The 72,089-nt window shown below is 34.7% G+C and overlaps 3 protein-coding genes across 4 annotated transcripts in view; all 3 read left to right on the forward strand.

The window, feature by feature from the left end:
* Window positions 1–9,176, forward strand: part of LOC128218577 (uncharacterized) — a 10,544-nt gene extending 1,368 nt beyond the window's left edge. Inside the window, exons 3-12 of one of the 2 annotated variants that reach the window (XM_052926275.1) lie at window positions 3,419–3,569; window positions 4,063–4,191; window positions 4,378–4,487; window positions 4,627–4,756; window positions 4,966–5,067; window positions 5,222–5,394; window positions 5,795–5,978; window positions 6,151–6,237; window positions 7,833–7,917; window positions 8,053–9,176. In XM_052926275.1, coding sequence (XP_052782235.1) covers window positions 3,419–3,569; window positions 4,063–4,191; window positions 4,378–4,487; window positions 4,627–4,756; window positions 4,966–5,067; window positions 5,222–5,394; window positions 5,795–5,978; window positions 6,151–6,237; window positions 7,833–7,917; window positions 8,053–8,620 — 1,719 coding nt within the window. In that variant the 3' untranslated portion in view covers window positions 8,621–9,176. The remainder of the gene's footprint in view (window positions 1–3,418; window positions 3,570–4,062; window positions 4,192–4,377; window positions 4,488–4,626; window positions 4,757–4,965; window positions 5,068–5,221; window positions 5,395–5,794; window positions 5,979–6,150; window positions 6,238–7,832; window positions 7,918–8,052) is intronic. The other variant, XM_052926276.1, reaches the window with a different exon arrangement.
* A 9,096-nt stretch (window positions 9,177–18,272) lies between these two features.
* On the forward strand, window positions 18,273–23,968 carry LOC128218584 (uncharacterized). The gene is made up of 10 exons (XM_052926289.1): window positions 18,273–18,381; window positions 19,118–19,281; window positions 21,000–21,150; window positions 21,643–21,783; window positions 21,992–22,101; window positions 22,270–22,399; window positions 22,609–22,710; window positions 22,868–23,040; window positions 23,421–23,604; window positions 23,761–23,968. The coding sequence occupies exons 1-10, from the start codon at window positions 18,315–18,317 to the stop codon at window positions 23,862–23,864; spliced, it is 1,326 nt and encodes a 441-aa protein (XP_052782249.1). The 5' UTR covers window positions 18,273–18,314; the 3' UTR covers window positions 23,865–23,968.
* A 5,481-nt stretch (window positions 23,969–29,449) lies between these two features.
* LOC128218585 (uncharacterized) lies at window positions 29,450–55,674 on the forward strand. The gene is made up of 9 exons (XM_052926290.1): window positions 29,450–29,496; window positions 50,958–51,121; window positions 52,840–52,990; window positions 53,403–53,543; window positions 53,752–53,861; window positions 54,028–54,157; window positions 54,370–54,472; window positions 54,983–55,155; window positions 55,537–55,674. The coding sequence occupies exons 1-8, from the start codon at window positions 29,469–29,471 to the stop codon at window positions 55,002–55,004; spliced, it is 849 nt and encodes a 282-aa protein (XP_052782250.1). The 5' UTR covers window positions 29,450–29,468; the 3' UTR covers window positions 55,005–55,155; window positions 55,537–55,674.
* The last annotated feature ends 16,415 nt before the right edge of the window (window positions 55,675–72,089 follow it).

The following is a 72,089-nucleotide window of genomic DNA, read 5'->3' on the forward strand; positions in this document are numbered from 1 at the left end:
GATAAACTTATCTAATTTTCATTCTGGAAAGATGTTTCTTTTACATACCAGGAATCCATTCATCGCGAATACTTTATGTAAATAATGGTAATTGAAGCGTTGAGTCTACTTGTAATGTTTTGCTCAACCGTCGGAAAAGTGGTTGGGGAACAACTTACAGGAAATCTAGAAAAACCGCCAATTTTCTTGCCTTAGTACCGCGCTTGATTTAGGAAAGATTGTCAAAATGCCTGAGGTCGGAGATGCTTCTCAAACATCTTTAAAAACCATCCAAACAATTCTATATCATGGATATCTAGTCTCACAGGGACTGTCAAAATCATGCTTGTCGGGAAGTCTTCTCTATAGAACACAAAACATTGATAAGTGCATAATGAGCTAAACGAGTAAATGACATACGTAAGTGATATTAATAATATATGTCATGTGATTCCGTTCCGGATAGAAAAATCCGACCCAAGGGCACCTGCGTTACCGGCCACGCAGCGTGCCCGAGGGTCGGATTTTTCTATCCGGAACGGAAACACATGATTGGTATTTTTCTAGCACACCTTAAATTACATTCTTTTGTGAAAAAAAAAACAAAATGAAAAAGCGCATTTTTGTACATTTCACCAAAAAGCGCGTGTGATGATGTTTACTGACGTCATGACGCGCAGTAATTTCTATTCACTGCATACGTCAAGAAGTTCCTTCAGTATCACTTCTTTTAATGGTTATTTTGTTTTGTTTTGAAGGTATATTTTGGTAAAGTTAATGTTTATGGAACTCATCTATTGAAATCTTATAATTATGGTTACATAGAGTGTAAAATAAAAGAAATAAAAAGTATTACGTCACAGCGCGTGACTCATCTGGCATGGGGGGGGGCAGATGAAGTTTTCCAGCACGGCTAAATTCACCGGAAATGCCTATCCGGTGTGCTAGAAAATAAAATCCAAAACAAAGGTAAACACTTTTTCAACTGTATCTGGAATAATAGATGATATTTCTAAATACAAACAAATAAAATAAACGCTTATACGAATGTTTGTTGCAGTAGCCCAACCGAAAAAAACACGAAAAAACATCACTCAAACCATTTCTTTTACCCCTGGAGTAGACAAAACATCGTTTTTTACCAGTAGTTTCTCCTGTTTGAAATAGTACAATGAAAAAAAGGGGGGCAAGCAAAGCCTAGACTATATAATCATATCATTGTTAGACCAATGTTTTGCAGAGACTAAACCAGAGACATACAACGTCACAAAATGACAGGCATAAAACGTGAATTATACAACGTTACAAGGCAACACACACTAAACGAGAGACAAACAACGCCACAAGGCAACAAACACTAAACGAGAGACGAACTACGTCACAAGGCAACACACACTAAACGAAAAACAAACAACGCTACAAGGCAACAAACACTAAACGAGTGACAAACAACAACACACTAAAAGGCAACAAACACTAAACGAGAGACAAACAACGCCACAAGGCAACAAACACTAAACGAGAGACACACAACGTCACAAGGCAACAAACACTTAACGAGAGACAAACAACGCCACAAGGCAACAAACACTAAACGAGAGACGAACAACGTCACAAGGCAACACACACTAAACGAGAAACAAACAACGCTACAAGGCAGCAAACACTAAACGAGAGACAAACTGCGTTACAAGGCAACACACACTAAACGAGAGACAAACAACGTTACAAGGCAACAAACACTAAACGAGATACAAACAACGTTACAAGGCAACACACACTAAACGAGAGACAAACAACGCCACAAGGCAACACACACTAAACGAGAGACAAACAACGTTACAAGCCAACAAACACTAAACGAGAGACAAACAACGCTAGAAGGCAACACACACTAAACGAGAGACAAACAACGTTACAAGGCAACAAACACTAAACGAGAGACAAACAACGTTACAAGGCAACAAACACTAAACGAGAGACACACAACGTTACAAGACAACACACACTAAACGAGAGACAAACAACGTTACAAGGCAACAAACACTAAACGAAAGACAAACAACGTTACAAGGCAACAAACACTGAACGAGTGCCAAACAGCGTTACAAGGCAACAAACACTAAACGAGAGACAAACAATGTTACAAGACAACAAACACTAAACGAGAGACACACAACGTCACAAGGCAACAAACACTAAACGAGAGACAAACAACGTTACAAGGCAACACACACTAAACGAGTGCCAAACAGCGTTACAAAGCAACAAACACTAAACGAGTGCCAAAAAACGTCACAAGGCAACAAACACTAAACGAGTGACAAACAGCGTAACAAGGCAACAAACACTAAACGAGAGGCGCACAACGTTTCAAGGCAACAGACAATAAACACGAGAGACACACAACGTCACAAGGCAACATACACTGAACGAGAGACACACAACGTCACGAGGCAACATACACTGAACAAGAGGCACACAGCGTCACGAGGTGACATACACTGAACGAGAGACACACAACGTCACGAGGCAACATACACTGAACAAGAGGCACACAACGTCACGAGGTAACATACACTGAACGAGAGACACACAACGTAACAAGGCAACAAACACTAAACACGAGACACAGAACGTCACAAGGCAACATACACTTAACATGAGACACACAACGTCACAAGGTAACAAACACTAAACACGAGACACACGTCACAATGCAACATACACTTAACATGAGACACACAACGTCACAAGACAACAAACACTAAACACGAGACACACAACGTCACAAGGCAACAAACACTAAACACGAGACACACAACGACACAAGGCAACATACACTTAACATGAGACACACAACGTTACAAGGCAACAAACACGAGACACAGAACGTCACAAGGCAACAAACACTAAACACGAGACACACAACGTCACAAGGCAACAAACCCGAGGCACAGAACGTCACAAAGCAACAAACACTAAACACGAGACACACAACGTCACAAGGCAACAAACACTAAACACAAGGCACACAACGTCACAAGGCAACATACACTAAACATGAGACAAACAACTTCACAAGGCAACAAACACTTAACACGAGGCACGTCACAAAGCAACATACACAGAACGAGAAGCACAGAACGGTACAAGATATGTTACAATGCAACAAACATAAAAGCGCAGAAAATACAATGTTGTTAAACAACAAACACTAAACACCAGACACAAAATGTTACAAGGCAACAAACACAAATCACATCAATACCAAAATATCGTGCACAATTTACAAGGTCAAATTTACATCAATACCAAAATATCGCCATTATAAATGCTTATTTTACCGCCTTGGTACAGTAAAAAAACTAATTCCTAAAAGGTGTTTGTAACGGGGTATTGAGAATAGTTAACTGTGTAAACCATTATATGGTGCCAGGTAAGGGAAGATCTACCCGATAACACAGTAGCCACCTTGTTAAACATCAACTGCGCTACGCCTTATATGGTCCATCTCATGTTCTCGTTGACTGCGAAGGTGAAGGTCAAGGCAAGTGGAGCAGCCATTATATTGAACATGACCTTCAAAGGTACAAATTGAATTTCTTTGTAACATAACTGTTTTATTAATGCCGTTTTATTTCTAAATATCAAAACGATTATCGTGATCGTCTTTGAGCTTTTTTCATGTATGAACGAACATTTGCAAATGTATCAATTATGTTATTGTTATTGTTTCTTGAAATATAATAAAGCCTCTGTGCAACACAAACTCGTGATTCACAAATTAATTTTGAAATTTTTCTCAATTGGTATTTATTAACTACATAGTACGTGGTATGCCTTTTACTAGTTATATGAAATTGCAAGGCTTTCAAGAATATTTTGTGAAAAAAACAACTTCTTCGGTATTTTGGCTTAATCTGACACTGATAAGAAGTACATGATTTCGCATTAAATAGAATGTAAAACTTCCAACATCATGTTTAGACTTTACCATAAGGTTGAAATAACATGGGTCTATTTCACAATATAGTAAACCTGTTTAATTTTAACGGATATTTCAATGTTTGAATATGACAGAATATAGAAAGCAAAGCTTCTCCGTTTCGTCAAAAAGAGAGGAAAATTGCCGAGAGTTTTTAAATACTAAAATGCAAACTGGAGTTAGGATGCTCTCAATGGGGGAAATGCTGAAACCAACGGAGCATGGTAAGGAAACTCTTAGATTCCAGTCATTTATCTATGAATACAAGTAGCAATGCCCTTTTAAATAAAATTGTATTCTTTTCTGTATCGTTGTTTCCTCAAATATTGATTCGGGGGGGGGGGGGATAAAATGCACTAGCCACGCCATCCGTTGACAAGTGCATTTCCTCCATTGTTTCTTACTTTCAGAATGCATAAAGTTCAACCACACTATCCTCGATTCTAACAACGAAACGATTGTGCGGGGAATGCAAACCTGTGATAATAAATGCTCGGCATCAGCCTTCTTTACTTTCCATGTATTATTTATCGACTTTCTTTTTTTATAACATATACTTTAAGCTTGCATCCATAATTTTCCGTTTTAGTGAACATTAAACGAAATACGAGTTAAATTTTGTTGTGATAGATCAATAACTTAGTATCCAATTATTATAGGATACGGTATGTTACTGTTTGGATGGCATGCAAGCGATTGTTACCATGGCGAAATATTGTTCCTTTCCTTGCCAAGAAAACCTTCGGGAAATGTGTGGAGGGCCGAACTACCTAACAATTTACAGTTCAGGTTCATGACACTTTTGTGGATATAGCAATCGGTTAAGAACCACGTTATATAGCAAACACATATTTTTACCTGTATTTGTATGGGACAAATATATATCATTGATGTTGTCACATACTATGAATGATCGAAAACCGTTAAAAACATACTGTTGAGTCTTTAATTAAACACGTTATTTGTTTCTTTATTAAAATACACTTCATATATTGCAGACTCAATTACTATCTGTCAGTTCCTACAAACAGGCTCCGATGCTTTATTTACACGCACATATGCCCACTGTTCAACACAACGAAGAAACATTTGCCAAGACGGTGATGGTTTGGTTTGTAAACGTGAATTCCATACAAATAACATTATATTGCAACTGTTAAACAAATAGGATTAACTATCCTGATAGTGATTAAAAGAAATATGAGCTATTTCATCCGAGAGGTTATAAACAGTAACTGTGCATCATTCTTTCAGAACTTTGTGGACAGACGTTTGTAGAACACAAAGGTGCCTATAATTTTACAGCCAAACCTGGTATTCATGAATGTAACTGGGAAATCAGTGTGGAGTTTGACGTCGCAATAAACGTGAGTGCTGAGATGGACACTCAGTCAACCCTTCAGACATGTTTGAAACACAAGTTGAGTGTGAGTAGTTTTATGATTAAATTGTTTAGAAACAAAAAGTAGTAATAATTGCAAGAGTTCAATGTATATAACCCTAACTCTAGAAGTAGTGCGACATGATATTCGTTCTTGGTTTTTGTTTTCTCTTAGAAAAACGTAATGCTTTCAATTTTGAAATACATTCAATTTGGTAAAATTTCGTAATCTTGAGTCAAGTCAATTTGATATTTTATCATTTCAATTTAATACACCCTGGCAGTCTCGTTAGCAAACTTACACTATGTTTTTTGGGGGGTGAAAAATAAGACGATCGAGCCGATTGAACTCTCTTCGGGTATGCATTTTGTAAATTAATTACGCGTTGTATGGTGCCTTAATTTTAATGCTTATATTAAGAAATTCAATTAAAATTGAATTACAGATTTTCACGAAAACCCCTTCGACTGCTGATTTAACAGATAAGTCGTTATGTATGACTGGACCTATCGATTTTTTCGGTGTGGGTCCAGTCTTTATCAACTTAAATACAGATAGCACAACATCAACCACAGTGATCTTCCGATGGAAGACGGATACCACACTAGATAGTACAACAACTTACACTAGTAAGTAGTATGTATTTTGTTTTAGACGTTAATGTATATTCTAAAAAATGAACATATTGAGTTTGGATATGTTTAAGCACAAGGAACAGTACTATTTGAATATATTCATTGTACCGAGGACCGGAAACCCAACTTATAAGAATGTATTTACTGTTTGCTTCACTTTTTGAAGAACTCGAAGATGTCATAGAAAATAATTCACCGAAATATATCGATACGACACAAGATCAAGGCCAGGATGAGCGGGATAGGGAGTCAGGTAAAAAATAAACTGTCGACGTTTGGTAAAATCTAGGGATGCAAACGAATGGCAAAATTGATATTCGAATATTCGGTAATTCTTCCGATCGAATATTCGAATATTCGATAACCAAAATACCAAACCAAACCAAAATACATCTTTTCGAAGTTGTATTAAACTATTATTATCATTCGCTTAAGTAATAGCCAATTCATTTTGATCCTACTTTGTCGTAGCAACTACGCGCGGCGGACCCTGATTTCCCCATATGAGCCTCTGAAATTCCCCATTTTATATAGAAAACGGTAATTCATTATGAACAATCAAAAATCAAAATCGAATAATTCCGCTGCCTTATATTGTGAAACAATGTGAAATTAGATGGATTCCTAATCATATGGCGTAATGAGCCAAAGGACGGTCTTTCCGTAGGACGAGCAGTCTCGTTCTGGGATAGACCTCTACCTTATATACCAAACCAACTCGGGAACTAGTAAAATGATAAAACGAAACATATATGAATTTGATTCTTCTACATCAATATAGGCAATATATCCTAAAACGCTATACTATACAGTAACATTTCAAAGCAAGAACAGTGCATCGAAACATGGAAAACAGTTAACAGCACATACATGTAACTGCATTATTGTAGCAAATGCCATACATAGTATCACGGCGATTTGAGGAATGTTGCATAGCTTAATCTGCAACCAAGACAGCACATTAGTGTGAACCAAGACAGCAGATTAGTGTGAAGGCCGTTTCCTTAAATCCTTAGTTGACAAAGGCATTGGTGTCACTTGTCCAATAGCAAGTTGTAAAATTACGAGGACCCGGCAATATGTCCCTAAATGACATATGACGCGTGTTTAGTGTATTGTCATCACATTTACACCTCTGGCATTAGGGGCCAATCATTGTAAAAACATGACAAACGAACTAAATACACAATAGCAGCCTTGTAGGTCAAAGGTTTTTTTTTGTTTTATTTATTCAACATTTTTTTTCGAATATTCGAATACCGATTTTGACATTCGAATTCCTAACGTTTGATCGAATATTCGAATATTTGAATATTCGTTTGCATCCCTACTACCCTGCATTACTAAAATCTAATCATTAAAAAACAACAATAAATAAACTGTCCTGAAAAATACATGCACATTTCGATGAAATTAAGAACATCACTGGCCAAGCAGAATAAATAATGTGTGAATTATCGTTTCAGATTTCTATTAAAGGATCAGAGATGTTGTTTTTGAGTTGTAGTTTACGTACTCGTATTTCAGTAAATTCTCGCATATTCAGTTTTAATAATACAATCTTGGGCATGCATGCCACAAACATTTAATTTCACGTTACTCAACTGGAAGTAGTGCAATATAACGTATAACGTACGAATATTTAGATCTTTCGTAAAGCATACCATCAAATGGCAACTCCATGATCTGAAAAAGCATGTGTATGCTCTGATTTTATAAAAAGAAATCAGATGAAACGCGGGGGCGTTTATGTATACAGATCTTCGGTAAAACATTGTCGTACCACCACATGGATATTGCACATAATGTTGATGCACCGATTTAAATCGAAGAAATCGTACTTTTCAGACAAGAAGATTGCGTTGTATATCCCTGTCACGATCTCAGTGTGCCTTATTGTTGTTGTCGCCATCGTTGTCGCGATATGCTTGAGGTACCTGAGCTAAAAATAAAAAAATATAAATAAAACACATAAATCTTGTTAAACAAACATTTTGCTAAAACATAAACGAGGTTAAAACTATTTTAAATATTATATTACTCGTGGTTTTACTGATTTTCAATCTAGGCGAAAACGTGGTAAGAAGAACGCTAGAAAGAATGTTGATGAGTACAATTATTCATACACAACAACCGAGGCTCAAACAATCCACTTGTTCAACGCGGAACAAAGCCATCCAGAATGCAAGCTAGGCGAATATACAGAGGTTTACAAACCACAGTTGCCAGGATCTGCGCATAACGTGAACGCTACGGGTCCAGACGCGAACAATCAAGAGTACCACACTCTACACCAGCAGCTAGAGCCCACCTACTCGGACCCTCAAGAAAACGTCTATAACGAAACCGTGCCACCCTCAACTGATGACGGGCAGTACGACGTTTCTTCTGTATCTCCTTTGAGCAAGAAAAGCGCACATAAATCGCATGGACTAACCGATAATGTTTACAATACCTCTCAGTCGCCCAACGATACCTTTGGCAATTACGACGTGCAGTACGACGTTTCGTCTGTATCTGCTTCCAGCAACGAGTGCGTCAAGAAATCAAAAGGTCAAACCGACAATGTTTACAATACTTTCAAATCGCCCGACGACACAGAATACTCTGAGGCGAACCTTTTTATCAAAGAATAAGAAACGATGCCGATAGACAATGGATACGGTATGGTCAAGACAAACCTAGTGGTGTAAGCTTTTCGATTGCGTCAAAATACAATATTAATCTTATAGCTTTGTCTTTATGAAAGTGTATAATATTATGCTACTTTGACCTTCTGACTACAATATCAAATAGCAAGCATCAGCTGAACGTCTGAGGACTGTATGTCATAGAAAGATGAGTAGAACCGGTTTTTAATTAAAGGTCACTATGACCTTAACCCTTACTGACCTTAATTTCAAGAATGTTCATCTACTGACCACGTGCATTAATCTCCCACCGTCCACCTATCCCAAAAGCAATAGTAGTCACATACTGACCACGTTTAATTGGCAAATCGGCATTTTAAATTTGGTCATTTAGCTGGTATGCATAAGCATATAGACGAGGCACAAGTGTTTATACACAATTAGTAAAGGTGATACACACAATTTTACGTTTAAAAACAGATGAACGATATTGTTGTTTAATAATACAAAACACTCTTATTCATTTCGTCAAACAGTCTGTTGTTGTTGTAGTTGTTGTTTTGTTGTTGTTTTTTTAAATAAGGTAAAGCACGACTAGGAAACAGCTTTTTCTGCTCGAAATTTACGGCATCAGAATTAAATGCCAAAACATAGTTTGGTATCATAACATGTTGGCAAGATAGGAAATTCTTTAACTTAACTAAACTAGGTCAGTTTAATATTGTCCAATGCTTTCTATGTATACCTCTGTTTTGGGGACATCATTATTTCAAATGCCTTTTTTATATGGACTTTTGCTTTAATCAATGTGTATAGTAACCGTAGTGAATATCATGTTTATGAGTATGCTGGTTCTATATTCACAAACATCAATACTTAAAAGTACAAATCTTTATATTTATTTTATCTATATATACCCGTTAAAGTGCCCTACTTTCAAAGAATTTCGTATTGAAAAATGCTGCCTACGTGGCAAATAGCCGGTATTTCAAACTATGGCTAAATGTGTAATTGAATATGGACACATGTGTATTTTGCAGTGTAATGTTTGTTCTTGTATTATTGTTTTAATTGTTTTAATGTTTTTTCGAATAAGTGTAATACATTTTGATTTTGTCCGTTCTGCTCCCTGAAACCTCGACAATATCGGATTTCACTTAAACGATTTCATTGTTAATAAATGTAAATATAGTTCTTGAAATACAACTTGGCTGCAGTCATCGCAAAGCTACTATTCATTGTTGTTTGGAAAATGACAGGCATGTTCGCATTTAAAACTATTTAATTCTTGTTGCACTTATATGCGTGTTACTGCAAATGCTTTTTTAATCCAGTATACATTTTTATTAAAAGTTTTTTGTAAAATTTGCTTAGCTCTAAAAGGTTACATGAGTTTCGCTTGCCAAACATTGAAAATGTTAAAACTCGACTTTTTAAATCACATGGTTTTAGTCCTTAAAACTCTCTTTAACAAAAGAGAGAAAATATGTTTGTGTTATTTCTCGATTCTCTAGAATTTATATTTTTGTAAGCATTACTTTTTGTCATGTTTGAATTCATTATGTATGTATGTCATTTTCCTGTTTTTATATTCATGATGGATGTGTTATCTGAAATAAATACTCTACGAAACTATTTTTAATTATAAAATACACCTATGAGAACAACTTACCTGTGATTCGTCAACAGTGTTATTATTATTTCTCCTAGGTCTTTCGATATTATTGGTTGTAAATTATCGTCCGTTTCATTAGAATATCACTGCCCTGGGTGGAGATTACATAATGTATGTTACCGGATTCCTAATTCAACTCTCGTATGTGTCTCCAAACATAAGTGAACATAAGCAATGGATGAAATTGTTGAGACCTAGGCGCGAAGATCACGAAACTACTTAAGTCAAATCCAGATCTTTGACACGGCCTAGTATACACGACCCAACGTTCAATAGACAGTATAAAACGATCATTAGAGCATTCTCAAAACCTGTACTATAGTAATGTTCTCTTCCATGTTAAATATATCTCTGTTGTTTGTTGACAAGGTGTAGCTGCAGTGACGACCAGGGTCGACAGCAGTAAGTTAAATTGAATGTCTAGCATGACTTCAGGAGAAAATATCCATTATAATTTCGACGCATATGTTCATAAAATGGTTATTAATGTATATATGGACGATAGCAAAATATTTAAAAACCAATTACACAATTGAACCGATTTTTAAACTTAAGATCAAACTATTTGTGGTAAAAGTATTTAAAAGTATCTTTATTTCGAGATACTTCCCTACAATTACCGTCTATCATGTCGTTTTGTCTTTGCTTTTAACGCGGTTAAAACATATTCATCTAATTGCATTAAAACTGATTTTGAAATTACATATACAATTGTTGTATAAAAAATACTCGGAAAATAATGAAAAAAATTATTGGTGTGTTATTTTATATAATTACAATTTCTTTCCTTTAACCAGTTATTCAGTGAACTTCTAACCGTGTCGGTCGTTCCTAAGATACACACGATAACACAAAAGTTTTAACTTTTTATTTACGTTCACTTTTTGTGTAAAACGACAAAATACTTATAAAAGGAATAGAACCATCATTAAGCATTAGACCAAACAATAAAATTCCACGTTTGCTTGTTGCTGAAAAGAACAAACATTAGCTATGTACTTGTCAACTTCATTGCATGAGCGCATAGACCATCAATCATAGTGAATAAATAACTAAATAGAACAAAAAAGGATTCATTAAAATACATTTGTCATGGTTATTGTGTTTGCCCTCGATCTTAGAAACGGAAGTGCAACACATCAACGTTCTTTAGAACCAGACTTTTTTATTGTTCTGGGATGTCAACGTCTCGGCATCAGAGCTTTCTATTAAAATTAATCTAAAACTCTTGTTTTTAGCTAAAGCTTTGTCGGTAGATATAGTCTATTTTTGCAGAAGTGTAAAAAAATCAATACATTACTGGTTTGCTATAATTTGTTCAGTGTAAACTGTATATGACGCCATTAAGTAAGAAAATCGTGAAATAATCACTTCGTTTTCAACATCGGGCCTATTCTGCCTTCACAAGATTGGTCAGCGTAATGGTCGCCCTGTGGTTTTATTCTATAACGTTATTAAAAGAATATAGCAATGTTAGTTATACAATATATTTGTTATTTTAAACTATTTCCCACTGCATTTAATTTTGGCGCGGTTCGAGTTGATAGTTCGTTATATATTGAGTACCTGAACATGTCTGAAGTAGCTTCAGCATTTTTAAGCATCTAAAAAAACATATATGAGCAATATTTCAGTATTCAAACTAGCATTCTCAGCTTTATTAACACATTCGAAATTCTGACTTGATATTGACCTTTTATGATTTTAATTTTAAAGTTTATAAAACACGCGTACTGTTAATTAAAATACATCATTTGAGATTATAAAATGAAAATGCATGAAGAAAAAATAAAATTATCACTATAAAACAGCCATAAACTAACATTCAATTATTGAAAGGTGCACTCTCACATATTGAACGTTTTTACTTTTTTTATTGTAGTCTACAAACGAGGCAGTGTTTGCAAAAATGCATGGCAACCAGTGATATTAGACTTATTACAAAACGTGAGATCTCATGATTTCATATTAAAGATGCACTCTTACTCCCAAATAAGACTAACCACAATTAATAAAATTGTTTTGATATACCAAAAACGATGAAAAATGTCGATAACAATGGGTCTTATGAAGGACACCGAGTTAAAATTTAAAAGAAAGTTGCCGAAAACAAGGCATTTCTACCTTATGAAACAATAGAATATTGCAGTAAATCATTTAGCGCTCACCAGTCATTTAATATTGTGCGTTGTCACCTATTAAATACACGGTTACAATCTTGTAATCAGTGATTAATATTTTCCATAATTGCATCATTTAGTAGGTAGTTAAATGTGTATCACTCAAAATTTATGTACGTATTGATTTTGAATGAGAGTGTCACTATGATTAAGGATCCGGTTACAGGTGAATGTTGCGGTGCGTTCATAAATCTCGGGTGATACACAGTGCCGTTGTAATATTCCCGTATTTCCCGAAGTTTGACCTCCATCTAGGGCTGTTAGTGCATTCACAACAAAGACATTATTTAAATATGCTGCCAAGTGTTTGTAAACATATTAAGATGCACTAGCATAAACAAAACCAAACAGTAGCATCAATAGTATTCACATTAACTAATGCACCAGTCAATTGTAACCACGCCCCCCATGTCCGGGGAATTGCGGGGACGCCAACCCCGGGTAAAATCCCCGCCCTTTGGGAACGAACTGATGTTAAAATCCCCGCTAAAAGCCCCGGCACTCCAGGGAGCCTAGGTTAGGCCCATTTCCCGCTATATTTTGCACGAAGACAAAACCACTGCATTCACCTGAAAGGTAAAAACACAGCCTATTTCCCCGGCTATCCCCGGTATACCCCCGGACCTTGGGGCCGTGGTTACAATTGACTGGTGCATAACAGCTACTGATGCGTTACTGTTAAAAATTATTTGTGTGGTAATCTGTTAATATTTCGGATCGAAGTATGTATACGCAGGAGGACGTTGCTGGTCGTCCACCATCCCCGGAGGATACACCGGGTCGTTGTAATTTCCGTAGTTTGACCTCCCCGCGTTGCTGTACTGGGGAGGGGGATGGCCGTACCCTTCGCCATGGTTTACTAAAAGTTAAAGAAATACATTTTAAGTTCCGTGAATTTGCTATAAATGCTCGTAATGCAATTTTGCAACTTTATTGAAATATATATCATTTTGGAAAGAAACATCGAATATTTTTTTTAAAAACATGTCACAGTAAAAAAGCGAAGAAAGTAAGTAAGTAAATATAGTTGGATGTCTCGTACAACAAATGGTATAAAAATCAACAAAGAAGGATGATATTACGGTACGCACCGATGACGGTGCTTGTGTTATTATACGGCTGTACGGTTTGTCCTGTACGGCCCGACTGCTTACACATACACGCAATGCACATCACGCAGCAACAATCGCGACCAAAGTCATTATGGCCCCAATCACGATTCCAATTATAGCCATCGTCCTGGAAAAAGTACGGGAGGCAATCATTAACAATGATAATGTACCTTACCTAATTTGTTGCTTTGCATGGTCGAAACGCGTACGCCATGTGACACTTCAAAGTTCGTTTTAGAATTGTAACGACGCATAACAGCATCGCCGCATAAACGAAATCGACCAAGTTTATGCGGTGATTTTCAACGCATAAACAGGACTTTTTATGTGGCAAAAGGTCACTATTTCGCCGCTTAAACAAACAATTAAAACACATACTAGTATAATAGTGGTTGATAAAGTTTCATCAAGATCGTACTTTTTTGCCAACTAGCTTTGAACTAGACTTTTAGAGACGTAAATTCTGACAAATATTTAGTAAGATCGGTTTAAAGGTGAACCCAACCAATTGATCTTTCTGCGAAAACGTTTGAAATTTAAGCCAGTGATACAAATATTGATATTGTTCAAACTTTACGTGTTCCAATGTCGATTGCAATAAGTCACTAGTTATGCACATGTGATTTGTAACCACTGCCCCCAGTGGGTTTGGGCAGTGGTTACTTTTACGTAGAATAAGCAAAGTTGTGAAAAGGACAATGTGTGCCACAAAATAGCAATAAAACATTTTTACTGACTAGGTCAAGGACAATAACACTGTCATTAATATATGTATGTATAAATGAAAAACTCGTGTGTACAACTTCACATGCAAGAGAACATTTGTGTAAAGTTTGGTGACTCTATGTGTGGTAGGTAAGGAGCTATGCGAGCACTAAAATTATTCTGAAAAGAATATCTCAATTTTGACTGAACCAAGGGCCATAATTATGTCGTTTCTGGAACAATAAAAATAAAAAGAATTAAAGCAGGTACACAGCTTCATACACGAATGAATAAATGTAAGTGACTGGATACTCCCATGTCACAAGATTTCGGGAAGGATGGACATCATCATCATCATCATCATCATCATCGTCGTCATCATCATCGTCAACGTCATCGTCATCGTCATCATCATCATCATCATCATCATCATCATCGTCACCATCATCGTTTTGATTGAAATATTAGAACTCTATTTTTTAGCCTTATAATAAATGGTTAAGTTAATCCTCTTAATGTGACAAAAAGGCACAGTTGCGCCCCATATAAGCAATTTCTGCTTTATGCGATGAGCGTCGTCGCATAAACGTGGTCGCCCTGTTTATGCGTTGAATATCATGCATAAACGAAAAAAATCACGTTTATGCGGCGATGCTGCTATGCGGCGCTACATAGCATGTTAATGTGGGTTTGTTTTGCATAATTTGGATTTAAATTGTCGTCAAACATAAGATCCTGGGAATCGAACATACATAATTATATGGATAGCAGCTAATAGAATGTAACATTTTTTCTTGATTATGTTAATCATGGCATAAAGTACACAATGAAATTTAATTTATCGAAGGTTAGGTGGCTCGTAACTCACGTGAGTCCACAGCAGGCGTCCCCAAGGCAGCCATACTCACAGAAACGCAGTTGCTCGTCCACGACGCACTCTCTGTCGCTCAATAACTTACTCCGAAGCCTGGACGGAATTTAAAGAAATTCTATTCCTCGAAATATTTCCTGTAACAGATAGAATATTACCCAATATTCACTTATAGTTCTCACTCATAGATTTCAGGTCAGTGATTTTTAGGGGATGTCCTTCCATATGAGATTGACGCCAGACAAGTAATATTCACGGCACCAACTAAATTTAATAATACATGAGCGATTGAACGCGAGTGAATACATCTAATCACGCGGGCTGCGACTTACGTAACTGTTTTGAACGATGTTGTCAGAGACAACGTTAAATAAAGTCCGTGCGACATAAACGAACAGCTTTGTAATTTGGTACACGATAGTTATTGAACAGAAAAGCTACGCAATCTTGTTTAACGTTTCCGATATTTGAGTTTATGTCGCCATTGATCTTGTTGAGGTTTTGTCAAGGGAGATAACTCAGTAGTCCGTTGGATTGTTGCAGTAGTAGGAGTAAAACATGACTACATCAGAGCATATTGACCATGTGCATCAGTAGATTGCATATTGTTTAAATATGTGCAAACAGAAAATACCCCAATAGAGCGATGTTTTTTAGTCTTGAACAGAGTTGACAAATTAATTTCTTAACATTAGCAATAAGAGTACTTTTCTATAGCAATATCCATGCTGACGTGTCATCGAAAGGTCAGACCAACACGAAATTCCTCACACATTGGTGTATTTTTCTGGTCACTTATTCTATTTTTGATATTGCATAATTATTGTTGTATCATGGAAATCATCAAACAGCTATGATAGCCTAATACATTTGAATCATTGCCACTTAAATAGCCGTGCGTCATTCAACTTGATACTGCATTAGCATATACACAGCTTAACGAGCATTGATGACATTATTGCAGCAAATGCAAATGAAAAGTGCTCCTACATTTTGACAACCACCTAATCCAACCGCTGCGATAATAGTTCCATCCCACGAACGGGAACCTATACACGAGCAGAATGTTTGCAAATGCAAACGTTATGAAATCAGTAAAAAAATAACATACTAGCTATAACTTCCGTTTGATCTTTAGCTTGAAAAAAGTTTAACAGGTACAGAAAAACTGAGGTCGTTCGAACAAGCAGTCGTTCGAGAACCGGCGGTCCCTCGAGGTCGGAGCTTGGTCCCGAACACGTTTCCTTCCATTTCCATATAAAGTATACCTACGCTGCATCTAAATCTAAATATGTCGAGGAGTCAAGCAATATTATCGGTCCCAAGTTCACAAATCATGCACACAACCTTATGGCTCCCTCGAGGTAATAATTTAACACCTTTTCTTTATTTCTTAAGTTAATTGTGAGTAATGTAAATGGGTAATAAAATATGAATAAACACTACCATATCGATCCAATATCGGAATCTCTGAAAATAATTTCTTCTTGTCACTTTGCTTTGCAATTTTGTAAAAATGAACATTTCTATTTATTCATTTATTGATATTTCTTTTATATTTTACATTTAGTATATGACAGCATTTGAATATTTGTGCGATTTTCACAACGCAATGCATAATTGTTGTCTTAGTAAACTGTCGGTTTGGTGACTTCAAACTTAAAATATATACACTGACAGATATTTCATAACAGATTGGAAAATTGAAATTCGGGTCGTTCGAAACATCGGTTCCCTCGAGGTTTCGGCTCGGTCATCGGCGTCCTCGAGCGATCGCAGTTTAACTGTATAATTTATTTGTATGCGAAATGCCTTTTAATACCAAATGCTTCGTAACTGAATATTTAGACGCTCCGTAACAATCGAGCCACTATTTATCTGGAAATGTCGGGAAATTTGTTTTTTACTTTCTATAAACACTGAGATGTTTACCAACAATATGTTATTTTGATTATTCATTGATATATATTACGTCGACAACCTGTTTACATGTTTAAATGTTATATACTAAAGTGGCAAAACTGTCCTTCAATCTATATTGGTTTAAACAGTAAAGTGGCAAAACTGCAATTTTAACTATATTGGTTTATATCATATGGTTTTAATGTGGTCATTTGGGCACTCCAACGAAGGTCGTTTGAAACAAAAATTCTCATACGTTTATGATGATCTACTTTAGTGACCTGTTCGTCGTGCATATCTATATGTATGTATATAATCCACTAATATATATAAAGAATAACAAGGGGCCTAGAATAGAACCTTGGGAACACCGGTACTAAAATGATACACTGCGAGTGTACACCTGAGAGAACAACGCTTTGAGTTACGGTCGGAGAGGTAAGACTCGAAGCAAGTTATTAGTTTTCCGGATACACCGATCGATTTTAGTAAATGAATAAGTCCAGCATGTCATACTCGGTCCAACGCTTTGCTAATGTCACAGAATATTGCCCTTGTTTCTTTCCCCTGGACGATTGCTTCAGAGATATTGGTTTAAATAGTAATGTGGCAAAAATGCCTTTATCTATATTGGTTTAAAGAGTAATGTGGCAAAAATGCCTTTATCTATATTGGTTTAAATAGTAAAGTGGCAAAACTTCCCTTTATCTATATTGGTTTAGATAGAAAGTGGCAAAACTGCCCTTTATCTATATTGGTATAAAGAGTAATGTGGCAAAACTGTCTTTATCTATATTGGTTTAAATAGTAAAGTTGCAAAACTGCCCTTTATATATAGTGGTTTAGATAGAAAGTGGCAAAACTGCCCTTTATCTATATTGGTTTAAAGAATAATATGGCAGATCTGCACTTTTGACTACATGTATACTTGTATATATAAGTGGCAAAACTGTTTTTATGTCGATAGATGAACCCGCTTTTGATATGAAGTAATAATGCGTTTGAATTTGAATATAAAGCTATATTACAATGTTATTTCAACTTTAAGGGGGAAGTTTGATCTGGACATTCAGACAAGATTTTGAACATCCGCTCAATTAAACCATATTTCCTGCATTTACCTCCGGGTCGCGAAACACTTCAGGAAACAATAAAGTTGAGTTGATCGGTAGCAATCATTTACCATTTATTTGAGGAAGTTATAAATGTGGGTGTCGAATTTTAGCGATTTATAACATTTTTTTTATTAGGAAAAATGAAATTAAAGGAGATTGCAGGAATAGCTTTCATAATGATATTCGTTCTTTGTTCGGAAGCAAATGGTAAGGCAATGTCAATATATGCGCGTAGTATTCTTTTCTATTTGATTCTTTTTTCTATAGTTTAAAGTGACTCTCTTATTTAAAATCACTACTAACAAACATAAACTTTAAGTGTTAAACCTTTATTTCTGACTCGACAATGGGTTTATAAAATTAAATAATGACAACAACACTATAACCGTGTATTTAATAGCTGAAAACACAAATATCTTAAATGATTGGTGAGTTCTAAAAGATTTACACTGATCTACTATCATCACATAAGGTTGAAATATCGTGTTTTCTGCACCTTACTTTAGTTTAACTCGGTATCCATCATTGTTTTCGATATTTATTCATCATTTTTGGTATATAAAGCAATTGTATTAATTGTGTTAAATTTTATTTGGGAGTAAGAGTGCATCTTTAAGATGTCTTGATGGCTATGAGACAATTGTATACTGCCAACACACTTAAAAGGAATCAAACCGCGTTATGCATTTTAGCTCGTATAATAAAATAGTCGCGAATGTTGCAAAACAACAGTTTAATAATGGAACATAAAACTTGATACACTTGCTTACTATAACACTGAGCTTATAAATGACAGGTTCCATAACTATGGCTACACTTTTCCTGGGTCGCGTTCTTTGAAAACCTGGATAAACGTGTGAGCATTTGCGTTAGCTGGTCGGGGTCTTTTTTCTGTTATGGTATTCATTACTAATCTGTATAACTATACATTCAATCCATTCAGAATTATGCACAAGGAACCACACATTTAAAGATCAGCACACAATTATCATTGATGAAGCCTGCGAATGGACTGTCAATACGAACGATGTTCACGACAAACTGCTAATCATTGCTACCCGTCAGAAAAATGTTGCCCAAATGTGTGGTACAGACGATAGTATTCAGGTAATGTAGGACTAGTTCGGATATAGCTGTGAACGAATGACATATTCCATATCAAGCCTGTGATACGATATTACTCATAATAGCTATCGATATCATTAATAATGGTGAATAGTTGCATAGTTCCATATCATTATGTTGCCGCACCCTTTTATCTAAGGTTATATTATAAACCCGGATCTATTGCTCCTACTTATATGTTCAAGTACATACATAGCACTTGTGTTAAAGGGAAGCAATTACGTTTCATTTAAATACAACCGCATCATGATAAACTTATTTAATTTTCATTCTGAAAAGATGTTTCTTTTACATACCTGGAAGACATTCATCGCGAATACTTAATGTGAACAATGGTAAATGAAGTGTTGAGTCTACTTGTAATGTTTTGCCGGACCGTCGGAAAAGTGGGTGGGGGGAGCAACTTACAGGAAATCTAGAATAACCGCTAATTTCCTTGTCTTAGTCTCGCACTTCATTAAGGAAAGATTGACAAAATGCCTGGGGTCGGAGATGCTTCTCGAAACATCTTTAAAAACCATCCGAACAATTCAATATCCTGGATATCCCGTCTCACCGGGACTGTCAAAATCATGCTTGTCGGGAAGCCTTCTCTATAGAACGCAAAACATTGATATGTGCATAATGAGCTAAACGAGTAAATGGCATATGTTAGTGATATAATACAATCCAAAACAAAGGTTAACACTTTTTCCACTGTATCTTGAATAATAGATGATATTTTTAAATACAAACAAATAAAATAAACACTAATTAGAATGTTTGTTGCAGTAGCTCAACCGAAAAAACACACGAAAAAACATCACTCAAACCATTTCTTTTACCCCTGGAGTAGACTAAACATTGCTTTTTATCAATATTTTCTCTTGTTTGAAATAGTACACTGGAAAAAGAAAGGGGCAAGCCAAGCAGCCTTAACTATATAACCATATCATTGTTTGACCAATACTTTGCAGAGACTAAACCAGAGACAAACAACGTCACAAAGTAACAGGCACAAAACGAGAAACATACAACGTTACAAGGCAACATACACTAAACGAAAGACACAAAATGCCACAAGGCAAAACACATTAAACGATAGGCGTACAGCGTTACAAGGCGACACACACTAAACGAGAGACACACAATGCCACAAGGCAACAAACACTAAACGAGTGACACACAGCGTTACAAGGCAACAAACACTAAACGAGATACACATAACGTCACAAGGCAACAAACACTTAACGAGTGACACACAGCGTAACAAGGCAACAAACACTAAACGTCACTCTGAACGAGAGACACACAACGTCACAAAGCAACAAACACTGAACGAGAGACACACAACGTCACAAAGCAACAAACACAGAACGAGAGGCACAGAACGTTACAAGACACAAACTCTTATCACGAGACAAAAAATGTTACAATGCAACAAACATAAAAAAGCAGGAAATACAATGTTGCAAAACAACAAACACTAAACACCAGACACAAAATGTTACAAGGCATCAGACAAACTACGTCACAAGACCACACAAACTAAACACGAAACATGCAATGTTACAAGGCAACAAACACAAATTGCATCAATACCAAAATACCGTTATAAATGCATATTTTCCCGCGTTGGTACGGTCAAAAAAACTTATTCCGAAAAGGTGTTTGTAACGTGGTATTGAGAATAGTTAACTGTGTAAAATATATGTTGCCAGTTAAAGGAAGATCTTCACGGTAACACGGTAGCCACATTATTGAACATCAACTGCTCTACACCATATATGGTCCAGCTTATGTTCTCATCGACTGCGAAGGTGAAGGTCAAGGCAAGTGGAGCAGACATTATATTGAACATGACCTTCAAAGGTAGAAATTCTATGTAACATAAATATTCTATTAATGCCGTTTTATTTCTTCATATCAAAACGATTATCGTGATCGTCTTTGAGCTTTTTACACGTATGAACGAACGTCTGCAAATGTATCAGTAATATAATTGTTATTGTTTCATGAAAAATACTAAAGCCCATGTGCAACACGAACTCGTGATTTTACAAATTAATTTTGAACAACTTTCTCAATTGGTATTGATTAACTACATTGTATGTGGTATGCCTTTTACCAGTTATATGGAATTGCAAGGCTTTCAAGAATATTTTGTAAAAAAAACCTCAACTTCTTCGGTATTTTGACTTAATCAGACATTGATAAGAAGTACATGATTTCGCATTAAATAGAATTTAAAACTTCCAACAGCATGTTCAGACTTTACCATTAGGTTGAAATAACATGGGTCTATTTCACAATATTGCAAACCTGTTTAATTTTAACGGATATTTCAATTTTTGATTATGATAGAATATAAAAAGCAAGGCTTCTATATTTCGCCAAAAGAAGAGGGTTACTCGCAGAATAATTGCCTAAAGTTTTTAGAAAATAAAATGCAAATTGGAGTTAGGAATCTCTCTGTGGGGGAAATGTTGAAACCAACGGAGCATGGTAAGGAAACTCTTAGATTCCAGTCATATATCTATGAATACAAGTAGTACACTGTATAGTGTATTTCATTATCCAATGCCCTTTTAAAAATAATTCTATTCTTTTCTGTATCGTTGTTTCCTCAAATATTGATTCAGGGGTGTTATAAAAGGCATTAGCAACGCCATCCGTTGACAAGTGCATTTCCTCCATTGTTTCATACTTTCAGAATGCCTAAAGTTCAACCACACTTTCTTCGAATCTAACAACGGAACAATTGTGCAGGGGATGCAAACCTGTGATAAAAAATGCTCGACATCAGACTTCTTTACTTTCCATGTATTATTTTTAAACGCAAGAGTATTTTTTTTCAATCATCGACTTTCTTGTTTTATAACATATACTTTAAACTCGCATCGATGAGTTTCCGTTTTAGTGAATGTTAAACGAAATACGAGTTAAATTTTTGTTGTGATAGATCAATAACTTATTATCCAATTATTGTAGGATACGGTATGCTACTGTTTGGATGGCGCCAAAGGGATTGTTACCATGGCGAAATATTGTTCGTTCCCTTGCCAAGAAAACCTACGGGAAATGTGTGGAAGGCCGAACTACCTAACAATTTACAGTTCAGGTTCATGACACTTTTGTGGAAATAGCAATCGGTTAAGCACCACGTTATTAAGCATATAATCTTACCTGTATTTGTTTGTGACAAATATATATCAGTGATGTTTTCATATACTATGAATGATCGAAACCCGTAAAAAACAGACTTTTGAGTCCATTATTGAACATGTTATTTGTTTTTATATTGAAATATACACTTCAAATATATTGTAGACTCAATTACTACCTGTCAGCTCCTACAAATAGGCTCCGAAACTTCTTTTACACGCACATATGCCCACTGCTCAACACAACGAAGGAACATTTGCCAAAACGGTGATGGTTTGGTTTGTAAACGTGAATTCCATGCTATTAGCATCATATTGCAACTGGCAAAACAAATATGATCAAATATCCTTAAAGTAATAAAAAAAAAATTATGCTCTATTTCATCCAAGAGGTTATAAATAGTTATTGTACATCATTCTTTCAGAACTTTGTGGACAGACGTTTGAAGAAAACAAAGGTGTCTATAATTTTACGGCCAAACCTGGTAAGCATGAATGTACCTGGAAAATCAGTGTGGAGTTTGACGTCGCAATTAACGTGAGTGCTGAGATGGACACTCAGTCAATGGTACAGATCTGCTTGAAACACGAGTTGAGTGTGAGTAGATTTATGATTAAAATGTTTAGTAACAAAAATGAGTAATAATTTCAAAAGTACAATATATATAACCCTAACCCTAGAAGTAGTGCGACATGATATTCGTTCATGGTTTTTGTTTTCTCTTAGAAAAAAACGTTATGTTTTCAGTTTTGAAATATATTAAATTTGCAATAATTTCGTAATCTTGAGTCAAATGTTACATTCACTGGGATTATTGTAAACCAACTTGCACATTTATTTTTGTGAAAAATGTGACGATGGAGCTGATCGAACTGTTTTGGGTATGCATGTTGTAAATTAATTGCGTGTTGTATTTTCTACGGTCTCTTAATTTCAATACTAATATTTATAAATATACAATTAAACTTGAATTACAGATTTTCACGAAAACCCCTTCGACTGCTGATTTAACAGATAAGTCGTTATGTATGACTGGACTTATCGATTTCTTCGGTGTGGGTCCAGTCTTTATCAACTTAAAAACAGATAGCACAACATCAACCACAGTGATCTTCCGATGGAAGACGAATACCACACTAGATAGTACAACAGCTAACACCAGTAAGTAGTAAACATTTTGTTTTAAAAGTTAATGTATATGCTAAAAACTGAACATATTGAGTTTGGATATGTTTAAGCACAAGGAACAATACTATTTAAATACATTCTTTTTACCGAGGACCGGAAAATATTTCACTGTTGCTTCCCTTTTTGAAGAACTGGGAGATGTCATAGCAAGTAGTTCACCGATATATATCGATACGATACGACACAAGATCAAGGCCAGGATGAGCGGGATAGGGAATCAGGTAACAAAATAAACTGTCGACGTTTGGTAAAATCTAATCTTTTTAAAAAAACAACAATAAATAAACTGTCCTGAAAAATACATTCACATTTCGATGAAATTAAGGACATCACTGGCCAAACAGAAAAGATAATGTTTGAATACTCGTTTCAAATTTCTATTAAAGGATCAGAGATGTTGTTTTTGAGTTTTAGTTTCCTTACTCGTATTTCAGTAAATACTCGCATATATGCAGTTTTAATAATACAATTTTGGACATGCATGCCACTAACATTTAATTTCACGTTACTCAACTAATGGAAGTAGTGCAAAAACGTGCGAATATTTAGATCTTTCGTAAAGCATACCATCAAATGGCATTTTCATGATCTGAACACTAGGCTGTGGTAAGTTTTTCGGCGTTTACCATATTTGGAATATTAAAATAATCACGTAGTGTGGACATGCGCAGTGCGGTAGTGCTACACTTCCGTGATGCTGAATGCAACAAAAATGGCTGAATTGGACGAACTGTTCTGTCTTAACATAACGAGATTAACGCATAGATCGGTTACATGTTAGTAAGTTTGGTGATGAGACAAGGGGTGATAAATATGTAGTTTTTAAATAAGTTGTTGAAATTACTTATGTATATGTTGTATTTAGTTAGAGCTAATCAACTTCAAAGTTCAGAAAGGAAAACAATTTATTGAATATCGTAAATCAAAACAACATGCTGGAGGAAGGAATTATCAGTGACTGTTGATCTAAATTTCAATTGATTCTTAATTGTCCCTGCACTTCCCTCCGAAAACGAGAATTCTCTCTCAGACAAGTAGCTACAGAAATGCATAACATGCCTATAAAATACCCACAATTTAATGCGCGTATAGACTACAGTAGTGTCACAGTGAAGTTTTTAACATTTGGACATTCATTTTGTTCCCTAAACGCCACAAGTCGACGATTTATACCAATGTAAAATATGTTCTTCAACTGCAAATCCACAAATATTTTACACTGCATTGTAAAATGCCTTTTGGTAACACAAAAGTTGCACATAAATTATTTTTAGCCAATACCTTTCTCTAGCTATAATAATGAGCAATCAGGGATACTTTTTATTATTTTGACATTTCTTATACAATTCATGTATTCATGAGTCTGCCCAAGTCAAAAGACTCGTTGACAGCCATTTAGGTGCTCTATACCTTTCTCATAAAAACACTTAAGTGTTTAATAAAACTCAAATTCAAAACGATCTGTCAACAAAGTATCCCTCAAGTGCCCGTTATCTTTCTGCTCAATATACTGAGCGCTGGGATCTGTCAGTCTTGGATTGATTTCCGACCAACCTTTGCTTCAGCTTGTGAAGTAAGAAACCTTAAAGTACAAAATGGGATATTGGATAAGTATTCCGGGATAATAATTCCTAAATGACCATGTTTAATATAATTAGGGTTACTTCTCTCAGTAACCTGTTTTATCGCTGTATCATTTACTAACCACACGTCAACTGTCAGTTGTGTGTGACCTACGCATAATGTACCGAAAGAAATTATGACGTAACTTCCTTTTCCTTTCTGAAATACTCTCAAACGGTAACGCATTTTATTCCTCCTCCAGCAATCGATTCTGTTTAGCCATTTCTACAATCAATCTTCTCTCAAGTACTTTTGTATTGGTAAATGAAAACGTTAAAGAAAAACTATCAGTATATTTCAAGCAATAATCGCTAGTTATCTTTTCTTTTTCGGCTTAGGTAATCCCTTGATTAAGTATGCACTCTACGCCTCTGTTGGGATATCAATCTTCGTGAACAGTTATAGGTTAAATGTAAAAGGTTAATGAAGTGAGGGTCATAAATAAAGAGAATACAATTAAAAGTTACACTCAATCATTAAATTTGTCAAATTCCTGCTGATTATTCTTTATTCTCACTGAGAAACACAAGAACAAAGATGCCGGCCATGCCACGCTATGGAAAAAGACCAAGAGGCCCGTCTAATGCAGCCGCACCCAAGGCCACGAGGTCGAGTCGTTTGGCAGCCAAATCACGCGGGAAGGCGTCGCAGACGGCTCCCGAGACACCAATCGAGAGGGCAACGCCGGCAACTCCCACGCCATTGGTCATCAGCTACGGTCAGCACGGAGGTTTGGTTGTAAGGCCCTAATTGAGGGTCCTACGCCGGGAGAAGGATTTCGCGATGAAGTGGCTTAGGGCGCCACAATAAAAGGTAACGAGTTGCTAGATTTTCAGCCACTACCAGCAATTTCTTAGAAACATTGGCGTAGCTACATAAAGGCCTTGTCGGCCTGGGCCTTCAACTTTTTTGGAGAATAGCAAAATTAAATAACCCGAAAAAGCAATAAAAACTAATAGCTAATCAAACATATAGATTAACTCAAAAGTTTGTTTAATTATAACCAATGCAAGTTCGGTGCTTTTTTAAACTATGCCCAAGGTGATTTTATTTTAATCATTGCATATTTCATAAAGTGTGGGTAATATGCATATAAAATAAATGCAATTGTGCTTTTGGTTTTTCTCCTGAAAAGCTTCTTAATTTCACCATTTTGCTTCTTATTTATAAAGAAACTTTGGGGTTGAGCGGGGGACTTATCCCCAAACTCACATAGATCCATCGGGCATACACGTTTTTAAGGCCTAGCTACGCCCCTGTCTGGTAAATCTTTCTCCTAGGGAGACCTCACCCTAAAACCCGTGTCTCCAGGCAAAATTTCTTCAATTTTGCCGATTTCTCGAGCATTTATTTTTGAATTATTTCTTAAGGACAAAAACACACACACAAGATTTATTAAGATTATGAATACCATAAGAACAGCTGCAAAGCGCTGCCGAACTGGATTGTAAAACTATGACAATCAGATTAGATGCTGAATAGCCTTGGATTCATTGGAATCCTGGTCAGAAATTTATTTGAACTGTGGTTGCTATTGGTCACGTGCGTGCCTAGAAACTTAAAAGTCTGCCGGGTTACGCAGTTGCTATTTGTCACATGCGTGCCTAGAAACTTAGTCTGCCGGGTTACACCCCAAAGTACTCGCGGTCATAATTGAAAAAGAAATTTCTATGTTACGCATGGATGCCCTTTTAATATACCCCTAATGTCAAATTTTAGAACTTCCCTATCGGAGTGGTTCCAAAATAAACCGGTGGTTTTCGTTTAATCCCACATCGCTCTTACCCACCTGGGCTAAACGTCAACGCCGGGATTGATCGTCGTTATGTATCATATGGTGAAATATTCTACTTTTGATGAAGTCGCAGATATGTAATTGGATTAGGGGTTCGAGGCCTTAATGGTGAAAAGGGATATAAATCCGCATTCATGTTACTACCTATACACCCGTCGGTTTTTCATCTTCTTTGCACGAAATTTGGTGGCAAATTAATATTTCGACAAATGTATGAGTTATGGTTGCATCTACGCCCCCGCTCTTTTGAAAATGTAGCCTTTTATAAATTAACAGTTAAGATAGTGTGATGTGTAAGTTTGTATAATAAATACATACTGTGGTGTAACGAGAACAGTCTTGATTCCTAGTGTACATAGTCAGAATTTAAGTAGTGCTTGGAAAAGTTGTGTACTCAGTACTGGTTTAACCTAGAAAAGATGCACCCTGTGTATTGATGTTGTACACGGAGCATGTAAAATAACCAAGGGGTCTCTTCGAAAAAGAGCTAGGGTATCGCATTTCCTTGTATCCCATCACTGTCTCTTCCGCCTGCTGTCCCTTAAACAAAAAAGGACCCCATGGGAAATAAGACCATAAGGTCTAAATGTATACATACATACAATTGTGATTCAGTTTGTATTACCTCCAAAGAAATTCCGAACAGTATGTTTTTAGCATTTTAAATAGCATAATTTAATTAGCCAGTATATGTGAAACCAATGCAATTTCTAAATATATGGATCATAAAAGCTTTAGTTAATCTCATAACTGTTAAAAAGTTAAACTGTTTTAAGGATGACTGTTATTTAAACAATCCCTCAGCCTTAAAACTATTTTAACATTCCATATGTTATAGACATAGGAAAGTTAATAACTTGCCTATGTCTATAACATATGGAATGTTGTCATAGTTTTTGTTTCAGAAGCAATTTAATAACTCCACCTTCAGTAACAGTTAGTACATAACTTCTTCATTTAGCGTCTAGTAACATAATTTGAAGACGTTGGTTAAACCATATAAACTGGACTTTGAACAGTTTATACAAGATGTTCGTCAATTATCTGAACTTGCATGATGGATAACATATGGAATGTTGTCATAGTTTTTGTTTCAGAAGCAATTTAACAACTCCACCTTCATTAACAGTTACAGTTATTCACTTAATTGATTGAAGTATAATAAACATATGGTTAGGGGTCTTATGGTACTTAATTGTATTGATGTTGTGTCTCTAATTACGTCTGATATTCATATTGTTCATGAATAAAACATTATAAAAGTGTATCATTAAATCATGTTTAATGAAGTGAAACACAATAAGAAATAAACATGTATCATACATACAGTGTCTCAGAAGGGAGAGTACATGCCATCTTCCATTGCCAACATTCTGTAGGAGGAGTAATGTTCTTGCACCTAAATTCTTTGGGGTCAGTAAAAACAAATCTACTGGATTTCTTGTGTAATTTATATGGTTGTTAAAAGCTGCCTGACAATGAGAGATTTCTCTATTTGATTTGACCAAATCAAAGATGGCTGCTAACTTGCAGGAGCCACTCTTACGCAATTAGTCTTCTTGACAAGCATTGTGTTTACATTGCAAAGGATATTTGCTGCTGTGCAGCTAACGTGTATGTCAAGTACATGTTTGTTTCCATTTTAGTTTGTTAGTAACCTTTGTCTACAAAACATTATACGATACTGCATAAGGGCACAATACACTTGAAGTAAAAAAGTTAGCTAACCTGGAGTTATTATACCTTGGGGTTATGTAAATTTAATGATGGAATTGTGCTCGTAAAGTAGTGTTATGGTCCATGAATTTGCAAAAATAAATTTTCTTTGGACTCCTCACTCGTTAATCAGCTTCACTCAGCTCTTACCCCAATAATGACACCAATCCCGCAATTTGCTCCTGAAATATATGTTGGAATACTTTTCTTAAATATAAACATGATATTCATCATAAAACTCGTAAAAAACATAAATGGTATTAAAATTGTTAGTGAGACTAGTGAGTTAAAAGAGAGTGTAAACTCACACGTGGCAAGAGTATTATTTCTCTGCAGGTGCATTGAGCCATCCTTAGAGGCAGCCGAAGTAACAACATGATCGTCCTGTGATGTTACAGTGACGAAAAGGTACACAAATATGTAATGACTTAAATGGAATGTGGAATTGTTCTCTCTAGACAATAATTACAATCACAATTATAATTAGTGTCTAGAGAGCACAATTCATAAAAAGGAAAAGAAAGCACTGGATAGTTTAATGTCATAACTGCATTGTATAATACATTATATAAACTTTAATAAATTCCACCTTTCTGCCAAGCAACTATGATGTACTAAGCATATTAAATATGTTCAGTCTGCAGCCAATAAGAAATGAAGAGGAGGGCATTAGCAGCTGGAACATGTTAAGGCCCTGCATCACATGAAACCCATTGAGCCTGAAGATGCAGGTGAGTCGCGGATGTAATGTAGATTTCATGGAATGTTTTGTAAATGACCTATACTATTACTCAATCATCATCAATGCAATACAATGGGTATTGAAGAATGTGACATTTCTATGTCTATAGGCTTCTTATTTTGAATTTTATGAAGTCCAGCAGTTTTCTATGAAATTGAAGTTTCTGATATTCCCTACTTAATACAATGTATCGATATAATAGTTCACACAAAAGTACAAGGTCATGGCCTATTCCATAAAGTTAGAAGAAAGTGCTGTTTACCACATGATATGAGCTGCATTGCCAATTCTGCGCGTTACAACGTAACTGCTATCAATGAAAAATCACAAATAAAAAAACGTAATTTTTAGCTCAACTTTTTAATGAATAAGGAGAGGTATACTACTCACCATAGTGTTGGCGTCAGCGTCACATCTAGGTTAAGGTTTTGCATATAAGCACCTTTAATTTACTCAGTAAATACATCATTTATTGCATTGAAACTTTGGATATACATTTATTCACAACTATCTAACCTTACCTACTTAATTAACCAAGTTCGATAACACTTCGAATTTAATGCAAATTTTTGGACTTTATTATTTAACTTAGAAACTTTGGTTAAGGTTTTGCATGTAGGCACACATAGGTTCATACAGACAACGCGAAAACTTTTTCTTCTTCACAGGACATTGCGACAGGTAAACACTGAAAGTTTACCTGTCGCACCAAATTTTTACCTGTCGCAATGTTACAAACAGTATTCAGTTTTATCAGCCTAAATCTTGATTTTAAGCCTCTTTTTTAAATAAGTTTTGTAATTCCCCATTATAACAGGTTTAGATCTTTTTGGTTAGATTTGTCCTACAGTACTATAATAAATTACAAAAAAGCTAAACATCATGACTTTGTAAAAAAATCAATATTCGGATCTTATGTCATATTTTTTTTCCCTTGCCTCCCAAAAAAACTCATATCTGGTTCGTCTACCCATGGAACAGCTAGATCTTACTCTTTTAATTCATCTTTAAATTAAAGATACAGTACGGTTATAAAATGTAACGAATTGTAATACAAGTCAAACTCAGGCACAACATTTATGCAAAAACGAAAGTAGAGTTCTTGTTATTGGCAATGTTAAACAGCGCGGAAAGAAAGTCAGCTCGGTATATTAATCATCATATTTAAATTAACACGATTGCCGGGAACCACTTCGCCGAAAATAAATACATACGGAATTTGGTAATTTCCGAACATTTCCGTAAAATAAAAGTATAAGAGTACGAGCTGAAATCGGAACCTTACGCGTTTCATCGGCTTTAACGGAAACATGTCGAAACGGGGTTTACAAATAGTGATACACGGATTAACACGCTGAATAATCATGATATAATAGTTAAAAATAACTCTGAACATTTATTTAGTAACTGAAAGTAAATTTTCCGAAAATTAAACGGTGCTGACTGTAATTTTTCACCGGACATTGTGACCGACCAAAACAAAAGACGGACATTCGCATTGTCTGGTTAATATCTCAGCAACCACTTTATGTATTGCCTTGAAACTTTATACAATGGCAATCAATCATCTAACCTACTTATTTAACCAAGTCAGATCACTCAGGTTTGCATTTAATGCAAAATAATTGCCCTTTATTGTTCGACTCAGAAATTCAAGTTAACGTTTTGCATTTTACCACATGTAAGTCAATACCTCAGTTGTATTCCCATCTATTTAACCCACTAAATTGATGAAAGTCTGTATTTCAATAAAGGCTGAATGTATTTGAATTTTACACAAATCTTCGCAGGCATCATTCTAATCTACTGTTACAGTGATCCATGCCTGTTTTGCCAAAACTTTTCAATCCTTACACTGAAAAGCAGCGAAATAGTTAAGCACACTGTCTCCGTGACAGGTCTTGTTCTATGTATATCAGTTTCTTCCAAACTTTTTCTTTTGAAGGATTGCCAATGGCGCATAGTTTTCTCAACGATTTAAGACCATTAGTTTCTCATGTTTCCATGGCATCCGCGTAGTTCGACCCGTCTAAATTGGACTGCATTCACGGTATGTGATTTAAACAGACGTTCGCATTCAAATACAAAAAGAATCACTACTTTCTTTATTTCTTTTTGTTGCAATAAGTTACAGGTGAAAGAACCACACCCCTACTTCAAAGAAAAAGTCAACACATATAACTTTATCATTATGGATTGCTATTTTTGTACACATACTGTCATTGCAGTAACTTTGTAATGCAAAAACAGATTTTCCCGAAAATGAATTGTAGCATGCTAGATGCACTTACAACCCAAATTTTCATGGTCACTCATACATGCCATCTATCTCAGAGGCTTGGCAGGGGATTTTGGTCTAAATTCTAGGAGATTTTGATATTACACCAGGAGATTTTTACGCAGTGTAATTTGTACATTTATAAATTAAGAATAATTGCAAAGAACACACGTATTACAATTTATTTTGGATTTAGTCATTGTTGTCCTTCATGGAATTTCTCACTCATAATATTATGGATGCTTTCCACTGTCAACCTTGAGCTTGTTTTATAAAAAAATTGATACCAGGGGATATGGATCCGCCGGTGGGTCAGAATTCCAGGGTTATTTTTACCTCCACCTGGGGAATGCATGACCACTTTGAGTCACAATATTGAAAGCTGCATATATGCATAAACAGTATCATTGGTTGTGTCCTTGCTGTAACTTTGTTCATGCACTGGCAGATTTTATAATTAATTGACATATGTCTTAACCAAACGTTGTCACATAAGACCATAGACCCCTCCTCCTACTGCATCACTCCTCTGCAATTGACATAAACATTGAGGGGTTTGCATATGCTTGAATTTATGATCGCTAGTCATCCATATAGGTGAAATATATAAGGCAAAAGGGTGTTTACCATGAAACAGGTGGCATTTTTGGGGCATTTCTTTCATATTGTGACAGCTCTTGTTCTGAACATGAACCCACTTATGTGATACAGTAAACCCTACTCATGACATCCCAGAATAAAATGAAACTCGTGATTTAAAGAACCCAGTTTCATGTCAAGTTTTATAAATTGCAGTTATAATGAAATCTGGACAGTATCCTTATTACCGGTATATGCATATATGCCTTTTTTATAGCATTTATTTTTGCTGCCATGCTTAGACATAATGAGTAATGTCATAATATTCGTTTTTTGAAAACTCTGATAGGAGGAAAACAAATATCAAATAAGTATAAATTTCAATTAATTTTCTGAAACAGTTCCTGAAGCCAAGAAATGTCAGCAATCACAGTTAGCTGTTTCAACTTCTGTCACACCGCTAACAGAATCCACTTCAACTCAATTCAAAAAGTACGTTAAATTTAGTAATGAGCTAAGTAATGTTGTAATATGTTTATTAAATGAATATTTCATTACTTAAAAAATAGTTTACATGTTAAACAACAATGAGTTAAATACATTTTATAATCACGGTTGCACATCTCAAAATGTAATTTTTCAAATAATGGAAAGGTATTTTTCCCGCTAATTTGGACCCCAAAATGGTAAAATTGCTTCTGTACGTGTGAACAATTTAAAAATGCCTCCCTCTCATCTTTGACTGAGCATCGTTTTATAATTCTTTATGATGTGAAGCTACATGTATTTGTATGTGTAGCTCTTAATTTATTGACTTTTTCAGATACAAACAGATATGGGTGTAAAATATGAGACTTCCAGGTAAAGATTAGACATTAGAATTGTTAGTATTTCAAAAATAAATCTTTTTAAAAAAATAATATGGTCAAATGTAAATGGGATAGTATAATAGAGATGCGTTCCACTTTATTTGCAATGTAGATCACAGAAGTCAAAGTCACTTTTATAAAAATTATATCAAATTTGTATTATCATTTAATAGCCATAATGATAAAACATGAATAACTGAAAATTAAAATAAGGGTTTCTCTTAATTCCTTAAGAATGAGGATGTCAAAGATCCAAGATTCAAGATGTCCAAGATTCAAGATGTCCAAGAATCAAGATGTCCAAGATTCAAGATGTCCAAGATTAAGATGCCAAAGATTCAAGATGTTCAAGATTCAAGATTCAAGATGTCAAAGATTTAAGATTCAAGATGTCTAGGGCTTCCATTAAGAATTTGAAAGTGGAAGGATGAACTGCCTGTCAATCAATTTGGGACGTTTTTAGCTATACTGGCCAAAGGTCAGAAGAGCTTATGCGATGGTAATGTGTACGTAGTATGTGCGTCCGTGCGTCTGTAAACAATTCCTTGTTAACACGATACAGCCAACAGTTTTGATTGTATCTCGATGAAACTAGTACAGTATCTACATATCTATTAGAGCTTGGTTCCTTTAAAAAAACAGCCAGATCCACCCATGCAGGCCTCGATAGAATAAAAAAAATGCGTCTGTAAACAATTCCTTGTTAACACTATAAAGCCTTCAGTTTTGATTGTATCATGATGAAACCTGATGTACAGTATCAAGATATTCATTCGAGCTTGGTTCCTTTCGCAAACCAGCCAGATCTGCCTATGCATGCCTAGATTATGGGCCTTGATAGAATAAAAAAAATGTTTTTGTGAAAACAATTGCTTGCTAACACGATACAGTCTTCAGTTTTGATTGTATTTAAATGAAACTTGTATAGTATTTGGATATCCATTAGAGCTCAGTTCCTTTAAAAAACCAGCTAGATCTGCCCATGCATGCCTAGATTCTGGGCCTTGAAATGATAAGATTATTGGCCTTGTTAGTACAAAATAATGCTATTGTGAAAAATGCTTGCAAACATGATACATTCTTCATTTTTGATTGTATCTCGATGAAAATTGTACAGTATTCAGATATTCGTAAGAGGTTGGTTCTTTTCGAAAACAGTGATATTGACCACACAAACCCAGCCAGTAGAGCATAGGCCCTTTTGGGCCTCTTGTTTACAGAAATGTGGAAGTTTAAGTCTCCGTGATACAATATTTTTTTCCTCTATTTTACAATATAATGTTAAAAATCCAGTATTTTACAATTTTAGAAAGCCAAATTCAAAGACATATGTTATAATAATTCATTTCACTTAAAGACTGATTGAACATTAAAATACTATTGACACAAAGTTTGGATATTTTGAACTTCCAAGCTTTCTACTTTGGAAGTTTTTTTCAAAATTATTGAAGTTATTTTGTACCTCCAAGGAATCAACTTTGGAAGTTTAAACCCATTTTTAGGGAGTTATATACTTCCAAACTTCTTTGAATCGAAGCTCTGGATGTCCAAGATTTAAGATTAATGTTGTTGGAAGAGAATCATATTTTAATTTTATCGCATTAAAAATTGTGGACTAAAAGAAGATAGGTTCAATTACCCGAGAAGAAACAAGTAAAAGAAGCTTCTTATTTCCTTAAATAAGAATAAATCATTAGCTTGGTTAACATGTGGTAAAATCATTGTGTTCAGTATTTAAAATACTGTTAACATTACAACTCTGAACACAATGTTTTAAAATTTATTAATAGTTTCCACGATATTGGATATGTTTTAAAAATGAAAATGTCATGTCAGGGTTCTCCCAAAACAAGAATATCAATACTAAAGTTTTAGTATTTAAAAGTGTCATTGAGCATTTAAAATTGAGACATGGAACATTTATTTTTTTTCTGATGCTTTTGTGGAACAGATATTAGGGAATCTTTACAATTAACAATGGGAGTTCCTCGAGTTGGGAAATATTGATTCACTTGGGACTTTAACGACTTTAATGAATGGGTAGATATTTCGTCCTCTTTAAAAATACATTGACCTACATCGCATGATAATTTCTGTCAACAACAAAACTGCAACTAACTGATAATAAGCGTTACTAACACAAATGAAAACTTTGGTCTTTAGATGATATTTGAGCCAATTACCAGCTTTTGGCTTTTTAGTTTTAACACTTGTTATGATTTGCAGTTTTTTTGTCGTACTAAATAAGAAATTCATTTTACAAGAACATGAGCGCAAAACTTATTCTACTTTATCTGCCTCATTCATCTTAAACATTTTATTTTTTTAGTGTTCATGCTTATGTCTCAGCCAATGAATAGTTGGACAGATTGACATTTATTTCTTTAAAGTAGATCTGGCAATCAAGATTCCATGAAAAAAATTACAACTGCCAACTTTCAATGCATATATTAATAAGTTGTGATAAATAAAAGCCAGCACATGCACCCTCAGACAACTAACGTTATGTGTTTGTAACTGTTCAGATATGAATGTAAAGTCAGATGGCATATTACAATGCATTTGCTTGATGTTTGTCTTTATTTACTCTAAGGTCATGTGGTATTCCTTTGAGATTGCTGAAGGATAATATTAATACCTGTAAACATTTAAAAGTTCAGGTTATGGTGTAGAGAATGAACATGTGTCAATGTATGACTGATTGATAGATGTATTGCAACAAATCAAAACAATTGAGAATTTATAAAGGTACATATATGCCTTGTATCCAAACAATTAAATCTATCAGAGGCAAAGTGGTCAACCTGGTGGTATTTTTATAATCATGAAAAAGATAAAAACATGTAGCGTTCATGGAATTTCATGATTAAAGTAGAAAAATAAAGTTTAGTATACCTATGTTAAGGATTTAATTTGAAAACAATGTGCCAGTATTAAGATCTCAACAAACTGATTTGTGAAGATTTAGATTGAGTGTATATATGAATAGAAATTGGAATAAGAGTATCACTTCTTGTACATTTGTATCTGTATACTAGCCAGAGAAAATAAGTGTATCATAAATTAATCTTTAAACAAACTTATATTTATTCTGTCTGGTACTAATAGTTTGAACGAAATAAATTGCTTTAAAGTTGTAAAATGCTATGCTAAAACATACTGGTCTTGTTTTTGCTTTTTGATGTCTTGAAGTTTTGCTGTATTTTTACTTAATATCCATATAATTTAGTACATGTGGGATGATTATTGAATTAATTATTAAAAAAGGTATGAGGTGTTAATTGCGTTATTATTATTTATTGACTCGCCTAGGAAAATAAGGACAAAGACCAACTAACATTTCATTTGTTATTGTTGACATACTTCTTTCCATACATCATTGTATACATATTATGGATATAAATGCATGAAGTCGAATTCAGTTGCAAATTTATTTTTTGGGATAGTTTGATCGCGAAATCGGATAGCCTCGCTAGGATCGTTCGACAAAATAGCTGAGACCCAGAAGAAATGTTCCCAGCGGCCGGATCCGAGCCCCAGCGCACGGTTATGAAATGGCACTGAACTTTTATGTATTTGGGATTTAAGAACCACCGCACACTGGCCTACGCTACCACTGGCGGCCTACTAGTACTACCGTAAACTATTGTTTGTATTATCATGTATATATGCCCCAATACAACTACTACAACGGGCTCTGTACACGGACTAATTTTGACAAATCCCGTCATTCTGTATTATCGTGCATACAGACAATGCACCTACTACAACATGTCTGTAAACCGACACAACCACATGTGGCACTGAACTTGTTATGTATTTGGGATTTAAGAACCACCGCACACTGGCCTACGCTACCACTGGCGGCCTACTAGTACTACCGTAAACTATTGTTTGTATTATCATGTATATATGCCCCAATACAACTACTACAACGGGCTCGAATCTGACAACAAAGAATTTTCCGCCACGAATAAATATCAATTTATTCCCCCAAAATTCTTTATCCACCTAAATATTTAATGATGCACCCTCGTACACTGAAAAGAAACATTTCCAATCCCACCAAAGACAAATGCACCCCATCAGGCCGATAAAACCCGGGATCCTTAGCCGAAATATCGATATCTAAAATGTCAAATTTGGCCCTCTTTCTCACAGCAAAATGCCCTAAACGATTCACCCTGCGACGCTTAGCCTCCATTGCAACCGCATTTCCTCGCCAAAAAACGACGCTGCAAAACATCACACCAAACAATCGTACCCTCCGGACACATGGTAATTAGATTATCTATATTTGAGTTAAACTTCACAGACTATCATTGGACGACATAAAATCGTTACCACCCAGATGGACTATGACCATACGCGGTTGAGCTGCGAATGATTCCTTTAGCTGAATAGTTGCGTGAAAATCATTCCATTTCATACCGGATTTGCCCATCCAGTCAATAACAAGGTCACACGGAAGGCAAAGATTTGGTTTATTAGTCGCCACGGCATGTTCGCCCGCCCATCTCACTATCGAGTCGCCCACTATCCTTATATCTAAAATAAATCTTTTTTCTTTTCTTTTTAATTTTGGGGATAAACTCGGACAGTGACAGTCATGTACCAGGAGGTTCCATAGTTTAAAAGGTGTTACGCTCGTATGCATCTTTTATAGGCATCGGACCTCCCACGGCCCATTTTCATAATTACTTCCGGAGGCACGCCTTCACTAGCTTGCTGCGTGGACTTACCAATTCTAAATGAATGTGTTCTATACACGCCGGAACTCAAACCCAACTGCCCAACCACTCTTTGTAACACACCCGCAAAATGGGCTCTCGTCAATGGCCTTAAGTCTTTATGAACAAAGAGATAAGATGTATCAACTGGCCTGATAGCCAGATACTTTTTGACGCTGCAAACTGCACAGTCCAGCAGACCAGAACAAGATAGCTTGATTACGACTGGTGCCCATTTTGTGCTGCGTTTTGGACACCCTTATTCGTACACATAAAGCAATACCATTGCTTACGAAATAAACATCATCAGATTTCAAAGGCCTTTCTGACAAAGCCACCGTAGTAAAAACAATTTCGCCTACCCTAAGCAATACAAAATATGATAATAAGTAGGCAGCTCTAAATAATGCCGCCTCGTATGCATCAAAGCAAACACTATCAAGACAACCCAAACATTTTGTAAGCAGTGGTTGAGTTATTGGCATTCTAGTATCTATTCGCTTTCGCGTGCATTTGCATCCCTCAAGCACTTTTTTGAAGACAAAAGATCCCGTAGGGTCATACCAACCGTTTAGTTTATGCCAATAAGCAAGTCCCGAGACATATGTGCTAATTGTCGAAGGTGAATAATTTGACTCAAAAACAAAAAGCCATAAACAAAACAATCTGACGTTGTGGGGCTGGCCACTGTTGTGGTAAATTGTAACTCAAACGAAACTGCTCAAACGCTCGAAACGCTCGAGTATACGTTTGCATTATGTTAGTCGACTGTCCATTAGCTATAAGTTCCTCTGCTCTGGCCTGTTTGTAGGAAGAAATGATATATCAACTCTATTACTAGCACTATGGAGGCTATTCGTTGCCAAAAGTCCAGACGTGTAATTCCCACAGTGTGCTTCTAAACGTACTAAATATCTCTTACATTTGCCAATGTAGACGTGCTATTTGTGGTTTCTATTCGTCAGTTTTTCCGTATTGATTTGTCATTATAGTAGTCAAAATGTATATTTATCAGATCTACCCTGTATAAACTCACTAAAACATAGATCGTATAACTTGCTCTTAACAATATGATGATGTAATTTAGAAAGCCGAATCATGCATATGTAAAACTGCAATCCTACAGTCGACACTCGCATTCGTAAAATGAACATTTGCAGTCCAACAAGTCCAGGTTTACAAAAGCGAATTGACAAGTTCAGAATTACAAGGATAGACGATTTCGCCTATACCTTATATGGTAAATGTCACCGAAAGAAACGAAGGTGAATGGGCGGAGCTAACGAATCAGATTTTCTTTCGTTTATTTCCGTCGAATCAAGCAAGGGAGATAACATCTTTGCCTACCTCCTTTAGATTCCCGGTTGTAAGTCCGAGTACTCTCTTTATTTCACAATAAAAACTAAAATTAACTTCATCTTTTATTTTATTTTGACGATCACTGTTCCTAAATGGGTTATAAATCACCATATTATTTAGTCAATTGCAGTTGGATGTATCTGAGCTAGGCTTACGGACCCAGATTTATACTGCCACTGTCAGTTTTTTTTTACTTATATACCCAAGCAAGCAAAAATTGTTCATTTATTTTATTAACAAGTCGACCATGGGCGGGTCGTTCAGTGGGGGGCTGTAGAGCCTGTGTCCCCCCCCCCAGTTGGCCCGCAAGTAAACTTAAAGGTTAATTTTTTGTCAATATTTCTCAGAAAAAGTACTTAATTACGCCATAATGCACCAATTCAGACTAAAAATATTTAAAATATTCTAGGGGGAGTACCCCTAAACCCCACTTGCCACATTATAATCATATTATTGTCATGCCAACTCGAGGGATCATGTCCAAAATGTTGTGCCCCTAAGTAACGCCCCTCTAACGCAAGTCTCTGTTCAAAACCTGCTCCAGCAAACCCATGAAACTTTTGACGGACATCATAATGATATCCACCTAGTTTTGTCTGATGTTATACATTTACTATCTTAATAAGCATGTATGGTGTAAACGTGTAATTTCAATACATCATTGAAACAAAATATCCATGTGGATGGAAGAACAGCCCTCCAACCCACTTGTGTCCCCCAGTTATGAATTACGGGATTTGCCACTGTGAACCATAACAATCAAGTGGGGGATTTCAAGAACATGAAAAAATTGATATCGTGAGTCTTAGATTAGAAAAACAAACGCGCGATTTTTCCCCCTCCAAAAGGGCTAGGGCCGCTTCACCTAAATGTGAAAAAAGCCCTGACTGTTGAGTGTGGGTGGGGTATAAAAGGTAGCAGCAAGTAATAATTGTTTATTAGCAATAAATTGACTTCATCATTAAAATACTTTATTAATTACGTATAAAATAATATTCTTTACAGTATAATGTACGAGTTATATGAAGTTGTAATCTTAGTGATTTTTATCCATACAGTTCCAGCTACCAGGTAATAAACCTCTGGGGCATCTTAGTGAATAATTTCAACTTAATGAAAATTTAAATTTTTTTTTTCGTAAATTTTAAATTATCTAATATTACTTGCAATCTTAAACATTGCAAAAAGGCAAGAAAGTGTCCTCTAATGGTAGAATTTAAAATAATGTTTATAGTAATTTAAAGCTGCACTCTCACAGATTGACAGTTTTGACAACCTTTATTTGTCCCAGACTCGGCTGATTTTGGCAGCAATGCTTTCTATACAAATAATAAGATTACTCACAATAAAACAGATCTAAATTGTTTGGAAAACTGCCGACATTTTTTATTTTTCAAAACGTTACTGTAGTATCACTTTTAGCCATAAAACATCAATTTGCGAACGTATAACTGTAAAACTGTATCTGATCTTTTGTCAGCAGTCTTATACCTCTAATATCCAGACATTTACGCAAAAATTGGCTAATTCCAAAACAAAAAATAAAAATAGTTGTCAACACGGTCAATCTGTGAGAGTGCAGCTTTAAATGAAAAATAAGACAATGGGACTTTTCATTCTTGAAGTATGATTTAATGCTAATGACTTACATTTTGTTGTGTTTGAGTCAAGTATCATTTTGCATACATCTCATTTCATGTCATATGTGCGTATTAATTACTATTATATAGACAAAAAACATGTTGTAATATCATATTTTATTTTATTCGACATGAAATAATTTATAATCCATCCTGTTTCCAAATCATAGTCCATAGTGTCATAATATAGATGATTCGTAATGTCCATAATAAGGTTCGCAATGTCCATGGTCCAAAGTATCCATAATTGGTTTAAATAGAGCCGAGTGATAGCGGAAATTTTCGAAACACGTAGGGAGGAGTTAAGACATGGTTAAGGCGGAGCTATCTCTAAATTAAATTAAATTCATCCGTAAACATGTTCAACTGCGAATGAAAAGTCACCACCATACAATGTACTATGTAGACCTACGAACTGAAATCTGTCTTTTACACACCGCAATATAAAACTCGGCATGTGACTTTCACAGAATGACGTGTGTTTACCATACACAACTTTATAATCACGACTGAATCGTCTGTTGAATGCAACGAGAATAAAACTCCAGTCGGTACAATGAAAAATGAAAATGTGCAGTGTAAAATGTAAACATACAACCGATGAGTTGGCGGTTGTAAAATGTAAATTGGTAAATCATCAATCATGTTACAAACCTAAAATAAACACATACACGTCTGGACTTTTGGCAACGAATGACCTCCATATAGCACATGTGGCGAAGTAAATATTCAACCGATACCTACCAAGCGGGTTAATTGTAACAGTATGTTCCATGAAATAGTTAATACATAAATTAGTACGTTTTTCTTTTTTAATAGTTATAATCAATCGCAAAAATGTTTGTTTTATTAAAACTATTGCATAATTTGAATTTGACAATTCTATACGATTCGGTCAATGTGTATATTACCGCACTACAGACGACAACAAACATGGACTTGTTACATACATGTAACATAAGAGTTGCTTCCCTTGACTTCGAGTGATGGGAAGCAAATCTTACAAGATTGAAAAAAATAGTCGAGCCAGAGTGAAATGATCAAGTTATCATTCACCAATATTTTTCATTCTTTCACGTATATGCATGAAATAAAAAGACATCTGTGGACATATTTACCATTCCTGACCCGCAAGCAATGTGGGTAGCCAGACCAAAGCCAGTCATAAATCTGGGTGAAAATCAGGGACTGACCACTCGACCGTGTCCGTAATGAAATGACTTATATGGTTTTAACAGTTCCGCGTTTTAATCGATAAAAAAATCCCAAACCTTTTTTGTCTGGAAAAGCTCACCAACCAACTTTGTGTAAGTATCCCACATAGACAATATACAGCGGAGAAATAAAACAATGGTGTTGTGCGTCAGTCTGTGCTAAGCGATGTTTAATGAAAAAAGCCAATATTTGTGCTTCTGGAGCCGTTGCTATATACCTACCAGCCTTAACTTTGCCAAGGGTGTATAACCAAAGTGGGTTAGTGTTGGACTTAGATTCAACTGAATCGGGTCAGTTACACAATACTACTCTTTAATTAATAAAAAGGCTATACTGTGCACGTCGAGAGCCCTTACTCTGAAACTAATTTCCAGATATATTTTTAACTTATTGTGATGTGTGCTTTTATAGTGTGATGGTAAACGTGCAAAAATGGTAAACATCAGATATGTTAAACACAAGTAACTGCCCCTTAATTAACATAAAAAACAATACTTGATCGTGTCTGTTTAGAAATTAAAATAACGATAATTATGTGATGTGTGTTTCAATGATTTTAATGTCTAGGTTTACGTGTAAGACTTTCTTCTAGATCGAGTATGTAACACAAATCTTACTGCACTGAATTAGTAAACCCGGAAGCATTTCTATGTAACTTATTCATCTTAATTAATTAACTTGAACAAAATTTAAAAAATAAAAAAAAGCTTTCGGGTGATGCTTATGCATGTTTTGTCTGGAGTGGGAAGTTCACTTAAGAGCTATTAAGCTTTTGCCCTTTGATGGGCTGTCGGCTAAGATAAGAAAATCCTCCTACGCTTGTTTCAAAATAAGGAACTATGGGAGCGCTAAGTAAACTTCCAATTGAGAAATAATACCGAACAAATGATAGTCATCGCAAGGTTTTAACCTTGATAAAAACAAACAAACATCCCGGCTAATTGTTGAGTCCAAGCATTTCGATTTGTCTCAAGTATTCAGTGACTATCGTCATTTTTCCGAGTCTCTTATTTCAACCCCCATTGTATTGTTGTAAACTGTCGTGTACCAAAATAAGTGTTCGGTTGTAGCAGTGCATTATTTATTACATCATAATACGTCTGTCGGATGCACAGTTAATCGTATGGTTTGAAAAATTTCACAAGGGAACTGGTATTATTATTATTTACTAGGAATTCACTTTTTGCGAACTCAGCAAAAGATATAAACCTAATAGACATTCGAACGAGAACGATACTTCTAAGTATTTGTCTATAAGCATTCTAAAGGTCGATCAGACCAATTATATACGCAATAGTTCGTGGATTAGGAGTGACACTTCTTGTTATCTGTGTTTCAGTATCTCTCATAGTACACACTTCAGATAGGATGGCCTGCAAAACGGTACTTAATTGACTGGTTTAATTTCCTGGCGATTTCATAGACTGATTAGGCCTTTCCTTAAGTATGATGGGCAATTTCCTTAGCCTGTGTATGCATCTAAGGGAAATAAATAAAGAATATAAGGTTATTGTCGTTGATGGAATAAGTTTATGTAGTAAGGCGGAGGAATTTATCGGGTGCGCAAGAGTACGCAGTTAATCGGTTTGTCGGTTTTCTACATCAGACCGTAAACCAATGAAATAATTCTCAATTAAAACACTAACTGAAACTTACACGTAATCATTAATAATACAAGGATAGAAAAAAAACCCTGTTTAGGAGCACAAGGCAAGGGCCCAAACGACAATGAACATTAGACGCAAACATATTTACATTACACACACTAAAAACAAACTTCTCCACATACACAAATACAAACACCAAAATCAAACCATACCCTCATCGAAATTGCTTTACCGTTAAATTATATGATAACCGCCTCGGAATGGTCAGTGAAACAAGAGTTCACTGGAACTCGAGTCTACTGGGGGCTTATAATGAACTATGAAACTTATTAATATTTACCAATGAAAAGTATAATGGCTAACATTCAGTTATATATTTTTTATATAACATAATGGCCCGGTTGTTCAAAACTCTCGTTAAGGATTTAACGTGAACTGTCATCGTTAAATGTTACGCTGTCAACGTTAAAATTAACGTTAACTTTAACGTTGACAAAAATGAGTTGTTCAAACTTAACACTTACGCTGACGGCAATAAAGTAGGCGCTAACTTAACGACTCTTCTAACGTTGGTCTGGACCAACGTTAGAGTCAACGTTAAATAGTCTGTCAACGTTAAAAATGGCTGACACAGTTGGTGCTTTTCTCAACAACAGAAGAAAAGAGAGGATAAAATTATTTCTTTCGATCCACATGAAAAGTGTTGACTTAGAAATGCGATGCCGCTACTGTTTTGATATCAATGAATCAATTGTACAGCTGCTTGCCGAAGACTTTCAACGTAAGACTTAACGGTCAGAGCGGTGTCAGCACGGGAGCGAGCAAGTGTGGCTCTGAGGTGGTGAATTGATTAGATATGTCGACCATACTGTCCCTGACATTTGATACTTTCCTCTGACTGGTCACTGCAAGTTAAATCACCAACCACCTGTCGCACATTTGATACAATAAGCGCAGTGTTTTTAAGTACCTGTTACTATGTTACTTACACATTTATTTACAGAACCAAACTGAATCAGCAATTGTAAACAGGCTATGAAATGATTATGGTTACCAAATAATTGCAGAATATTTACCTGCATAAATGACCCTGAGGTGAAATATCTCCATGATGACAGATTGGGCTTCCACAAATGCACTGTCAATGTGACAAGTGTGGTAGACCACTCACTTTCCTATTTCCATAGAGGAAGCCACTACAAGTACAGTTTTAAATCCAATTTATTTAATTAAAAAATATTTTCTTCCACTGTTTACATCATCCGAACGCTTGAAATTACGACACAGATAAGTCGGTAAATTAGAAACGGTCGGACGCTTCACCCCACTAATAAATCGCCCCTTTTATGGATCAACCTGTTTCACTTCAATTAACAGGTTAACAGGTTAACTGTTTATCTTATCAAAATACAAATAAGCATGAATATTGCATTAGAATCACCAGTTTTGAACAACATAATTGTGAAAATGCAACATGAAAGTATTGCAAAATTATATTTGAGGAGGTTCCAGTTAAAACTCCCCATACCTGTTTTATAAAGCCTAATATTTTCCATTTCTGTTGTGATCCCCATTTTTATATCATGTTCTGTTTATATATGTAAAGCATGTTTTTGCTCCAATGTTGACATATTTTACAAATTAAGTTTTTTAAGCTGCCCTTTGTGGTATAAATATTGCACATATGTGCACAAGTTTGGTCTTAAAGCACTGTATGTATCCCCTGTTTGGTCTATTTAATCGAACACCAAGTGTTTATACTTATCACGCAGATTAAATTAAAGCATTAATCCACTTTACATTTGATAATACAATGCAAAGTTAACTAGATTCTTATACTAGTATTATAAAAAAATCAATAATAGGACGGTATTAAAAAAGCTCAACTGATATCCTAGTTAAGGGCAAGTAGTTCAGTCAACATGAATATTTAGTGTAATGTAACCTCAAATAATTTTTTCCCCATTTGTTTTCGTTGTGGTTAAAACATGGCCTTGACATTCATGAAAAAAACAACAACGGATTTTTAGAAGCAGTTGTAGAATTTTGGTAATATATATAGATATACCAGTGTATGTATATATCATGTTATATATACCTTTACGTATAACAGTTGGTTTCCAAAACAAAACGCATCCTTAAATTTTATATCATTGTTCATTTAATATTGACTAAAAAATAGCGAAGTGATGAAATGAATAATGAAATACACCACTGCCTGTGACTTAGTTATACAAGTTTAACATTTTAAGTGGATTTACCCATCAAGTGGACAGGGTAAGTTTAATTGTAATTTCGCCGCATCAGACCACAGAAATTGTAAAGGATTATGGAAATACAAACAGGAAGTGAGCTTAACGCTGGTGTTAACGCCAACACGTAAGCGTTACATCAGTGTTAGCTAACGCTTACGCCTATAGATTTTTGAACAACAGGATAACGCTGATGTCGTTAGTTAACGTTAACGCTAACGGTTAACGCTAACATGTCAGCGTAAGCGTAAGTAATTTAACGAGAGTTTTGAACATCCGGGCCAATAAATTAAACGAATTAATGTGTTATTTTTTTACATAATCCATTGTAACCGAAATATATTTAATTTTTAAATTACATCCTGAGATTCAAGTAATATCTATAACCTTTCGCAAGTCCCTTTTCTCCGAAATATGACTTCTAAATGTCAGGGTTGTCACATTAAACGTGTTTAAATTACATTCAATCACACACATCACATTCACTTCTTGTTTTATATATTTGTTGATTTTCTAGAAGGAAAAGGTATCAAACTTTCTCCCATGAACTCTTTGACAGCATAGAATATATGTCATTCTATCAAACATCGCGATAATAATGCGTTTGTTTAAAAAAAAAACAATGACACATTTTATCTAGAATTTAATCCATAATCTAATGGAGTCACGATCGATCCCGTTTCCTGGGTAGAAACCATAACTGGTGTGCATTTGGTGAGGCTATTTGAAAGTTCTCCTAGTAGGGATCGAACCAATACAATCTTGAGTGGGGCTCATTGGGCATTTGAACTTCCACTAACGAGAATGTCACAATCTACCCTAAACAAAGGTAACGGGGCACCTACCAGTGAGGTGCTTATGAGTTCGGAGATGTCATCCGTACAGTTGGATCCTTTTGGTCTCTAAGAGGCTGACCTCAACTGACCTCACCGAGGAAACAATTAATGATCAAATTTATTTAAGCTGAAACAAAAAAAAATATTCAGACACAATCTACATGTACATGTGAATACTTGACAACATATTTACGCAGTTATGCAATTATTTCTCATTGTTATTTATTTTTTTAGCGATCGTATCTCATCTATAACTATAATTACTAAGGAGACAAAACATGAATTTAAAGGATTACCATAAAGTATATGTATCTAAAGGTCCTTGAAACATTTCAGATCTCTAGTTAACTGACTAAATTGGCTGAACAGAGACAAAATATGTCATAAAAAGACAGGACCTATCGGGGAGAATTAACGATAAAGAGGGACATTTAAAAATTTGATGAGGAGCGAGGGAGTTGACAGAGAGGGAGCAACGGGGAAAAGAGAGGAAGGGGTTAGAAATGAAGGAAAAGGGAAAGTAGTGTGAACGGAAGGAGAGAGGTCATAAATGAGATGAAACAAACTAGGTAAACGAGCTGAGAACATGATTCAAGGAGGATGGGCATGAGAGAGATAGAACAATAGGGGATGATATATTGATAACAAAATTGTAAGAGGAGTAAGGGTTACAAATAAGGGATGAAGAGATAAAAGAGGGAAATCGAGAATGGGAGGGAGAAGAGGTATTGGAGGGAGGAAATGAGAATGAAATTGGGAAATAGAGGAAGTAGAGTAGCAATGTGGAAAAGGGCATTGGAATGTTCTTACTGTATACAAGAACAGTCTGGGGTTTAATGGCATTAATGACATCTTTAATTATTTTTCTTTGAAATGATAAATTGTATAAATGCATGAAGTGACGAACAAAAAGTCTTCATGTCATTATGTTGCATGTTTGTTCTGAAATAATCATTCATTAAAACTCTGTTAGTTGTCATATTTTAAGGAATTATTAATATTGTTCGGCCTTTCGGCTTTGACTTAACTTTACATTAAGTATTAATATTCTATAAGTAATTATATAACTTCCTTAATGTATCTTTGCCGCATGGCGTTTAAAAACTTCAATGAATGTTGCAAAAAGAACATTGATGAAAGAGGTTTTGAAACTTGAATTGCATACCGACAAACGGTGGCCGTATCTGTCATGGATGGTCAAAAAAGTGATAATATTATATACGTAGGAGATTCTTAAAGACTGGTTTCACTCCTTGCCTGAACTTTTGAAGTAATGAAATATAAGTAATAAGCATAAACCTGCATTCAAAACCTTGGATGCACAAACATTCTCGCGAAAACAGTGTTAAATATATATAACAGCTTCCGAAAATCCAACGTTTTGTCGTCTGTAACCGTTTGCAAAATAATTGCATGTAATAATCACCCGTGTTTGCCGAAAAAAATATTCATATCATTCATTGCATCCAATAATTACATTTGTTTTTTGCAAAAGTGTTTGCATCCTAGCCCTTTAAGACAATGGACGTCATATTTTAACAATAAGGCCAAATTGTATGTTTCTCACGCACAGCATATGTTACGTATAGATAGCATTGCGCCTCTTAAAGGGGCCTTTCACGTATGATACAATAGCGGAAAAAAAACGAAAATTGTCGAAAACTGACATAAACTTGGCATCGATGTGTACAATGCTTTGAAACTTACTAACTTAAGAACCACATAGTTTACAATTTATGTAAGTTTAGCAGTTATTTCGTATTTTTCCATTAAAAAAGATTACTGGGTATGTCTACCAGTTAGAATTCATTCCTTATTGGCTAGTCGGTGTTATCACGTGATATTACCGAGGTATGTGTATAGCTTAATTATGTCACCCGATTAGAATAAGCCTTTGTAGCTCAGTGAGTAAGACGTTGAACTTCAATTTTGGCGACTTGGGTTCGAACCCAGTCTCCGACACAATTTTTGTTTTACATTTTGGTACTTTTTTAAAATTATGATATCAAAGCGTCACACATTCTATAAGATAATTGTCATGATATTCGTTACAGAAAAAAACTTTTTTTGGTGCCAATCTGTGACACACTTTAACATATTCTTTCTTGTATGTTTTTAATAAAACCTTAATGTATGTTTGAAGGTATTATGCGACTATTCTTTTTTTATTTTCTGCCATCTATGATACATTTAATTATAAGACAACCTTTGAAGATCTGAAAACGTACCGTTTACTATTTTCAATGCATTAACTGTCTGTCCGTTTAACTTAACTGATATATATATATATATATTGGTTAATAGAGTATAGTGGCATGATATATATCTATATTAGTTCATATATTAAAGTGGGAAAACTGCAATTTTATCTATATTAGTTCATATAGTAAAGTGGGAAAACTGCCCTTTTATCTATATTGGTTTATATAATAAGGTGGCAAAACTATATATTTTGTGTCAATCAATGAACTAGAACTAGTTTTCTATATAAATTAATAATGCGTTTGAACAGGAATATAAAGCAGATATGATTAGGTTATGATACCATTGAGTTGAAGATATGATCTTGACGTTCAGACACGATTTAAACATCCGCTCAATTATTCCATATTTCCTGCATTTACATCCGGGTAACACGCACTTGAACAAACAAGGATGTTGTGTTAATCGGTATGAAACATTTGGTATTAATTTGAGGATGCTGAAACTATATGACTTGTCGAATCTTGGTGATTTGCTACGTATTATTTAACAGGAAAAATGAATTTGTCAGGAACAGCTTTCATGATGATATTCGTTCTGTGTTCGGAAGCAAATGGTAAAAAAATCAGGATATGAGTGAAGTATTCTTCTATATTTGAATCCTTTTTTTCTATAGTTTTTCTATAGTTTAAGATGTCTATGCGAAAATTGTATACTTCTAACACACAAAAGGAATCAAACCGCGTTATGCATTTCAGCTCGTATAATAATGTTGTCGCGAATGTTTTTTTTAGTTGTTTTTTTATTTAGTTTTTTTTTATATTATTAAATACTCCACATTACACAACACAATTATTGACATACACACGTAATGTAAAACATACGGTGTTTATCGTGTAATGCTTATTTAAGAAGTGAGAGTGATGCCCATACAGAAAAGAGTAGACATTTTTATATTGTTAAACAAACTGATAAAAGGAAAAGAAAGGACAAAACAAAAAGTCGAGATCAATATTTAACTAAAAAATAATAAAAATATTAAGTAAATAAAGCATTTATAAACCACGAAAATGTAGAAAAAAAGACTGTTCTAGAGGGTGTTGCTTAAATGTAATTTTTCTTTTAATACATGCAATGTTTTGCTTGTGGACTGTTAATTTGTCATTCATGTCAAAAAAGATGTTCTATTATCTCTATATGTTCTGAACAGAATTAGCATAAGCTGAAGTTTTTGAGCTTGCAATGATATAGGTATATGTCTGTTCGTATAAGTCTATAAATGTATTTGTACTGGAAGGTTCTTATTGTTGTATCAATGGTGCATAATAATGAAAAATATGTAAATGTAAATATTTTATTCCACATATTTGTTTCGAGATTTATTCCTAGAATTTGATTCCATTCATCTTCTTTACCATAGTTAGCTGGTAATACTTGAGGAAATCAGAATTGCCTATGGTATAAAGATGTTTTATCTCGTCAAATGTATAGAATTCTTTTGATCTGTAATCAAAAATTGATGTAAAGCTTCATTTTAAAAGGTTTTGTGTTGATGCCTATTTGTTTCATCCAGTAGTCTCCTGACCTATGACGCTTTGATCGATTTATTTAACATATAAATATTTGGAACTCTAAGGCCACCATCTCGCGAATGTTGCCAAAGAACAGTTAAATAATGGAACATGAAACTTGATACACTTGTTTACAACGACACTGAACTTTTGTATGACAGATTCCATAACTCTGGCTACACTTGTCCTTGGTCGCGTTCTTTGAAACCCTTGATAAGCGTATAAGCATTTGCGTAAGCTGGTCGTTGTCCTTTTTCTGTTATGGTATTCATAATATCTAATCTGATATATTTATATATTCATTCCATTCAGAATTGTGCACAAGGAACCACACAGTAAAAGATCAGCATACAATTATCATTGATGAAGCCTGTGAATGGACTGTCAAGGCGTCTGATAAATTCGCCCAATTGTTCTTCACGGCTACGCGTCTGGAAAATGATGCCCGATTGTGTGATACAGACGATAGTATTCAGGTAATGTAGGACTAGTTCGGATATAGCTGTGAACGAATGACATAGTCCATATCAAGTCTTTGTTACGATATTACTCATAATAGCTATCGCTATCATTAATAATGGTGAATAGTTACATAGTTCCATATCAGTATGTTACCGCACCCTTTTATCTAAGGTTATATTATAAACCCGGATCTATTGCTCCTACTTATATATTCAAGTACATACATAGCACTTGTGTTAAAGGGAAGCAATTACGTTTCATTTAAATACAACCGCATCATGATCAACTTATTTAATTTTCATTCTGTAAAGATGTTTCTTTTACATACCTGGAAGACATTCATCGCGAATACTTAATGTAAACAATGGTAAATGAAGTGTTGAGTCTACTTGTAATGTTTTGCCGGACCGTCGGAAAAGTGGGTGGGGGGAGCAACTTACAGGAAATCTAGAATAACCGCTAATTTCCTTGCCTTAGTCTCGCACTTCATTAAGGAAAGATTGACAAAATGCCTGGGGTCGGAGATGCTTCTCGAAACATCTTTAAAAACCATCCGAACAATTCAATATCCTGGATATCCCGTCTCACCGGGACTGTCAAAATCATGCTTGTCGGGAAGCCTTCTCTATAGAACACAAAACATTGATATGTGCATAATGAGCTAAACGAGTAAATGGCATATGTTAGTGATATAATACAATCCAAAACAAAGGTTAACACTTATTCCACTGTATCTTGAATAATAGATGATATTTTTAAATACAAACAAATAAAATAAACACTAATTAGAATGTTTGTTGCAGTAGCTCAACCGAAAAAACACACGAAAAAACATCACTCAAACCATTTCTTTTACCCCTGGAGTAGACTAAACATTGCTTTTTATCAGTATTTTCTCTTGTTTGAAATAGTACACTGGAAAAAGAAAGGGGCAAGCCAAGCAGCCTTAACTATATAACCATATCATTGTTTGACCAATACTTTGCAGAGACTAAACCAGAGACAAACAACGTCACAAGGTAACAGGCACAAAACGAGAAACATACAACGTTACAAGGCAACATACACTAAACGAAAGACACAAAATGCCACAAGGCAAAACACATTAAACGATAGGCGTACAGCGTTACAAGGCGACACACACTAAACGAGAGACACACAATGCCACAAGGCAACAAACACTAAACGAGTGACACACAGCGTTACAAGGCAACAAACACTAAACGAGATACACATAACGTCACAAGGCAACAAACACTTAACGAGTGACACACAGCGTTACAAGGCAACAAACACTAAACGTCACTCTGAACTAGAGACACACAACGTCACAAAGCAACAAACACTGAACGAGAGACACACAACGTCACAAAGCAACAAACACAGAACGAGAGGCACAGAACGTTACAAGACACAAACTCTTATCACGAGACAAAAAATGTTACAATGCAACAAACATAAAAAAGCAGGAAATACAATGTTGCAAAACAACAAACACTAAACACCAGACACAAAATGTTACAAGGCATCAGACAAACTACGTCACAAGACCACACAAACTAAACACGAAACATACAATGTTACAAGGCAACAAACACAAATTGCATCAATACCAAAATACCGTTATAAATGCATATTTTCCCGCGTTGGTACGGTCAAAAAAACTTATTCCGAAAAGGTGTTTGTAACGGGGTATTGAGAATAGTTAACTGTGTAAAATATATGGTGCCAGGTAAAGGAAGATCTTACTGATAACACGGTAGCCACATTATTGAACATCAACTGCTCTACACCATATATGGTCCAGCTTATGTTCTCATCGACTGCGAAGGTGAAGGTCAAGGCAAGTGGAGCAGACATTATATTGAACATGACCTTCAAAGGTAGAAATTATATGTAACATAAGTACGAACGTCTGCAAATGTATCAGTAATATAATTGTTATTGTTTCATGAAAAATACTAAAGCCCCTGTGCAACACGAACTCGTGATTTTACAAATTAATTTTGAACAACTTTCTCAATTGGTATTGATTAACTATTTTATGTGGTATGCCTTTTACCAGTTATATGAAATTGCAAGGCTTTCAAGAATATTTTGTGAAAAAAACAACTTCTTCGGTATTTTGGCTTAATCTGACACTGATAAGAAGTACATGATTTCGCATTAAATAGAATGTAAAACTTCCAACATCATGTTTAGACTTTACCATAAGGTTGAAATAACATGGGTCTATTTCACAATATAGTAAACCTGTTTAATTTTAACGGATATTTCAATTTTTGATTATGATAGAATATAGAAAGCAAGACTTCTTCATTTCGTCAAAGGAAGAGGGTTACTCGCAGAAAAATTGCCACGAGTTTTTAGATACTAAAATGCAAATTGGAGTTAGGAATCTCTCTGTGGGGGAAATGTTGAAACCAACGGAGCATGGTAAGGAAACTCTTAGATTCCAGTCATATATCTATGAATACAAGTAGTACACTGTATAGTGTATTTCATTATCCAATGCCCTTTTAAATATAATTCTATTCTTTTCTGTATCGTTGTTTCCTCAAATATTGATTCAGGGGAGTAATAAAAGGCATTAGCAACGCCATCCGTTGACAAGTGCATTTCCTCCATTGTTTCATACTTTCAGAATTCCTAAAGTTCAACCACACTTTCTTCGAATCTAACAACGGAACAATTGTGCAGGGGATGCAAACCTGTGATAAAAAATGCTCGACATCAGACTTCTTTACTTTCCATGTATTATTTTTAAACGCAAGAGTATTTTTTCAATTATCGACTTTCTTGTTTTATAACATATACTTTAAACTCGCATCGATGAGTTTCAGTTTTAGTGAATGTTAAACGAAATACGGGTTAAATTTTTGTTGTGATAGATCAATAACTTATTATCCAATTATTGTAGGATACGGTCTGTTACTGTTTGGATGGCACACTAGGGATTGATACCATGGCGAAATATTGCTCGTTCCCTTGCCAAGAAAACCTTCGGGAAATGTGTGGAAGGCCGAACTACCTAACAATTTACAGTTCAGGTTCATGACACTTTTGTGGATATTGGCAATCGGTTAAGCTCCACGTTATTACGCATATACCGATCTTACCTGTATTTGTTTGTGACAAATATATCAGTGGTGTTTTCATATACTATGAATGATCGAAACCCGTAAAAAACAGACTTTTGAGTCAATTATTGAACATGTTATTTGTTCTTTATATTGAAATATACACTTCAAATATATTGCAGACTCAATTACTACCTGTCAACTCCTACACACAGGCTCCGAAGTTTTTTTTTACACGCACATATGCCCACTGCTCAACACAACGAAGGAACATTTGCCAAAACGGTAATGGTTTGGTTTGTATAAACATACATAGTTATGTTATTTAAACATACCTTGATAACATACCTAGTTTTATTATATATATATATATATATATAATATATATATAATATATATATATATATATATATATATATATATATAATATATATATATATATATATATATATATATATATATATATATGTATATATATGTGTGTGTGTGTATGCACTGTGCTGTTTGTGAAGTTTTATGTGGTTTTTCCATGTTTGTTGTTTGTGATTTTTTGTTTTTATGTTCTATGTCTTTGGCGTTTACCCAGTGCCATTAAACCGGGTTAATGTTTAAACTGTTTGCTACTGAGCTATTTTCTGTAGTTTTTCGCATAAATATTGTAAACGTGAATTATATGCTAATAGCATTATATTGCAACTGTCAAACGAATGGGATGACATATCCTCATAGTCAAAATAATTATGCGCTATTTCATCCGAGAGGTTATAAACAGTAACTGTACATCATTTTTTTCAGAACTTTGTGGACAGACGTTTGAAGAAAACAAAGGTGTCTATAATTTTACGGCCAAACCTGGTAAGCATGAATGTACCTGGAAAATCAGTGTGGGGTTTGACGTCGCAATAAACGTGAGTGCTGAGATGGACACTCAGTCAATGGTACAGATCTGCTTGAAACACGAGTTGAGTGTGAGTAGATTTATGATTAAAATGTTTAGTAACAAAAATGAGTAATAATTTCAAAAGTACAATGTATATAACCCTAACCCTAGAAGTAGTGCGACATGATATTCGTTCATGGTTTTTGTTTTCTCTTAGAAAAAAACGATATGTTTTCAGTTTTGAAATATATTAAATTTGCAATAATTTCGTAATCTTGAGTCAAATGTTACATTCACTGGGATTATTGTAAACCAACTTGCACATTTATTTTTGTGAAAAATGTGACGATGGAGCTGATCGAACTGTCTTTGGGTATGCATGTTGTAAATTAATTGCGTGTTGTATTTTCTATGGTCTCTTAATTTCAATACTAATATTTATAAATATACAATTAAACTTGAATTACAGATTTTCACGAAAACCCATTCGACTGCTAATTTAACAGATAAGTCGTTATGTATGACTGGACTTATCGATTTCTTCGGTGTGGGTCCAGTCTTTATCAACTTAAATACAGATAGCACAACATCAACCACAGTGATCTTCCGATGGAAGACAAATACCACACTAGATAGTTCAACAGCTAACACCAGTAAGTAGTAAACATTTTGTTTTAAAAGTTAATGTATATGTTTAAAATAAAACATGAACATTTTGTGTTTGAATATGAGTATGCACAAGAAACAATTATTTGTGAATATATTCCTTGTATTCCTTTTATCGAGGATCAGAACCCCAACTTATAAGAATGTATTTCACTGTTTGCCTCCCTTTTTGAAGAATCGGTAGATGTCATAGCAAGTAGATCACCGATAATTATCGATACGACACAAGATCAAGGCCAGGATGAGCGGGATAGGGAATCAGGTAAACAAATAAACTGTCGACGTTTGATATTTTTTATTTATTTTTAAACAATAAATAAACTGTCTTGAAATAACGGACATAACAGGCCAAACAGAAAAGATACAGTGTAAATACACGTTTCAGTTTTCTATATTAGAAGGATCAGAGATGTTGCTTTTGGGTTGTAGTTTCCGTACTCGTATTTCAGTAAATACTCGCATATGCAGTTTTAAATTACAATCTTGCACATGCATGTCAAACATTTAATTTCACGTTACTCGACTGATGGAAGTAGTAAGAAAACGTACGATTAATTAGATCTTTAGTTAACCATACCAACACATGGCAACTTTATGATCTGATACAACATGTGTATGCTCTGATTTTATAAAAAAAAAATGAAACCAATTTTTCAGATAAAAACATAGTGCAAAGGCGTATATGTATATATATCTTCCATAAAACATTGTCGTACCACCACATTGCAACTTTCTGATATTGCACATAATGTTTATGCTCCGATTTCAATATAAGTCATCTTACTTTTCAGACAAGGAGATTGCTTTGTATATCCCTGTCACGGTTTCAGTGTGCGTGATTGTTATCGTCGCCATCGCCATCGTCATCGCGATATGCTTGAGGTAACCGAATTAAAATAAAGTATATATGTAACACATCAATCTAGTTGAACAAACATTTTTCTAATAAACTAAAATTGTTCTTTATTATATTATATTACTCGTGGTTATACTGATTTTCAATCTAGGCGAAAACGTGGTAAGAAGAACGCTAAAGTGAATGTTAATGAATACAATTATTCATACACGACAACCGAGGCTCAAACAATCCACTCGTTCCCTGCGGAACAAAGCCATCCAGAATGCAAACCAGGCGAATATACAGAGGTTTACACACCACAGTTGCCAGGAAATGCGACTAACGTTAGCACAACGGGTCATGACGCGAACAATCAGGAGGACAACACTCTTTACCAGCAGCTACAACCAACCGACCCTCAAGAAAGCGTCTACAACGACATTTTGCCACCCTCTAGTGAATACGGGGCAGTATGACGTCTATTCTGTATCTCCTTTGAGCAAGAAAAGCGCACATAAATCGCAAGGTCTAACCGATAATATTTACAATACTTCTCAGTCACCCCACGATCCCTCAAGCAATTACGACGTGCAGAACGACGTCTCGTCTGCATCTGCCACAAGCAAAGAGTGCTTTATGAAATCTAAATGTCAAACCGATAATGTTTACAATACTTTCCAATCGCCCGACGACACAGAATACTCTGAGGCGAATCTTTATATCAAAGAATAAGAAACAATGCCGACAGACAATGTATACGGTACAGTCAAGTCAAACCTAGTGGCGCAAGAATTACGATGGCGCTAAAATACCATTAAAATATTATAGTATTGTCTATATTCAAGTGTAAAATATTATGCAACTTCGACCTTATGGCCACGATATCAAAAGTAAGCATCTGCTGAACATGATCAATATTCTTTTTACGTATGAGGACTGTATGTCCTAGATAGATGAGTAAACCCGTTTCTTGATTAAAGGTCACTATGAACTTGACCCTGACTAACCTTATTTCCAAGAATGGTCATCTACTGGCCGTGAACATTAATCCTTCACCGTCCACCTATCCCAAAATTAATAGAAGTCACCCACTGACCAAGTTTTATTGGCAAATCGGCATCTTGCCTTTGGTCATTTAACTGGTATGCATTAGCACATATCAATATACACAATTATTAAAGCTGATACACACTATTGTACTTTTAACTCCAGATGGACGATATTGTTATATAATACATCCAAATAGTAATTTTCATTAAGTCAAACAGTCTGTTGTTGTTGAGTTTGTCTGTTTTATTTGTTTTTAGTTTCAAACAAAGGAAAACACGACTGAGAAACAGTTTTTTCCTCTTCGAAACTTCACAGCATCTAAATTGAATACGGCAACATTGTTTATTATCATTACATGTTGGCATGATAGGAAATCCTTAAACTTAACTAAACTAGGTCAGTTTGATATTGCAATGCTTCCTATGTACATCTCTGTGTTCAGGACTTATCATCATTATCATTATTTCGAATGCCTTTTTATGAAGGATTTCTGCTTTAATCAATGCATATAGTAACCGTAGTGAATATAATGTATCATAGTTAAAAGTACAAATCTTCATTTTACCATTTAAAGTGCTCAACTTTTAAAGCATTTCGTATTGAAAAATTGCTGAATATGTAGCAAATAGCCGGTATTACAGACATAGGCTCAATACGTTAGTGAATATGGACACATGTGTATTTCGTAGTGTAATTTTTGTATAAAATTATACGTTTCAAGTTAAATGTTCATTCTTGCACTATATTTTTAATTGTTTTAATGCTATTTCGAAGAAGTGTTATACATTTTGATTTTGTCAATTCTGCTATTTAAAACCTATACCATATTTGAGTTTACCTATAACTTTTTTGAAACAGAACTTGGCTGCAGTCATCAAAAAGCAACAATGCATTATTGTTTGGAAAATGTCAGGCATGTTTGCATCTGAAACTGTTTGATTCTTGTAGCACTTTTGGAGTTTCACTGCGACTACTTTTGATCCACTTTTTTATCAAAAATTATTTGTAAAATCTTAGCTCTAAAATGATACATGATTTTTGCTTGCGACACATTAAAAATGTCAAAGCATAATATTATTGTTTTGGTCCTTCAAACTCTCTTCAACAAAATAGAAACTCATTTTGTTTTGGTTATTTCTCAATTCTCTAGAAGTTATATTATTTTTTGTCATATATGAATTCACTATATATCTTATGTCATTTTTCTGTTTTAGTATGCATGATGGATGTATTGTTATCTGAAATAAATACTAGTTGAATCAAATTCGCACTTGCCTCGAAGGCAGAAGGTGTTGACAATGTTGTATTTACCCTTAATGCACATGACGCGTCTTAATAAAAGAAACATATCTTATTATGGTTTACGAAGGACCACTCTACAAAACTGTATTTAAATGTAAAAACACATGTAAATACAACAGGCCAATGATTCGTAAAGATTGTTATTATTATTTCTCCCAGGTCTTTCGGTGTTATTGGTTGTAAATTATTGTTCGTTGTATTAGAACACCACTGCCCTAGGTGTGTTTAACATGTTGTTTATACCGGATTCCTAACTCAACTCTCGTATGTGTTTTCAAACATAAATGAACATAAACAATGGATGATATTGGTGAGAACCCGTTTTTTTGACACTACCAAGTACACAATACCAACCGATCAAAAAACGGTATAAAAACGGTCATTGGATCATTGTCACAACCTGTACTTTTTCATTCTGTGTTCAACAATTCCCTGTTGTTTGTTGACAAGGAGTAGCTGCAGTGACAACCAAGGTCGACAGCAGTAGGTAAAAATTGAATGTCTGGCTTGACTTCAGGAGAATACCCATTAGAATTTTGACACATTTTCATAAAATGGCTATTTATGTCCTTGTGAATAACGATTTGTTTTGTGAGAAAAGTATTTGAAAGTATTTGAATTATGAGATACTTCCTTACAATTACCGTCTATCACTGTTGTTTTCGTACTTGGTTTAAAACTGCTATAGACATGTTCACCTAATTGCGTTAAAACTGATTTTGAAATTACATATACAATCGTTTGATATAAAGAATACTCGTAAAATAATCCGCAAAAAGCCTTATTGGTGTGTTATTTTTATATAATTACATTTCTTTTTTAGTTACCATTTATTCAGTGATACTTTCTAACCGTGTCGGTCGTTCCTAAGATACACAAGATAACACAAAAGTTTGAACTTTATGTTTACGTTCACTTTTTTGTAAAGCGACGACAATACTTATAAAAGGAACCATCATTAAGCACTTAGACCAAACAATAAAATTCCACGTTTCGCTTGTTGCTGAAAAGAACAAACATTAGCTATGTACTTGTCAACTTCATTGCATGAGCGCATAGACCATCAATCATAGTGAATATAAAAACTAATAGAACAAAAAAGGATTTCATTAAAAATACATTTATCATGGTTATTTGTGTTTGCCCTCGATCTTAGAAACGGAAGTGCAACACATCAACGTTCTTTAGAACCAGACTATTTTATTGTTCTGGGATGTCAACGTCTCGGCATCAGAGCTTTCTATTAAAATTAATCTAAAACTCTTGTTTTTAGCTAAAGCTTTGTCGGTAGGTATAGTCTTTATCTTTCAGAAGTGGAAAAAAAATCAATATATTTACTGGTTTGCTAATAATTTGTTCAATACATTGTACGTATGACGCCATTAAGTAAGAAAATCGTGAATCAACTCACGTCGTTTTCGACATCGGGCCTATTCTGCCTTCACAAGATTGAACAGCGTAATGGTCGCCTGAGGTATGATTGTCTATAACGTTATTAGACTATTAATAGAATATAGCAATGTTAGTGATACAATAATAATTTTTATACTATACTATACTTCCCACTGCCTTTTAATTTTGGCGCGATTCGGAGTTGTTAGTTCGATTGGGTAGCTTCAAAAGCTGAACACTATCTGATATATCTTCAGCATTTATAAGCATCTAAAAAATAACATTCATGAGCAATATTTTAGTATTCAAACTAGCCTTATTCTCAGCTTTATTATCAAATTCAAGCATTCAACATTCTGACTTGATATTGACCTTTTATGCTTTCACTTTTAAAGCTTATAAAACACGCGTATTGTTAGTTAAAATACATTATTAAAGAATATAAAATGACTTTGCATGTAGAAAAAAAAATAATAATCACTACAAAAACAGCCATAAACTATCATTCAATTATTTAAAGGTACACCCTCACATATTGAATGTTTTGACTATTTTTTTTTATTTGTAGTCAGTTATTTCTATTTGCAAAAATGCATGGCAACCAGTGATATAAGACTGTTGACAAAACGTGAGATCTCAGGTTTTGATATTAATGTGCAAAATTTATGTTTTAAGCATTTTTCTTAGTGCGTTAGTAACGCCTTTAGCCATAAAACGTTAGTTTCGAAGACAAATAAGAAACACTACGATATGGTTTGTGTCAACAGTCTTGTGTCACTTGATTTCAGATATTTAATTTCACGTTACTCGACTGATGGAAGTAGTAAAAAAACGTACGATTAATTAGATCTTTAGTTAACCATACCAACACATGGCAACTTTATGATCTGATACAACATGTGTATGCTCTGATTTTAAAAATAATGAAAAATTTTTCAGATAAAAACATAGTGCAAAGGCGTATATGTATACATATCTTCCATAAAACATTGTCGTACCACCACATTGCAACTTTCTGATATTGCACATAATGTTTATGCTCCGATTTCAATATAAGGAATCTTACTTTTCAGACAAGGAGATTGCTTTGTATATCCCTGTCACGGTTTCAGTGTGCGTGATTGTTATCGTCGCCATCGGCATCGCGATATGCTTGAGGTAACCGAATTAAAATAAAGTATATATGTAACGCATCAATCTAGTTGAACAAACATTTTTCTAATAAACTAACCGAATTTAAAATTGTTCTTTAAAATATTATATTACTCGTGGTTATACTGATTTTCAATCTAGGCGAAAACGTGGTAAGAAGAACGCTAAAATGAATGTTAATGAATACAATTATTCAAACACGACAACCGAGGCTCAAACAATCCACTCGTTCCCTGCGGAACAAAGCCATCCAGAATGCAAACTAGGCGAACGTACAGAGGTTTACACACCACAGTTGCCAGGAAATGCGACTAACGTTAGCGCAACGGGTCATGTCGCGAACAATCAGGAGTACAACACTCTATACCAGCAGCTACAACCAACCGATCCTCAAGAAAACGTCTACAACGAAATTGTGCCAACTCTGTGATCTCCTTTGAGCAAGAAAAGCGCACATAAATCGCAAGGTCTAACCGATAATATTTACAATACTTCTCAGTCACCCCACGATCCCTCAAGCAATTACGACGTGCAGTACGACGTCTCGTCTGCATCTGCCACAAGCAAAGAGTGCTTTAAGAAATCTAAATGTCAAACCGATAATGTTTACAATACTTTCCAATCGCCCGACGACACAGAATACTCTGAGGCGAATCTTTATATCAAAGAATAAGAAACGATGCTGACAGACAATGTATACGGTACGGTCAAGTCAAACCTAGTGGCGCAAGAATTACGATGGCGCTAAAATACCATTAAAATCTTATAGTATTGTCTATATTCAAGTGTAAAATATTATGCAACTTCGACCTTATGGCCACGATATCAAAAGTAAGCATCTGCTGAACATGATCAATATTCTTTTTACGTATGAGGACTGTATGTCCTAGATAGATGAGTAAACCCGTTTCTTGATTAAAGGTCACTATGAACTTGAGCCTGACTAACCTTAATTCCAAGAATGGTCATCTACTGGCCGTGAACATTAATCCTTCACCGTCCACCTATCCCAAAATTAATAGAAGTCACCCACTGACCAAGTTTTATTGGCAAATCGGCATCTTGCCTTTGGTCATTTAACTGGTATGCATTAGCACATAGCGAAAATACACAATTATTAAAGCTGATACACACTATTGTACTTTTAACTCCAGATGGACGATATTGTTATATAATACATCCAAATGGTAATTTTCATTAAGTCAAACAGTCTGTTGTTGTTGAGTTTGTCTGTTTTATTTGTTTTTAGTTTCAAACAAAGGAAAACACGACTGAGAAACAGTTTTTTCCTCTTCGAAACTTCACAGCATCTAAATTGAATACGGCAACATTGTTTATTATCATTACAAGTTGGCATGATAGGAAATCCTTAAACTTAACTAAACTAGGTCAGTTTGATATTGCAATGCTTCCTATGTACATCTCTGTGTTCAGGACTTATCATCATTATCATTATTTCGAATGCCTTTTTATGAAGGATTTCTGCTTTAATCAATGCATATAGTAACCGTAGTGAATATAATGTATCATAGTTAAAAGTACAAATCTTCATTTTACCATTTAAAGTGCTCAACTTTTAAAGCATTTCGTATTGAAAAATTGCTGAATATGTAGCAAATAGCCGGTATTACAGACATAGGCTCAATACGTTAGTGAATATGGACACATGTGTATTTCGTAGTGTAATTTTTGTATAAAATTATACGTTTCAAGTTAAATGTTCATTCTTGCACTATATTTTTAATTGTTTTAATGCTATTTCGAAGAAGTGTTATACATTTTGATTTTGTCAATTCTGCTATTTAAAACCTATACCATATTTGAGTTTACCTATAACTGTTTTGAAACAGAACTTGGCTGCAGTCATCAAAAAGCAACAATGCATTATTGTTTGGAAAATGTCAGGCATGTTTGCATCTGAAACTGTTTGATTCTTGTAGCACTTTTGGAGTTTCACTGCGACTACTTTTGATCCACTTTTTTATCAAAAATTATTTGTAAAATCTTAGCTCTAAAATGATACATGATTTTTGCTTGCGACACATTAAAAATGTCAAAGCATAATATTATTGTTTTGGTCCTTCAAACTCTCTTCAACAAAATAGAAACTCATTTTGTTTTGGTTATTTCTCAATTCTCTAGAAGTTATATTATTTTTTGTCATATATGAATTCACTATATATCTTATGTCATTTTTCTGTTTTAGTATGCATGATGGATGTATTGTTATCTGAAATAAATACTAGTTGAATCAAATTCGCACTTGCCTCGAAGGCAGAAGGTGTTGACAATGTTGTATTTACCCTTAATGCACATGACGCGTCTTAATAAAAGAAACATATCTTATTATGGTTTACGAAGGACCACTCTACAAAACTGTATTTAAATGTAAAAACACATGTAAATACAACAGGCCAATGATTCGTAAAGATTGTTATTATTATTTCTCCCAGGTCTTTCGGTGTTATTGGTTGTAAATTATTGTTCGTTGTATTAGAACACCACTGCCCTAGGTGTGTTTAACATGTTGTTTATACCGGATTCCTAACTCAACTCTCGTATGTGTTTTCAAACATAAATGAACATAAACAATGGATGATATTGGTGAGAACCCGTTTTTTTGACACTACCAAGTACACAATACCAACCGATCAAAAAACGGTATAAAAACGGTCATTGGATCATTGTCACAACCTGTACTTTTTCATTCTGTGTTCAACAATTCCCTGTTGTTTGTTGACAAGGAGTAGCTGCAGTGACAACCAAGGTCGACAGCAGTAGGTAAAAATTGAATGTCTGGCTTGACTTCAGGAGAATACCCATTAGAATTTTGACACATTTTCATAAAATGGCTATTTATGTCCTTGTGAATAACCGATTTGTTTTGTGAGAAAAGTATTTGAAAGTATTTGAATTATGAGATACTTCCTTACAATTACCGTCTATCACTGTTGTTTTCGTACTTGGTTTAAAACTGCTATAGACATGTTCACCTAATTGCGTTAAAACTGATTTTGAAATTACATATACAATCGTTTGATATAAAGAATACTCGTAAAATAATCCGCAAAAAGCCTTATTGGTGTGTTATTTTTATATAATTACATTTCTTTTTAGTTACCATTTATTCAGTGATACTTTCTAACCGTGTCGGTCGTTCCTAAGATACACAAGATAACACAAAAGTTTGAACTTTATGTTTACGTTCACTTTTTTGTAAAGCGACGACAATACTTATAAAAGGAACCATCATTAAGCACTTAGACCAAACAATAAAATTCCACGTTTCGCTTGTTGCTGAAAAGAACAAACATTAGCTATGTACTTGTCAACTTCATTGCATGAGCGCATAGACCATCAATCATAGTGAATATAAAAACTAATAGAACAAAAAAGGATTTCATTAAAAATACATTTATCATGGTTATTTGTGTTTGCCCTCGATCTTAGAAACGGAAGTGCAACACATCAACGTTCTTTAGAACCAGACTATTTTATTGTTCTGGGATGTCAACGTCTCGGCATCAGAGCTTTCTATTAAAATTAATCTAAAACTCTTGTTTTTAGCTAAAGCTTTGTCGGTAGGTATAGTCTTTATCTTTCAGAAGTGGAAAAAAAATCAATATATTTACTGGTTTGCTAATAATTTGTTCAATACATTGTACGTATGACGCCATTAAGTAAGAAAATCGTGAATCAACTCACGTCGTTTTCGACATCGGGCCTATTCTGCCTTCACAAGATTGAACAGCGTAATGGTCGCCTGAGGTATGATTGTCTATAACGTTATTAGACTATTAATAGAATATAGCAATGTTAGTGATACAATAATAATTTTATACTATACTATACTTCCCACTGCCTTTTAATTTTGGCGCGATTCGGAGTTGTTAGTTCGATTGGGTAGCTTCAAAAGCTGAACACTATCTGATATATCTTCAGCATTTATAAGCATCTAAAAAATAACATTCATGAGCAATATTTTAGTATTCAAACTAGCCTTATTCTCAGCTTTATTATCAAATTCAAGCATTCAACATTCTGACTTGATATTGACCTTTTATGCTTTCACTTTTAAAGCTTATAAAACACGCGTATTGTTAGTTAAAATACATTATTAAAGAATATAAAATGACTTTGCATGTAGAAAAAAAAAATAATAATCACTACAAAAACAGCCATAAACTATCATTCAATTATTTAAAGGTACACCCTCACATATTGAATGTTTTGACTATTTTTTTTTATTTGTAGTCAGTTATTTCTATTTGCAAAAATGCATGGCAACCAGTGATATAAGACTGTTGACAAAACGTGAGATCTCAGGTTTTGATATTAATGTGCAAAATTTATGTTTTAAGCATTTTTCTTAGTGCGTTAGTAACGCCTTTAGCCATAAAACGTTAGTTTCGAAGACAAATAAGAAACACTACGATATGGTTTGTGTCAACAGTCTTGTGTCACTTGATTTCAGATATTTAATTTCACGTTACTCGACTGATGGAAGTAGTAAAAAAACGTACGATTAATTAGATCTTTAGTTAACCATACCAACACATGGCAACTTTATGATCTGATACAACATGTGTATGCTCTGATTTTATAAAAATAATGAAACAAATTTTTCAGATAAAAACATAGTGCAAAGGCGTATATGTATACATATCTTCCATAAAACATTGTCGTACCACCACATTGCAACTTTCTGATATTGCACATAATGTTTATGCTCCGATTTCAATATAAGGAATCTTACTTTTCAGACAAGGAGATTGCTTTGTATATCCCTGTCACGGTTTCAGTGTGCGTGATTGTTATCGTCGCCATCGGCATCGCGATATGCTTGAGGTAACCGAATTAAAATAAAGTATATATGTAACGCATCAATCTAGTTGAACAAACATTTTTCTAATAAACTAACCGAATTTAAAATTGTTCTTTAAAATATTATATTACTCGTGGTTATACTGATTTTCAATCTAGGCGAAAACGTGGTAAGAAGAACGCTAAAATGAATGTTAATGAATACAATTATTCAAACACGACAACCGAGGCTCAAACAATCCACTCGTTCCCTGCGGAACAAAGCCATCCAGAATGCAAACTAGGCGAACGTACAGAGGTTTACACACCACAGTTGCCAGGAAATGCGACTAACGTTAGCGCAACGGGTCATGTCGCGAACAATCAGGAGTACAACACTCTATACCAGCAGCTACAACCAACCGATCCTCAAGAAAACGTCTACAACGAAATTGTGCCAACTCTGTGATCTCCTTTGAGCAAGAAAAGCGCACATAAATCGCAAGGTCTAACCGATAATATTTACAATACTTCTCAGTCACCCCACGATCCCTCAAGCAATTACGACGTGCAGTACGACGTCTCGTCTGCATCTGCCACAAGCAAAGAGTGCTTTAAGAAATCTAAATGTCAAACCGATAATGTTTACAATACTTTCCAATCGCCCGACGACACAGAATACTCTGAGGCGAATCTTTATATCAAAGAATAAGAAACGATGCTGACAGACAATGTATACGGTACGGTCAAGTCAAACCTAGTGGCGCAAGAATTACGATGGCGCTAAAATACCATTAAAATCTTATAGTATTGTCTATATTCAAGTGTAAAATATTATGCAACTTCGACCTTATGGCCACGATATCAAAAGTAAGCATCTGCTGAACATGATCAATATTCTTTTTACGTATGAGGACTGTATGTCCTAGATAGATGAGTAAACCCGTTTCTTGATTAAAGGTCACTATGAACTTGAGCCTGACTAACCTTAATTCCAAGAATGGTCATCTACTGGCCGTGAACATTAATCCTTCACCGTCCACCTATCCCAAAATTAATAGAAGTCACCCACTGACCAAGTTTTATTGGCAAATCGGCATCTTGCCTTTGGTCATTTAACTGGTATGCATTAGCACATAGCGAAAATACACAATTATTAAAGCTGATACACACTATTGTACTTTTAACTCCAGATGGACGATATTGTTATATAATACATCCAAATGGTAATTTTCATTAAGTCAAACAGTCTGTTGTTGTTGAGTTTGTCTGTTTTATTTGTTTTTAGTTTCAAACAAAGGAAAACACGACTGAGAAACAGTTTTTTCCTCTTCGAAACTTCACAGCATCTAAATTGAATACGGCAACATTGTTTATTATCATTACAAGTTGGCATGATAGGAAATCCTTAAACTTAACTAAACTAGGTCAGTTTGATATTGCAATGCTTCCTATGTACATCTCTGTGTTCAGGACTTATCATCATTATCATTATTTCGAATGCCTTTTTATGAAGGATTTCTGCTTTAATCAATGCATATAGTAACCGTAGTGAATATAATGTATCATAGTTAAAAGTACAAATCTTCATTTTACCATTTAAAGTGCTCAACTTTTAAAGCATTTCGTATTGAAAAATTGCTGAATATGTAGCAAATAGCCGGTATTACAGACATAGGCTCAATACGTTAGTGAATATGGACACATGTGTATTTCGTAGTGTAATTTTTGTATAAAATTATACGTTTCAAGTTAAATGTTCATTCTTGCACTATATTTTTAATTGTTTTAATGCTATTTCGAAGAAGTGTTATACATTTTGATTTTGTCAATTCTGCTATTTAAAACCTATACCATATTTGAGTTTACCTATAACTTTTTTGAAACAGAACTTGGCTGCAGTCATCAAAAAGCAACAATGCATTATTGTTTGGAAAATGTCAGGCATGTTTGCATCTGAAACTGTTTGATTCTTGTAGCACTTTTGGAGTTTCACTGCGACTACTTTTGATCCACTTTTTTATCAAAAATTATTTGTAAAATCTTAGCTCTAAAATGATACATGATTTTTGCTTGCGACACATTAAAAATGTCAAAGCATAATATTATTGTTTTGGTCCTTCAAACTCTCTTCAACAAAATAGAAACTCATTTTGTTTTGGTTATTTCTCAATTCTCTAGAAGTTATATTATTTTTTGTCATATATGAATTCACTATATATCTTATGTCATTTTTCTGTTTTAGTATGCATGATGGATGTATTGTTATTTGAAATAAATACTAGTTGAATCAAATTCGCACTTGCCTCGAAGGCAGAAGGTGTTGACAATGTTGTATTTACCCTTAATGCACATGACGCGTCTTAATAAAAGAAACATATCTTATTATGGTTTACGAAGGACCACTCTACAAAACTGTATTTAAATGTAAAAACACATGTAAATACAACAGGCCAATGATTCGTAAAGATTGTTATTATTATTTCTCCCAGGTCTTTCGGTGTTATTGGTTGTAAATTATTGTTCGTTGTATTAGAACACCACTGCCCTAGGTGTGTTTAACATGTTGTTTATACCGGATTCCTAACTCAACTCTCGTATGTGTTTTCAAACATAAATGAACATAAACAATGGATGATATTGGTGAGAACCCGTTTTTTTGACACTACCAAGTACACAATACCAACCGATCAAAAAACGGTATAAAAACGGTCATTGGATCATTGTCACAACCTGTACTTTTCATTCTGTGTTCAACAATTCCCTGTTGTTTGTTGACAAGGAGTAGCTGCAGTGACAACCAAGGTCGACAGCAGTAGGTAAAAATTGAATGTCTGGCTTGACTTCAGGAGAATACCCATTAGAATTTTGACACATTTTCATAAAATGGCTATTTATGTCCTTGTGAATAACCGATTTGTTTTGTGAGAAAAGTATTTGAAAGTATTTGAATTATGAGATACTTCCTTACAATTACCGTCTATCACTGTTGTTTTCGTACTTGGTTTAAAACTGCTATAGACATGTTCACCTAATTGCGTTAAAACTGATTTTGAAATTACATATACAATCGTTTGATATAAAGAATACTCGTAAAATAATCCGCAAAAAGCCTTATTGGTGTGTTATTTTTATATAATTACATTTCTTTTTAGTTACCATTTATTCAGTGATACTTTCTAACCGTGTCGGTCGTTCCTAAGATACACAAGATAACACAAAAGTTTGAACTTTATGTTTACGTTCACTTTTTTGTAAAGCGACGACAATACTTATAAAAGGAACCATCATTAAGCACTTAGACCAAACAATAAAATTCCACGTTTCGCTTGTTGCTGAAAAGAACAAACATTAGCTATGTACTTGTCAACTTCATTGCATGAGCGCATAGACCATCAGTCATAGTGAATATAAAAACTAATAGAACAAAAAAGGATTTCATTAAAAATACATTTATCATGGTTATTTGTGTTTGCCCTCGATCTTAGAAACGGAAGTGCAACACATCAACGTTCTTTAGAACCAGACTTTTTTATTGTATTGGGATGTCAACGTCTCGGCATCAGAGCTTTCTATTAAAATTAATCTAAAACTCTTGTTTTTAGCTAAAGCTTTGTCGGTAGGTATAGTCTTTATCTTTCAGAAGTGGAAAAAAAAATCAATATATTTACTGGTTTGCTAATAATTTGTTCAATACATTGTAAGTATGACGCCATTAAGTAAGAAAATCGTGAATCAACTCACGTCGTTTTCGACATCGGGCCTATTCTGCCTTCACAAGATTGAACAGCGTAATGGTCGCCTGAGGTATGATTGTCTATAACGTTATTAGACTATTAATAGAATATAGCAATGTTAGTGATACAATAATAATTTATATACTATACTATACTTCCCACTGCCTTTTAATTTTGGCGCGATTCGGAGTTGATAGTTCGATTGGGTAGCTTCAAAAGCTGAACACTATCTGATATATCTTCAGCATTTTTAAGCATCTAAAAATAACATTCATGAGCAATATTTTAGTATTCAAACTAGCCTTATTCTCAGCTTTATTATCAAATTCAAGCATTCAACATTCTGACTTGATATTGACCTTTTATGCTTTCACTTTTAAAGCTTATAAAACACGCGTATTGTTAGTTAAAATACATTATTAAAGAATATAAAATGACTTTGCATGTAGAAAAAAATAAAAATAATCACTACAAAAACAGCCATAAACTATCATTCAATTATTTAAAGGTACACCCTCACATATTGAATGTTTTGACTATTGTTTTTTATTTGTAGTCAGTTATTTCTATTTGCAAAAATGCATGGCAACCAGTGATATAAGACTGTTGACAAAACGTGAGATCTCAGGTTTTGATATTAATGTTCAAAATTTATGTTTTAAGCATTTTTCTTAGTGCGTTAGTTTCGCATTTAGCCATAAAACGTTAGTTTCGAAGACAAATAAGAAACACTACGATATGGTTTGTGTCAACAGTCTTGTGTCACTTGATTTCAGATATTTACGCAAAAATTGGCTCATTTCAAAGCAAAACCTGAAACAAGTTGTCAAAACGGTCAATCTGTGAGAGTTTAGGTATAATATTGGATTGTAATAGTTATACATGTACATTGTACATTTTTTATAAAGAAGCATAGAAGATTAATATATTAATGTTTTATAGATCTTCTAAAACTAGCGCGAGACAAAAAAAATAAAAACAGTTAAGCAACAAGAACAAAATTTAACTATTTAACCAGTCTTTGTTTACACGTACTTCATACATAATTCATCAGTGTTAATGACACATTTTCCTAGTGAGCCACTTGTTTCATTAGGCATCACGTGATTCGTCGTCTTCACCTCATCTGTCCCATCCGCCTCTCAACTCGCATATCACGGTGCTCATCGAATGGTTTGTGTGCCACTCAGAGTAAGAATGTCGTCATATTCCCCTCTCTTTTCACGTCAACTCATCTCCGACATCGAAACATAATTATAGTCCTTTGTTAGTGTCAGGTGCCTGAATACCGCAAATAGATATACCTTGTATTAAGGTACGAAAATGCCATTGGGATTCGTGAGTCGTTTAAAGGAGAGACTAAGTCGTTTTGACAAGGTAAGTTAGGCGTCTGAACGAGTTACTTTAAAAACATAATGCGTTTGCCTAGGTAGGTTTGCAAATATATTTTCTGGTTTATTTCTAAAGCCAATCAATCCCTTATACTTACCTAATATATATATTTCTTATTTTTGTATTACTAGTATCAAGCAGATTTGTATTTATTTCTGACGGCATAAAGTCTGGTAAAATTATAAAAAGCGACAGAAACACAAAATGTTTTTTCTGACGACATTATTCTGGTTAAATAACCAAATATGAGTTTGTCAGCAGTCTTATAGCACTTGTTTTTAGATATTCACGCAAAAAAGGGCTCAATCCAAGGCAAAACATAAAAAAAGTTGTCAAATCGGTAAATCTCTGATAGTGCAGCTTGTATAGTGTACATATTTTGATAAAGCAACATATTTTGATAAAGGGTTTATATATCTATATATTTTAGATCTTGAGATTATCTTAAACTAGCGCGAGACACAAAATAAAAGTAGTTATGTAACCAGACCAAAATTTAAATATTTAACCAGTCTTTCTTCACACGTACCTCAAACGTGATTCATACGAGTAAATGCCGCCTCGTGAGCCACTGGTTTCATTAGACATCATGTGATTCGTCATATTCGCCGCGTCCGTCCCATCCGCCTCTCAACTCGTAAATCACGGTGCTCATCGAGTGATTTGTGTGTCGCGTAGAGGAAAAATGTC

Source organism: Mya arenaria, chromosome 14 (assembly GCF_026914265.1).
Source record: "Mya arenaria isolate MELC-2E11 chromosome 14, ASM2691426v1".
In the NCBI taxonomy this organism is placed as follows: Eukaryota; Metazoa; Mollusca; class Bivalvia; order Myida; family Myidae; genus Mya; species Mya arenaria.

Excerpts from the sequence above, each read along its gene's own strand:
- LOC128218584 (XM_052926289.1), top strand. The coding sequence starts at position 18,315 with ATGAAATTAAAGGAGATTGCAGGAATAGCTTTCATAATGATATTCGTT. Across the intron at positions 21,151-21,642 it reads ATTGAACATGACCTTCAAAG|AATATAAAAAGCAAGGCTTC; the intron begins GTAGAAATTCTA and ends TGATTATGATAG. Across the intron at positions 23,605-23,760 it reads TAGTACAACAGCTAACACCA|AACTGGGAGATGTCATAGCA; the intron begins GTAAGTAGTAAA and ends CCCTTTTTGAAG.
- LOC128218585 (XM_052926290.1), top strand. The coding sequence starts at position 29,469 with ATGAAACCCATTGAGCCTGAAGATGCAG. Across the intron at positions 52,991-53,402 it reads ATTGAACATGACCTTCAAAG|AATATAGAAAGCAAGACTTC; the intron begins GTAGAAATTATA and ends TGATTATGATAG. Across the intron at positions 54,158-54,369 it reads CCTAACAATTTACAGTTCAG|ACTCAATTACTACCTGTCAA; the intron begins GTTCATGACACT and ends AATATATTGCAG.